Source organism: Protopterus annectens, chromosome 13.part0 (genome assembly GCF_019279795.1).
Source record: "Protopterus annectens isolate FY-2018-M chromosome 13.part0, PAN1.0, whole genome shotgun sequence".
NCBI lineage: Eukaryota > Metazoa > Chordata > Ceratodontiformes > Protopteridae > Protopterus > Protopterus annectens.
In genome coordinates, this window is record NC_056747.1 from 175,583,140 (window position 1) to 175,655,228 (window position 72,089).

Genomic DNA, 72,089 nt, shown 5'->3' on the forward strand with positions numbered 1-72,089 from the left:
AATGTCTAATATGGATTGATTTGTAAGAAATGGCTTAATGCGGTAGAGAGAGCCAAGTTTGATATGAATTTTTTTGATAGACTGAGATAGATGAATGTCAAATTTCAATTTATCAATGATAACACCTAGTAACTTAGTTTGTGAGGTAGTAGTTATGATTATATTGTTAGAGGAAAGTATTTGAAAAGAGGATGTTGGTATAGATAATTTAGTGGGGTGAAAAAGCATCAGCTTGGTCTTGTTTGGGTTCAGTATAAGATTACCTTTGTTAAGCCAAGATTCTACTTGGAGAAAGGATTGTTGTGTGATTTCTTGTAGCAGCGAGAGGGAGGATGCATTACATATTTGAGTAGAGTCATCTGCATAGTGAATAACTGATGCTAAAGGAGTGGATTTATGCAACTGGTTAGTGGATATACTGAATAACAGGGGGCCTAGTATGGAACCTTGCGGGACACCAATATTAACAGGGAGTAGAAATGAAAGCACTTGTTTCCACCTGACAGCTTGTTGCCGTTTGGGTAGGTAACTGTGGAACCATAGTTGGGTAGTGGGACTAATGTTTAAGGCAGCTAGCTCTGATAGTAATTTCTGGTGTAAAACAGTGTCAAAGGCCTTAGAGAGGTCTAAAAAGATAACAGAGACAAGCTTGTTTTGATTTCTGTGGTGATTTATAGTGTTGGTAAAACTGAGGAGGGCAGTTGTGGTGCTATGGTGAGGGCAAAAACCATGTTGAGTGTGAGAGAGGAGTTTGTTGGATATGAACGCGTCTTTCAAGTATTTTTGAGAGGGGAGAAAGGATGGCAATAGGCCTATAGTTTGTGAGTTCAGTAGAGTTTCCTCCTTTATGCAGGGGAGTGATGGAGTTTTTCCAGAGAAGTGGAACATAGTTTTCAGTGATAGAGCGATTAATAAGGATGGATATGGGGTATGCAATGACCTCTGCAGCAAGTTTGAGAAATTCTGAGGGTAGGCAGTAAGGCTGGTAGGTTTGAGTTTTTTTAAGAAATTTGCATATGGTATGAGTTGGAACAGGTTGTAAGGAGAAGAAGTTTGTGGGATGATTATTAATGGTAGGAACCTTAGGTGATATATTTTGGTTGTATTTGGTAAGAGAGTGTATTGAGTCAATGAAGAAAGAATTAAAGTGAGTTGCTATGTTATCCCCTAAGGAGGATGTAGTGGGGGGTAAGGGAGGTATTATTGCCAGGCAGAAGGAGCTTGTCAATGGTGAACCAGAATTTTTTGGGGTTGTTTTGGTACTTTTGTTGAGCAGTGATATAATATGTTTTTGTATCTGGTTTTGAGACTTAGCTTTATTTCTAAGCTGTTTGCACTGAGTTAAGGTATCTTATCTTCCGTCAGTCAGTGTACCCATGCCTTGTCCCTTTGTTTTAAAAGATTTTTGGTATTATGTGAGATCCATGATGAATGTGCATTTTTATTTTAGCAGTTCTACAAGGTGCTAAACTGTCTATGTGTAGGGAAGTAGTGTTAAAGTGTTGAACTGCAACATCTAATGGTAGTGTTTTTAGGGGAGACCAATCTACTTGTTGAGGTAGATAGTTAAATCTTTGGGTACTGAAATTTGTTTTATTACAGATTAGTTAGAAGACTGATTGTCTAGGTGGACTGAGCTTATGTCAAAGCAAAAATGTGGGCAGGTGGTCACTGATACTGTTTGGGAGACAACCTGATTGGAGGAATGAAGTAGATTTGTTAGTGAGAATACAGTCCAGAATCGAGTGTCTATTAGATGTTGTATCTATTCTTGTGGGATCTTGTATAAGCTGGTAGAAGCCATGTAGATTAGTAAAGTTAGGAGAATTATTGGTGTCATAGGTGGTCCAGTCAATATTGAGGTCTCCCATTATGATAATTTCCTGGTGTTAGGTTGAGGAAAGCGAGTGGAGAATATCTTCAACTGTTGTTAAATTTTCACCAGGGGGTATATGGATAGCTACAATAATCAAACTCTTGTTTTTATTAATGTTAAGTTTACTGAGAAGTATTTCACCATTGTTAAATGAAGGAAGATTAGTATTAATAAGTTCTAGTGTTAGGTTTTGTTTGAACATTATGGCTACACCACCTTCTCGTTTAATGTGATGGTCAAATCTGTAAAGGTTGTAGCCATGGGGTAGGATTTAATTGTTTTTAATATGTGATTTGAGCCAAGTTTCAGTCAAAATGGTAATGTCAGGAGAGTATACATGTAGTAGGGCATGTAGATCATGAACTTTATTAGTACACTTCTTAGGTTTATAGTAAGGAAGAGAAGAGAGTGTCCTTTGTGATAAGAGGAGATGATAGGGGAGTTAATTGGGGAGTGTACAGAAGTTATGTTTTGACTAAGTTGAGGACCATGGTTGGGATGGATATCACCACTCAGTTGTAGTTTTGATAATATGCTGAGTATTGTTTTTATATATTTATACAATAGTTTATGGTTTGTTGAGAGAGTTTCAGCTTTAGAGATGAATTTGTGGTATTTGAGTGGAAAGAAGGTAGTGTGAGTAGTGTTATGTTGACTGGGTGTAATATAGAGGTTATAAAGGGAGGTTTTGGGATGTGGAATAGCAGCTGTGGAGTGGAGGGGTTGATGAAAATTGATGGGGGTGTGGAAGCATGTAAGTAGATGGAGGAAGATATGGAGAGGATTTTTACTGAAGAGTGGTGAGTTAATAGGGACATAGGTAACATAGTGTGTCCTAAGTCAATAATGATACGATTTGAGGGGAACTAAAGAAAAGAAGTGAGAAAAGATAGTAACGTTTGTAAGTGTATATTAGATGGTCTAGGTAAAATGTAAGATGAGAAAGTGAGTTGTGAAGAACAGAGGTGTCTGTATTATGGGAAGGGCAATATTGAAATGGAAGAGTGTGTTTTGAGAAGAGGATAATAATAGGGTGAAGGTCAAATGCGATTAGATACTTGTTGCTAAGGTAAGAGAAAGCTCTAGTAGATTGTGATTGGTTGTATCCGAGCAAGAGGTGTGGTTAGTTAGAGGTAAAAGTGGGGGTAGCAGGAGCGGGTGGGAAATGGAGGCAGGGTAGTGGAGCTAAATGAGCCTGAGCACAGCGAAGGGCGAATGAAGCGAGCAGAGCCAAGGACGACTACACACAGTCAGAAATAATCAAGCAATCGCTGAACTAAATGGCAAGGAAGGAAAGATAATACAGGAAAGTCAGCAAAACAGAAAATAACTTACATTTAAAACAAAACTATATATTTGAATACCAAAGATACAGAAGAAGCATGAGCAATGTATAAGGGAAAGGGCTAAGGAAAGCTAGAAACCAACAACAAATAGTGAGTATTAAGAGGGAAACACTGAGGGTGGTGGGGTTCCAGTAGTGTGCTCTCCAGGTAAGATAGCAAATATATTTAGATAATAAATAAGCTAAGATAAAAAAATAAAACAGTTAACATACACAATAAATGTGTCTTTGAATAATGGAAGGACGGCCGTGATGTTTTTTTGAGCAATGAAGGACAGCCATGATGTTGTACTTGCAGTATGGGTTAAGTTGATGTGTACTTGTTTAAAAGGTAGCATTTATTTATTTATTTATATTTGTTGACTGGGAGTGTCCGACTGGACGTAGGTCCATTTTCAGCGAAGGCCCGGGGAGAAAAGCTCCACAGTTAAAATAAACAGACAGTAGTTATATTGGATTACATAGCGATTAACAATTTACATAGCAATTACTTCCAACATATTTACAGATAAAGAACATAGTACATCAGTAGACAACTAGAATCTTTATCTGTGAAGTACATAACCGACTTTAACAAATGTTAAAATAAGAAGTTCCTGCTGTATAAGTACTAGACTTATGAGCATCTGAGCTTGCTATAATCAAGGTAGTTAGTGGAGTGGAAAGAAAGGTAGTGGTTGGATGGGATGGGTGATATTAGAGTGGGAGTTGCAAGGGCATAGCCAGCATATTTTTAGGTGCGCTTTTAGTAAAGTTTTGAAGTGGGTGCATGATGGTACAGAGGTAATTGTGGGTGGGAGGAAGTTCCATAATTTGGCTATGGTGCAAGAGAATAGTGCTTCACCAGCAGAGTTATTGGCTTTAGTGATCTGCAAGTGATTTTTGTTGCTGGATCTTAGTGGTCTGGTGGTGCGATAGGGTTGGAGTAGATTCTGGAGGGATGGGACATTTAGTGGATGGTTTACTAGTTTGTGGGCGAGTGAGAGTTGATACCATTGAAGGAGGTGAGGGAGTTCAAGCCAGCCCAGTTCAGCAAGTGAGAGACAGTGGTGACTATGGTAGGATGCCCTGTGGCTTAATTTGGCAATTTTGTTGTAGCAGGTCTCTAGCTTGTTTAGATCGCATTGCCTTAGGTTGGTATATATTGGAGAGGCATAAAGTAGGGTGGAGATAAGGTGGGAATTTGCTATTGAAATCTTTGCTGCTTTGGTGAGAAGATGCTTATTTCTGTATAACGCTCCTAGTTTTTGTGGACTTTTTATGGTCATGGATATGTGAATGTCAAATTTTAGTTTGTCTATTTCCACTCCTAGCAATTTGGTGTGTTCAGTTGGGTATATAGTGGTGTTGTCTTTTGCTGTGATGTTAAAGTGAGAGTTGTTTTGAGTATGTTTGGTGGGTTGGAAGATGAGTAGTTTAGTTTTGTTTGGGTTGAGTATTAATTGGGCATCGGATAACCAAGTTTCAACAGAGGAAAAGGCTTCCTGTGTGACTTTTTGCAGTTTGGGTAGGGACTGGGCTGAGCAGATGATGGTTGAGTCATCTGCGTATTGTATGAGTGTGCCATGTGTGGTGGCAGAGGCTAGATTAATTGTGAAAACAGAGAAGAGTAGGGGTCCAAAGATGTATCCTTGGGGAACACCTATGGAGACAGGTAGTTGGGGAGATATGTCATTCTGCCATACAACGGATTGTTGGCGGTCAGACAGGTAACTCTGAAATCAGTTGGTGACTGATTGTGAGAAGGATATGTTATTGAGGACAGAGATAAGTTGTTTGTGTGGGACCATGTCAAATGCTTTAGATAGGTCTAGGAAAGTAGCAGAGGAGAGATAGCCATTGTTTTTATGCTGAAGGATAGTGTTAGTAAAGGAGAGTAAGGCAGTGGTGATGCTATGGTTTGGTCGGAAACCATGCAGAGTACTGGAAAGGAGGTTGTTAGTAAGGAGGTAGTCTGAGACCTGAGAGTGTATGCATCTCTCTAGTATTTTGGAAAGTGGAGAGAGAATAGCTATGGGGCGGTAATTGGTTAGTTCTGTGAAGGGTCTGCCTTTGTGGATGGGAATTATATGTGATACTTTCCACGGTGTGGGAACATAACTTTCTGACAGAGATCAGTTAATCAAGATGGATACTGGGTAGGCCAGAGCATCAGCTGCGATTTATAGGTATTCACTTGGGAGGTTGTCTGCTGCTAATTTGGTGGGTTTAAGTTTAGTTAAGAGTTTTTTTATGTTGGAGGTAGGTACAGGAGAAAAAGAGAAGGCAGTGGGGAGCTTAGTAGTTGAAGGTGTGGGTTGGAGGGGAGGGGGGTTGTGTTGTTTAGCTAGTGATAGTATGGTTTGTGTGAAGTGTGTGTTGAATGAGGTAGCAATATTTTCTGAGGAGTGAGGGATGTTAGGAGGAGGGGTACTGACTTTACCTAGGTGGAGGATGGAGCTTATGGAGGACCAGAATTGTTTGGGGCTGTGTTCGGAGGAGTCTAGGGCAGACTGGTAGTATTGGAATTTGTCCCGTTTTATTAGCTTTTTGACTCTATTGCGTAGTCCTAGGAATTTCTGTCTAGTTGAGGGGGTCTTGGTTTTGCGCCAGTGCTCCCAGGCTTTATCCCTGTTTTTCATTTCTGACTTAATGTCTCTTAGCATAGATGTTATATCAAACAGAAAGAACGGTCCAAATGCAGACTTTGTTGTTGAAGTAGCTTTCTAGAAGGTAACAGAAAAGCAAGAAAACAAACAAGTTTAGATAATGACTAGAGAAGAACGTATAATAATAATATGAGAAAATAACATGTCACATTGATTGGGAAAAATAAAGATTACACATGGCTATAGCACAACTACAACTCTGTCACAATCAATGATTTCCTATGTTACCAGACTTAGAACACTTGAATATCTTCTCAGAAGAATATTTACAGCAATATGCTTCAACAAGCTGCAGCATGAGAAAACAATGAGATGCAGTGCCTGACCCAGACAGATGTTCCAAGGTCAGTTAATGGCTCAGTCACTGGAGGAACCACAGTGTGTTGTGAGAGAAGGAAGCATTTTGTTGGCTTGCCCGTTACAGGAGAGAAGGTTGCAAATCTATTCTGCACTTAGACACTTATCTGGTGTTGGGGGTGTGCCACAATTACAAGACAGATTGTGATTAAACTTTGTTTTTAGATGCTATGCCTGGAACTGACTAGTTTTTAAGGTGTAATGGTGCACATGACATCAGCAGTTCTACCCAGTTTGGGCATGTAAAAAAAACCTCTGCTTACATGACCGCTTATGTGATGCAACTAGAGGTCATGTTTCCACATTCCCTTCCCAGTGCAGCTATGGCTTTGGCAGTCCCTTGGCCAGGGAGGTAATACCTGGCACATTAAGCAAGGTGCAGTAGGAGTGAAAAGTGCCCATCGGCCAGGTGCAAGGTATATATTGGAGGGCCACAAAACAAAGGAGATAGGTAAGATGTGGCTTGTGATTAGGTTGTAGTACTGATTTTTTAAAACTTACTACATTGTATTAATTACTATCCCTTGTTTTTTTTTTTGTTCTAGCCTTAATTTATATTACTTGAATAAAAGCAACCCTGTTCCTTATATTATGAAATGTGAAGGTAAACATTTAGCATAAAAATTACCACAGAAGCATAAAGAGCATATCAGACCGAAGTTTATTAATCCACAAGTAAAACACATTTAGCGTGTTCATCCTTGGTGAATGTGACTTTTTCAGAGTAAGTAAAAAAAACTCAGAACATTCCTTTTTATACTTAAAACCCTGCCCCTACATTTGATAGACAAAGACCATCAGCAGAAAAAATGTAACACCTACTGCTGTGAGTTTTACTCAATAGCAACACAGTCCAATTGAAGTGAAAACAAGCAATCATTATAAATAGAACATAACTATAAAAATATGTAAATATATAAAATTGTATGTGTAAATATAAAATTACATTAGAAAACCATTTATTACCCCTCCAGTAGAAACGTCCGCATGTTTGTTCCCCTATTAAAATATGACTCCTACAATATTAAAGAATATAAATATACTTGTTTTTAGATGTTAAAAACAATTACTCTGTCCTATTAAAATCAGAATACTCCACATTAAAATCAAAATCAAAGAGCTGCCTTCCACCTTAATATAGACACCATTTCCTTCAGCCCATAGGGGCCTGTAGCACTCGTCCTAAGCTGCCACTTTAGTTCTCTGACCTCTAATAAATCTTTCCAAGGTCCCCCTCTTTCATCCAGTTTCACATTGTCCACTATGTAAAACTTAAAAGTGTGGCTATTGTTTTCTGTAATGTGTCTATACAAAGCATTATGTACAATCTTTCCTTTTGATACAGTAAGGATGTGGATATACCCTTGTTTTAAAAGTTTTCTTAGTTTTACCTATATAAAAACTGACACATCCAGTACACTGAGCCATGTATACCACTCGTTTGCTTAAACAGTGGTATTTGTGTCTGATGTGAACTTCTCCATACCCCTCATTAAAAAAGGTACTACCCTCTAATGGGTCTATATCACTTTATCAAACACACTACTTACCGAACACCTCTTTGTTGAACTCTATTAAGCAATATCTTATTCCATCAAAGAATCGTTTCAGTGGGGGGAAAAACAGTTGTCTAACCCAGGGACTTCAGCAAAAACAGTACTATTTAAAACCCACCCTGGTGGGAAGCTGTACCCACCCCCAACTAACTGTACCAACTCTGAGATTGCACTACAGCGGGGGAAAGGGCAAATCCCTGATGATAGCCCTCTGTTTTTTCCACTGTGAAAAACTTACCTGAAACGATTGTTCAGAATAAGATTTCACTTAATAGAGTTCGACAAAGAGGTGTTCGGTAAGTAGTGCATGTGATAAGCTGATAGGGATCCCCCACTAACATATAGTGACATTGGCTGCAATGTCCTCAAACCCTCATACCTGGAGAGGTACTAATTACAAGGTGTCTTTCCAAAAGGTTTTTTATAATAATGTCCTTATAAATAATTCTGTTCTTTTTTTCCTCAACCAGTTGTGTAATGTTTTATCAAAAGAAAAAAAAGTCCCATTTCCTCTGTATTACTCTCTTAATGGCTGGGCAGTTTGTTTTATATGTAAGGATCAAAACTTTACCTACACATAACTAGTCACCTAGTTGGTCCCTTTAAAAAGAAGCCTGTTTTACCCAATAAAGAGAAGTATAACCCTTCCCATCTTTAACACTTCGCAGGCTAAATTCTTAATAAATATTCTGGGGTACCCTCCTTTTTCAAACATGTTTATCGATATCTCAGTCTCTTTGTAAAAGACTTCATCATTAGGTATCTTCCTGGCAAAATGGACAAGTTGTCCTTTCACCAGAGCCCTTTTTTGAAAAAAAGGGTTGCCAACTAGAGAAGTGTAGCAGTGTATGGGAGTAAGTGGGTTTTCTAAAAATAGATGACTCTAATCCCCTCACCTCCTTGTTCTTAGCAATCTTAACATCCAAATAAGCCATTTCTACTCCTGAAAAATTTTTAGTAAATTTAAGGAAGTTAGTGGTGCCATTAATGTAAGTAAAGAATTATCAGTCTATCCTCAGTATCATTCCAAAAAATTATATCATCAACCAAAAACCTTCCATAAAAGGCCCAAGATGCCCTATAGGGGGAATTCAAAACATATTCCTGTCCCAATAGGCCACCACCAGATTGACAAAGACAGCGGTGCATGCTGTGTCCATAGCCACCCCTGTCTTTTGGTGGAAAATCTGACCTTCAAAAAATACAGAGTTATTCATCAGGTCCTTGAGTAGCAAAATCTCTGCATGATTCATGTGGCTATTTTTGACTAAATATTCATAGAATCACTCGATGCCAACCTGGTGTGGGATAAAAGAGTACAAATCCTTAATATTAATTGTCATAAAACTGATTTGTTCATAATATAATGACTCTGTAGTTCTAGTTAAAAAATCCCATGTGTCCTTTAAAAGGTGGAGTATATTCATCTCCCCTTTTAATTTCAAATCAATGAACTTAGCTAAATAACTGGTCTTAAGAGATTTAGCATCTGCTGTGAGTCTTAATGGTGGATCATGCAGGTCTGTGTATTTTTGGAATTCCCAAAGTGGAGGGTGCCTTAGGTGTTTCCATTATAAAAAAAATCCTACTTTTGTTGAAAAATTTGTCCCTGTGTCAAAAAATCATATATCATAGGGTCTACCCCATGATAAACAATATTTTTTTCATTAATGGATACCTCTTCGTAGGTGTCACTGTATAGGATGGTTAATATTTTGTAAGAATAATCATTGTAGTTCATCACAACCAGACCCCTCCCCTATCTGGTTTCATCATTCTGATTTGTCATTTATATGTTGTAAGAGGGCCTTTTCTTGATGAGAGAGATTGCTTCCCTTTGAATTCTCATTCATACTTAAGACCTTTCTTACATCTTGCGTGCATATTTTTCCAAACAACTGTTTCATAGGGTGTAGCGGGGGGGGGGGTAAACGTACTAGGTCTCCCCAGTCTAGTAGTGTTGAAAGCAGCATTGCTGTTAACAAAATATAGACACAAGTTCAGTTTCCTGGTATATAATTTGAGATCAGTTAACATTTTATCAGTTCTAGCTCTTCTGCCTGGCACGAACGTGAATCCTTTTTCAAATAGGTTGGCCCAATCATTATTCATCACCGTGTTACTATAATTGTACAGTTTAAAGTCTCTTGATTCATTGTAAATAATAGACATAGAAGAAACATCAGAATAAAAGTATGAACAGAATTATCAATGGTTAGTTGTACCACTCTCCCCTCCCCCTGTAATGTCTCTGGTAAACCTAGTTCTGGTTCCCTCTCTTTGATCTTTTCCCTTTTGGGGGTATGAATCCTGTTTCTGGTTGTTCCTGTTCTTGACCCTTTCTGACCTCCTGAGGGGTGGGAACTCTACAAAGTGGAGTCAGGCCTAGGTGCTGCATTACTATCCCCCCTGGGATTTTCCTCAATCAAATTGTAATTGTCATCACTCTCTGATAACAAGAACTGGTATAGTTTACTTTTATTTTTCACTGGGGAGGGTAAGCTAACCCATCTTCATACTGTACTTTGTCTTTGTTCAATTTCTTCTCCTTTTTCAAGATTCAAAGTAAGCTTTATTGTCATTTAGGATCACACATGTGTAGCCTAAATAACATTTATGCATCAGCTCCTTCTTGAGATTACAAACAGAAAGTAAAACAACACATCAAGTAAAAGAATGAACACAACTAACATATACAATCCTACCCCAGTACCCGTACAAAAGAGCTGAACAATTTCCAACACTTTAATACAGAATAAGTATACCCTCCCCTAAGTTATAACAACTGCCCCATTTAAATAAAAGACACATTACAGATTGCACATTGCCTAAGTTGTCTGTCTAATATTGCACTTGATAGGGATAATATAAATAAATATTGCACTTACTTGGAATTTGTGTATTATATATTATACAACAGACTATAGGTATTTGTGGGAAAAAAAGAAAGAACTGATTTAGTTAATGTCCATTTCTCTGGGACTTATGCCCGAGTTCATAAGTCTAACCACTGTCGGGTAGAAACTGTTGTTGAATCTGGTAGTCCTACAGCAGATGCTGCAATATCTTCTACCTGATGCCAGATGCTTAAACAGTCCATGCGCTGGATGCGTAGTGTCTTGTATTATTTTGGTGGCCCTTCTGATACTTCGTACAGAGTAAAGTTGTATCGATGGAAGACTGGTATCCGTTACCTTCTCTGCGACCCTCACCACTCTGTCCAGTGCCTTCCTTTCTGCAGCTGTATAACTTCCAAACCACACCGTGAAGTTACTGATGAGGATACTCTCAATGGCACCTCTGTAGAAGGTGGAGAAGATATGAAGCGGGAGCTTAGCTTTCTTCACCCTTCTTAGAAATTGGAGGCGTTGGTGCATTTTCTTGACCAGCCAGCTGGTGTTTTCCGACCACAAGAGATCCTCTGATATGTGTCCACCTAGGAATTTCAGACACTTAACCCTCTCTACACTCTCACCATTGGTCATGAGCACTGGGTGGGTGTTTGGTTTTGATATGTTTCATATAATTATTTTATAGTAATCCATTGATTTGAAACCTACTGCTTAAACTCATAAAATCAGAATATTGTCCGACCCTTTCCTGCAAATTACACACACATGATGTACATTACAAATTTCTTTCAAGTCTAAAAAATGTAGCATACTATTTAATCCGAGGGAAAAGAAACAAATGCAACTGAACCTTCTCATCAGTGAATTGGCTAAATCATGCACCTGAAATCAGAAATAGAATCCTTCCACAATTCAAATAAACAAAAAAAAAAAAAAAAAAAAAAACTGTCCTCAATTTAAAGAAACTCTCAGAAACCCTTACAGTATGAATCATCCCATAAATATAACTATTTTCTTGCATAGTCCATCACCATTCTCCGTAAAATCTTAATAACCTAGCATATCTCATCATAACCGAACAAATCCCTCATAAAACCTCATAGCATAAATCACCATAACATAGCCAGTTCCAAACATTGCCTCTACAGGAACATAATACCTTGCCATTAACTGGTGATGCTAGCTTGAACAAAGCTAGTAAGTTCAGCTGATATAAAAATGAATGTAACTTAAAGCAGATGTTTGACTATTTAAAAAAATAGCAGGACACTTGTATGAACAGTCAAAGTGGCATCATAACTTTCCATCTCCAGATTGTCATGAGTACTTTTCCCTCTGGTGTTAACAGTTCTTTATTCAAGAGCAAAATGTACAAATACCAGCAATGGGTATCTCTGCTTAACAGTTTTATGCAAAATGCCACACACTTCAGAAATGCCTTCTGTAACATTAATAATATGTAACACCATCTGTATTGTGAACTTTTTACTGATAATCTGTCTTTCACTTGTGTGTTCCTCTCAACCGCTTAGAACAAGAAATATGGACAAAGCCAGAAATTATGGAGGGAAAAGAGCCAAAAATAGGGACAGATTTTAAATATTGCTGCTGTAAACTTGGCAGCTACATTAACGTGTTTTGCATTGGTATGAATTTTCTAAAGGATATGAAGTCTGAAAGCCGTCTGTCTGTCATTATTTAGTGACTTCATTCCTTAATGATTTTGCCCAAAAAATACAGATTTTCTGAGGAACAGACTAAAAATAGGAGGCAAAAATCTGGACATTCTGCAAAGCTCTGCACAGTTAAGAGGTATGCAGTTGTGACTTAATTTTACAGTATAGTTTGTGTTTATTCATTAATGTAAAATGTATGTATTTTAAGTAAAACTTATTCTTGAAAATTTATAGATTAAAGAATATAGTCCTTCATTTTAATACTTTATTTGTACCGTGATGTGATTTTCATGTATTTCAGGACTAAGTTGTCCCTGTCTTTTTGGTTAACAGACAAGCAGTTAAATTAACCTTTTATTGTCTCGGCTGATATTGCATTCATCTAACTATCTGGAAAAGTGACAGTATGATTAAATGTTCATCATTAGGTCATTGCTGCAGTAGTCTAAGCTATCTAGGCAACATCCTGACAAGGCTGTGACCACCAGTCAGTACTCAGTGCTTCAGGGCACCATCTGTGCACCCCAACCACTGATGGGCTTGAGTAGATCCACATAAAGTCAGGGGTTTGGGTGCCAAACCCTTCAGAAAGTTCTTTCTGTTGAAGTGTGCTCTCTCTCTCTGTCTGCAGGCATTGAACAATCACCATTTGGCTAACACTTCTTCAAACTTGGGTAGCTAAAGTACTCACCTTGGGAAAACTTTCCATTTCATCTATAACTGTGAAAAAAATGTCTGTTCTTGAGAAAAATATTTAATTTATGCTGAGAAATGTGAATCGTGGACTGTCACTGTATTTGCTTTTTTGCTGAAAGTTTCTTGTGGTGAACAACTGGTAAAATCACTTTAGTGAATAAACATTGTACTGTTTGCTACAGAAAATAATTGCAAGGTTCTAATATTACTAATTTTGGGGTTGTCACTGTGTATTTTACTTAAATTTTTTTTTTTGTCAGGAGGTTTACTAACGTTAATTCTGTGTTGCCCAGTTATTAGACTAGGCATGTCCTGTGTGGCTTTTGGGAAGTCCTTTGCGAGGAAGAGGAGGGAAAACTACTTTTGTCGCTCTTGGAGGAAGATGTGAATTATGCTTTACAGCACAGCTGCACTAAGGTACCTGATTACTGGAGTAGGAAGTTGTTCTGCTTTACAGCACAACTGGACTAAGGTACTTCATTCCTGGAATAGGAAGTAGATGATGCTTTGAGGTCCGTACTACTCATCGAATGGCCTTTTCACCAAATGTGAAACGGCCGAGCACACTTTCGCAAAAGTGCTTTTCACCGAAAAAGCACTTTTGTGAAACTGTGCTAAAAAAAAAAGTGGGGAATGGCCATTGCTGAGATCATAGTACAGTGGGGATAATGGAATATTCCCTTTTCCCCACTGTAGTGCGATCTCAGTGTGAGAATATAAAAGTTGGGTGGTGTGGGGGTGCAGGGGGGCTTGCCCCCCCTTCGTTAACATGAGTAATATGTTTTTTTTTTTTTGCACAGTTTAATGAAAGTGCTTTTTCATTGAAAAGCACTTTCGCTAAAGTGTGTTCGATTGTTTTGGTTTCTGTTAGGTAGGATTTCATGCAATAGTACGAGATCCGATGTTTTACAGCACAGCTGGACTAAGGTACCCGGTTCTTGTAGTTGGAAGTGGGTGATGCTTTGCAGCACAGCTGGATTAATGTACCTGATTCTTGGAGGAGGATGTAGATGATGCTTTACAGCACAGCTGGACTAAGGTACCTGAGTCTTGGAGGAAGGAGTGAATGGTGCTTTACAGCACAGCTGGACTAAGGTTCCTGAGTCTTGGAGGAAGGAGTGGATGGTGCTTTACAGCACAGCTGGGCTAAGGTACCTGAGTCTTGGAGGAAGGAGTGGATGGTGCTTTACAGCACAGCTGGGCTAAGGTACCTGATTCCTAGAGAAGTGCCCCTTACTTGAGTCCTCTTGCTTTTAGGGGCTTCCCTTGAAAAAGAAAGTAAAAAGCTAAACATTTGGCTTCTCCTGTTTCACTTGCAATGGACAGAAAAAGAGTTGCTGGGCTTAGATGCGGGTTTATCACAAGCCTTTTAGTTCTTTAAGTTCTGATTCCTCGCTCACTTTCTAACACTGATTCCCAGTCTGAAGGACAAGAACTTCACTAGAAGGGTATTTCTGCAGAGAATTCTTAACAAGCAGAGGATACTGATTCTGAAGAATGCTTTTCTTCAGATTTCCCCCAAGAGGAGTTATCATTTTTTGAAACCCTAACCAGAATGAAAAATTTGTTTCAGCTAGAGTAGAGAGAAATTCCAGTTTCCCGACAAAAATACTATGATATATTATTACTTTATTTTGCTCAACCTGTAAATATTCCTCCTGTTTGTCAGCATTAGCAGGTAGTTTCTTGGCAGCCAGCAGTATGTATGCCTGACAAATTACTGCCTCCATAAGTCTAAATAAATATTTAATGTTCATCATTATGATCACTGCTGCAGTAGTCTAAGCAATATGGGTTATATCATGCAAAGGGTATAATAGCCGGACAGCTTCTTAAGCTTCAAGGCAATTTTCATGCACCCATATTGTTAGTTGGCTCTGGTAAGGTTTGGGCTCCCAGCCCTTCTAAGCTTTCCTGCCACTGAGAAGAGAGCTTTTCTGCAGGCTTTTAAGTATCGACGGTCAGCCAACGTTGTTCCATTGCTGGGTAGATAAGTTCCTTGTCTGTCTTATGACTTTTATTTACTTTTAAATGGGAGTGAATTTTTTTTTACTTTTGTAGTAATACCTTGTTAAAAATTCTTTAAATCTACATTTTCTATGGAGAAACTGTGGTTTGTTCAATTTTGGGTGCCAGAGAAACTGTGCTTTTTATTTTGTTTTTCTGGGAAAAAAGTTACTATTTTACAACTTTCCTATTTTAAGCTGGGTTTCTCAGACCACTCTTCCTTTTCTTCAGATCCCTCTGGTGTAAGCTATACAGCCACCATGAATAGGAGGCTGGCCACATGCTGTATGGCTGACTTCAGGTTCTTAACATGGATAAATAGCCTTACTCGTTCCTCTGACTTCTGCAAGAAGACGGTCTATGTTGTGGGCTGTTATGTTTTCTTTGAGAACTTATCCTTCCTTTATGCTTAAAGTGGTATCCTAGTTTATTTTAAGCCAATCTAGCCATCTCCCTGTTTTCTTTCCAGCACCTAAAAATGAGGGAGAAAGAATGCCTCGTTTTTTTTATGTCCTCAGATAACTCAGGTACTATCACAACAGAATAAATACTTTCAGAACTTCCAATCAGTTGTTCATTCCTTGTGAAGGTAAGAAGGGACAACCTGTGTCAAAGCAGACAATTTCCAAATGGTTGTCTCAGGCTATTAACTTTTGTTATTCCTTCCACAACAGAACTATTCCAGGCAGGGTCAAGACTTACACTGCCAGGGCCTTGGCTTCATCTGTGGCTTTTTTGGAAAGAATTGGACTCTAGAAGCATTCTAGAAGCAGCTACTTAGTTCTCTGTGTATACTGTTATACTTCTCGATTACTTTTCCAGGTCAAGGACAGGCTTTACCAGGACCATTCTCCAGGACTCCTGGACCCTTCCCCTTCCTCCTCCCAGTTATTTTAAGCTGTGGTACTCTACAGTCAACTATCAGTTAAACGGAACTCAAGCAACCGGCAAAAATTGAAGAATTACAGTACAATTTTCATGTGTTGCACTTTCTGTTTCCCCCCGCAGAAACATACCTTATGTTTATAGAGTTTTAGAGTTTTAAAAAGGAAGATGGGAATAGCTTTCCTCTCTCCCCAACCTAAGAACAAGTCAAACCAAATAAATAGTATAGGGTACATTATTAGTCAGGCCTATATTTAATAGTAGCTCTCAAGCAACCAGAAACTACAGTTATCCGGCATCTACCAATCCCCATGGGTGCCGGTTAACTGAGAGTTTACTGTACCCATATTCTGCACTAGTGATCTTCATGATGACAGTACAGTTATGTAAGTAAACTTTACTAGAACAGTAGTTGTTTGAATGATCACTGATCACTGATGCAGCATCCCTCCCCTTGTTTTTGTGATTTTTTTGTATCAGAATGTGGACTTAAATATATTTTTTCTTTTCTTAGCAAAGTCCTGCCAATGCTTAGCCTCCCTCTCTCAGTTGGCATGAAAAATCTGAAAGGCTTGGTGCCCAAACCTGAATTTTTAGTCAGCTCATCTCAAGGTTTGGGTGCATCAAAGGTGCCCTGAAGCTTGGAAGTTGGCCGTCTGTTATATCCTATACAGAATATAACCTATATAACTTAGGCTACTACAGCACTGGTATTTGAACATTTACTGTTATAATATGTTTGCTTACACTACTGTACTTTTTCTAATCCCAAATCAGATCCTGTAGTTGTTTCTTTAGCAAAACTACCTGCAGACAAATATCCTGGCAATTCCAATCCTGTTCCTTCTGACAAGGATGGGAAAGTTTTTGATAGAGTTGGGAAGATAGGTTTAGGATGGACGTTTATTCTTCTACTACCTTAACCTTTAGAATTCTAAACAACTAGGCTCATATGCTGAAAATTCTGCTGGCTTCCTTTGAGAACATGAAGACGTTAACTACTAACCTTACATCTGCAGAGACTAAAGCATCTATAAACTATTATTGTTTCTGAACATATCTGTCAACCTCATAGTGCAGGAAATGTGGACAAGGCCTAATAAAATTTGTGGGGGAGACAAAGGCCCAAAATTAGGGACAGATTTTAAATGTTGCTCTTACAAACTTATAAAGTAGATAGAATAACAGGTTTTGTGTTCACATCAATTTTCTGACAGGTGTAAAGTCTGAAACTCAAATGTGTGTCATTATTTATTGATTTCAATCCTCAATAATTTGCCAGAAAACCAAACATTTTATGAGGAATGGACCAAAAATGTGAGGCAAAAGTCTGAACATTCTGTGAAAATCTGGACAGTTGAAAGCTATGATTTCTGTCTTTCAGGTAACTAAAATCTCAAAGTGTTCTTAAGATCCTGCTGATGCTGTACCTTGAGCAGCTGCTGATGCTGTACCTTGGGCAGCTGCTGATGCTGTACCTTGAGCAGCTGCTGATGCTGTACCTTGAGCATCTGCTGATGCTGTACCTTGAGCAGCCACTGATGCTGTACCTTGAGCATCAGCTGATGCTGTACCTTGAGCAGCCGCTGATGCTGTACCTTGAGCAGCCGCTGATGCTGTACCTTGAGCAGCTGCTGATGCTGTACCTTGAGCAGCCGCTGATGCTGTACCTTGAGCAGCCACTGATGCTGAGCAGCCGCTGATGCTGCACCTTGAGCAGCCGCTGATGCTGCACCTTGAGCAGCCGCTGATGCTGTACCTTGAGCAGCCGCTGATGCTGTACCTTGAGCAGCCGCTGATGCTGTACTTTGTGCAGCTGCTGATGCTGTACTTTGTGCAGCCGCTGATGCTGTACCTTGAGCAGCCGCTGATGCTGTACCTTGAGCAGCCGCTGATGCTGTACCTTGAGCAGCCGCTGATGCTGTACCTTGAGCAGCTGCTGATGCTGTACCTTGAGCAGCCGCTGATGCTGTACCTTGAGCAGCTGCTGATGCTGTACCTTGAGCAGCCGCTGATGCTGTACCTTGACCAGCCGCTGATGCTGTACCTTGAGCAGTCGCTGATGCTGTACCTTGAGCAGCCGCTGATGCTGTACCTTGGGCAGCCGCTGATGCTGTACCTTGAGCAGCCGCTGATGCTGTACCTTGAGCAGCCGCTGATGCTGTACCTTGAGCAGCCGCTGATGCTGCTGATGCTGTACCTTGAGCAGCTGCTGATGCTGTACCTTGAGCAGCCGCTGATGCTGTACCTTGAGCAGCCGCTGATGCTGTACCTTGAGCAGCCGCTGATGCTGTACCTTGGGCAGCCGCTGATGCTGTACCTTGAGCAGCCGCTGATGCTGTACCTTGAGCAGCCGCTGATGCTGTACCTTGAGCAGCCGCTGATGCTGTACCTTGAGCAGCCGCTGATGCTGCACCTTGAGCAGCCGCTGATGCTGTACCTTGGGCAGCCGCTGATGCTGTACCTTGAGCAGCCGCTGATGCTGTACCTTGAGCAGCCGCTGATGCTGTACTTTGTGCAGCTGCTGATGCTGCACCTTGAGCAGCCGCTGATGCTGCACCTTGAGCAGCCGCTGATGCTGTACCTTGGGCAGCCGCTGATGCTGTACCTTGAGCAGCCGCTGATGCTGTACCTTGAGCAGCCGCTGATGCTGCACCTTGAGCAGCCGCTGATGCTGTACCTTGGGCAGCCGCTGATGCTGTACCTTGGGCAGCCGCTGATGCTGTACCTTGAGCAGCCGCTGATGCTGTACCTTGAGCAGCTGCTGATGCTGTACTTTGTGCAGTTGCTGATGCTGTACTTTATGCAGTTGCTGATACTAAACTTTGAGCAGTTGCTACTGGATCAGTATTGAGAACATTTGCTTGTTTATGCTCACAGAACTTACCAAAAGATAGCAAAGCTGAAATTTTAAATTCTCCACTTGATAAAAAGATATTGCTAGGCCCACCTGCTGCTGAGGTCCTTAAAATATTTGATGAAAGTTGGAAGTTAATTTTGGAGATTATCTAGATTTTTCACCCCTCTTTTTCTAAGTTTAGTAACGTTTTCCCTTCCATTTCAGGATGTTTTTATGAAGACGGAGCAACCAGACTCAGCAAGGTCCAAGCAAACGAACATTAAAAAACAGTGGCACGGAGGCTCAGAGAAGAAGAGGGAGCCACACAGAACCAAGGACAGTCCAAAAAGTCTGAATGTATATCTGTCCCTTCTAGAATGTACCCACCCACCCTGGCAACCCATTATGTCTTTCACAAGTTCTAGGTGTACATTTTCCTCAGTGGCATCAGATAAATAGGTTCTGAGAATCATCCAGCAAGGATACATTGGGCAGTGGGAGTCTCATATTCCTGTTCAGGGGATTCCCCTTCAGCCTGCAAACCATATGTCTCTGTTTCTTCCAGTTCTTGAACAAATTCTGCCCTATGGGGTCATAAGACTGATGCTCCCAGATCAAACAGGAAATTATTTGATTTAAGATTCTTTCAGGTGACAAAGAAAGAGGGAACTTTGAGACCAGTCATAGACTGTTCCTTTCTTGGTCTTTATGTCAAAGTCCAAAAGTTCAAGATGCTGACCCTTCATTCTCTTGTAGTCATCGTACCTCATCTTGGTAACACTAGATTTAAAAGGTTCTTATCACATACCAATTCTCAAAAGATTCCAGACATATCTTAAGGTTTTCTGTATTTGGCTTACATTTTCAGTTTTCTGTCTTACCCTTTTGACCATCTGCAGCTCCAAGGGTATTCACAAAGTTTCTGGCTCTAGTAATTACTCACTGCATATTGCAAAGCATTCACATCTTTCTACATTTAGACAACTGTGTTACATTTGCAGACTCTTTTTCAAAATGTCAAGAGTCTTTGGCCTGGGAACAGAAGCTTCTTCTCAGCTTGAGGTTTCAGGTGAATATACAGAAAATGTCTCTCATTTCTTCTAACAGGATAGTGTTTCTGGAATGCCTTCAGGATACAGCCCTCAAAAGGGCCATTCTCCCTCAAGGCACAGTCATACCTTTACAAAGAACATCTTCTGGTCTTTTCCAGTCACTGTCTAACTTCAGCCAGTGATGATCTCAGGATTCTAGGTTTCATGACCTCTATGATCCTCATGACTTCTCTGGCCAGACTGCATATGAGGAAGATTCCTCAAGTACCTCAAGATCAGAGTGAACATGCACCCCCCTATCTTTCTAGAGTCCTGTGCTGAGATTTGTAAAAAGATAATTAATTTGGTGGATGGACCACCTATCTGTCAACCCTGATCTCACCTTCTTTCTTCTTTTTCTTACTCAGTCTGTAACAACAGATGCCTCAGACTTTACTTGAGGAGATGTTTCTCAGGGGATGAAAGTTCAGGGTCTTTGGAGCAAACAAGACAATTCAAAATGCATAAGTGTTAAAGAGATGGTGGCTGTTATAGATGCTGCCCAAGCTGTAAACCATCATGGTCTCCAGGGCAGTACATAAACAGATGGGTCTATATTAGAAAGTCGAACAACAAAAATGTTGACTCACCTTTCATCGACTCACCTTTGTCGAAGCTGCACTTTATCGAATGGCCAAATCAATTTCTTTCCATGGGAATAAAAATTGGTTGGCTGTTCTGTTACATCTGCCCTTTTCCCGACTGTAGTGCGATCTCGGAGTTAGTATATTTAGTTGGGGGGGTGTCATTTGTTGGCCTATCGATTTCTTTCCGCTAGAAAGAAATCGATGATTTGGAGTTTCGATGAAGTGCAGCTTCGACATTTAGGTGTCAGTCAAAGGTAAATAGACATTTTTGTTGTTCGACTTTATAATATAGACCCAAACAAACAAGGGATATGAAATCTTACCCCCTTTGCAGATTATTTATGGCCACGTGGAAACCACTAACTGAGTACAATTTGACCCTCCAGGCTACATACATCCCTTCATAATAAAATATTGGAGCAGACAAGCTGAACTGGACAAGTACAAGGCCAAATGATTGGAAACTGAATCTGTAGTCTTCCATGAATTAATCCAGCTGTGGAGATTCCCCCAGTTTATGAGCTTCCATCCAGCACAGCCTTTCCTAAAGAAATTCTGCTGCAGGATCCATTGCAAGCAGGCTAAGAAGACAGATGCTTTCTTATTCCCATGGACAGAAATGTTCCTGTATACCTTTCTCCCCTTTGCACAGATATCCAGTGTCATTCAAAAGATTCAGAAGGACCCCCCACAAGATAATTATGGTGGCTCCCTTTTGGTCCAGGTATTAGTGCTTCTCGTGTATTTTGACAATAGCCATGGGCAATTACCACAAGATTCCTCACACACTGGACTTAACTCACACAACAGAGGGGTTGCTTGGTACACCCCAATGTCAAACTTCTTCAGCTGACTGCCTGGATGACAGAGTTTTAATACTGTTTCACCAGTTTTCTGTGGGCATGCAGTAGGTATTAAAGGAAGGCAAGAAACCTTCTACAGAAAGTCATGTATGGGTAAGAGGAAAAATGTTGTAGTTGGTACCAAGCTAAGAAACAGGACCCATTTAAGGCACAGTGTCTCTGGTTCTAGAATATTTGTGAGAGTTACTATCCTCTGGCCTTTCTTAAATTTCTATCAAGATTCATCTATCGACCATCTCTGCTCATGGATCCCCCTTTCTACTCTGCCTCAAATCAAAAACAGTTTTCTGAAAGGGGTTTTGCATAGTCCTCCACTTAGAAAACAGGTTGTTCCTCCTTGGGATCTAAATTTTGTTCTGGAAAAATGAACACTTTTCCCATTTGAACCAGCTCACCAAGCTGAGTTGAAATTCTTAACTTGGAAGACGGTGTTATTCAGTGCTCTGACCTCTATAAGAAGAACGTCTGAATTACAAGGTCTTGAGTCAACATTATCTTATTTTTTATAAAAATAAGGTAACTTTGAGAAGAAATCCTTCATTTATGCCTAAAGTGGTTTCAGAGTTTATTCATCTGCCTGTCTTCTTTCCAGAACCTAAAAACTTAGATGCTATCTTGACAGAATTAAAATCTTCCTGTGTTCTGATCAGCTATTAACTTCTTATGAAGGTAAGAAAAAGGGGCAACCAGTGTCAAAACAGATTATTTCTGGATGGATGTCTCATGTTATTTCTTTCTGTTATATTCACCATTTCATGTGAATTCCAAGCAGGGTTAAGGCCCATTCTGCCAGAACTGTGGCTTCTTAAATATATAGAAGTAACACCTATGGCCTTTAAAAATGCCACGCAAAAAGTTGAAACACAATTAAATGACCTGCTATTGGAAGGAGTTATTGATCTAAACTTGTTTAACTTTTTTCATACGACACATCCAGCTACACCCTCGATAAGTGGCTTACCAAAAATCCACAAGGACCTATATGACCCTCCGTTACAACCCATAGTATCTGGGCAAGGTTGGGTCACAGAAACTATGTCTCTATTTGTAGAGAAAGAACTTAGGAAATACTGATTGATATTGAGACAGTTTTGCAAGACACGGATGACTTTCTTAGGAAATTACACAGAGCTATGGATACAAACAAGAATAGCTGTAATCTTCTGTTGACCATGGATGTGAACAAACTTTTTACCTCCATACCCAATGACTTTGGGATTGAGACTGCAAGGGAAATCCTAACATGTAGCCTCAATGGAACAGAGGCTGACAAAATGTGCTCATTATTATCAATGATTCTTGAGAACAACTTTTGCCTATGGACACTCTATCTACTGGCAGCATTGGGGGGTTGCCATGGGTACCCCCTGCGCAAACAGTTATTCAAATCTTGTATTGGCAGAATGGGAGCGTACTCATATACTCGGTCCCACTAATCCTTGGTATAAGAACGTTTTATTCTACAGCCATTTTGTGGATGACCTTTTTGTACTCTGGGAAGGAAATGAGAATCAATTCCTTTTATTTTTGGAGTAAATAAATGGAACTGCTACTTTTTATAAACTAACAGCAGAATTGTCTTGAACGTCTGTTAGCTATTTGGATGTTAACATTACATTGTTAGAAGGAAATAAAATTAGTACAGCATTGTACAGAAAAAGCACATGGAGGAATCATTATCTGCATAGAAGTAGTATGCATCCCAGGCATATTACAAAAATATCATGCGGAATAAAACTACAAGGATTATGAAAAGATGCACCCAAGGTGCAGTTATAGAGAAAGAGATCCAGAATCTGCAAAAGAATCTAAAAGCATGTGGCTACAGTGAAAAGGATACCTATGTTTCAATGAACAATATAAACAGAGAAATAAATCATGGAAAAACTACATTTGAAGCATGTAGGAAACAAAAAGGTAGTAGTGAACAGAAGGACAACAGATTGAGGTTGATGATGACCTACAGTACTGATAATGCGCAGATTCAGAAAGTAATACATCAATTTTGGCCCATCTTAACCCAAGATCCTAAATTAAAAGAGATAGTAAGGGAGAATCCAAGTTTTGGGTATAAGAATAGGAAGAATATTAAAAGATTTTTATGCACAAAAGATGGCTTTCCAAAATCTCAAATTTTGGGTCCCAAAGGGACATTTCGATGTGGAAACTGCTTAGCTTGTGAACACATTGATTGTAGTAGTTCCTTCTTCCAACCGAGTTCTGGAAGGGAATACACATTTAATTTAAAAGCTACATGGAACACCCCAAATGTTGTGTATATGGCGACCTGTACTTCATGTCCTGCTTATTATGTCGGCAAAACAAATCAAGCCTTTAAAAACCGTACCCTGAGCCATTTGAGAGGCATCCGTGGAAAAGACTTACATAATTCCCTTGCTGCACATGTTAATACTTTCCCTAGACATTCCTTTTTATTCAAAGTAATAGAACGAGTCTTTGTGGGAATGAAACAAGGAGATATTATTAATCAAATAAAAAGAGAGAGATCAGATGGATAATTAATTTAAGAACAGATCAATTTCCTGGTCTAAATGCGGTGATTCCGTTCAGACCAATGCTGAAAGCTAGAAGACCAACTATTGGCTGAAAAGAAGGAGTGTCTATTTCAAACAATTGTGATTGGAAGAGAGGAAATCTCCCTGTTTTCTTTAAAGCTGAAAGCTAGTAAATCGACCATTGACTGTTAAGAAGTTGTATCCACTTTAAACACTTGTGATTGGTCCATTGTTAAGGAGAAGAAAAGACTGCTTTAAACTTTGAGTATTAAAAGACATTCTCAGTCCCAGTTTATCAGCAGTCTGATGAAGATTTATCAAAAGCGCTTATCCTTTGTGGAATTCAAGAGACTTTACATCTTTCTAGCAGTGTTTTAATATTTTGATTAAAATATTTTATTTTTCCAAGTTTTTGAGTGCTACAGTCATGGAGGTGTAGCTTGTTCATTGTTTTACTTTGCTATTTATATTGTAGTCAATCCACTGTGCAATAAAATATGCTTTAGATCTGGCTGCACCCACAGTCGGTCTAAAAGGATTGACTAGGTTTTGTGTATCTTGGGGATCCCAAAGATACTAGCCAACAGAGGCTTGTCATTCAACATAAAGTCATAATCTTTTTTACATATTTGTCCTTGCAATAACTTGTCCTTAAGCGTTAAATCACTATTCCTGAAAGCGATGTCAATTTCATTACGAGAAACCTCCTCACAATGCCCCACTCCCCCAGTGTATCCCAGATCCACACATCACATCAGCAACAGGTTCATGTGCTGTGAGCATCTCCAGAGAATTTTCATTTTTTTTGTGGTGGTTTGTGAGAGTATTTGCTTTTAACTCCTTTGCATATTATCTCCTTGAAGTCTTTTTCTCTTAGTTAGAACTTGAAAAAAAAGGTTTCATTCCCACATGTTCTATCTGTTAGTCATGTTTCTCTGCATTTAATTTCTAACCTTTTCTTTCTTTCTTTTTTGATATGTTTGAGAAAAAAACTCAAGGTTTTAAGAAATGCACTTCCTGTAAGCAGAAGATTCCTTTATCGGATGCCCACAGGGAGTGCATTTATTGCTTGGGGCCTACCCATCTTGAGTCCCCCTGCTCCATTTGCCAGGCTTTTCACCCCTGGGGTCTGGCGGACAAGGGGGAACAAGCTGGTTCTTAAAGGGTTTCTTTCTCCTTCCTCCACCTCGGGAGTGTCAACTTAAGGGGGTTGCCTAAAAGGCCTAGGGAGTCCTAGGAGGCCAGGCATCACTCTCCTGACAATCTTCCTCAGAGCCTCCTAAGAAGGCTCTGAAATTGTTATAACCAACTCAGTTGGTGCAGAGCTCAAATCTGACGTCTTCCTAGGTTACCCTCTGTTGTCCCGGGCCGAGCAGCCCTTTACCGGCTCCAATTGTGTCAGCGCTGTGTTTGGCACAGACAGGGCTGGTTTCTAGGTCCTGATCTCACTCCCCCAGGAGATCTTCCAGACCCCCTTCATCAGCCTCCTCCAGGTCTCCCCAGAGCCTATCCTCCAAAGCTGTAGGCAGACTGATGAGGCAGTTCCTCAAGGCCCAGATTCAGATGGGGCTTGTGTCTGCTTTATCCATATTTGGTTCAGTGAGCATTTCACCTTCCTGACCTTTGGCTACTTCTCCAATCTACCCTTCAGTTTCGGAGTCTTCAGTGCCATTGGTCTCAGGGCCGAGGTGTCAGAGCCAATAAAGGTTTCCTCTTCGCCTCTGACTGTTTTCCCAACACGCTCAGATGCTTTGGCTTTGGTTCCAAGCATGTTTCTGAGTTGTAGCAGTTCTGGGGGGGGGGATGGGACATCAACTCCAAAACTTTTGGAGCCTTCTCTTCCCCTTGGACCTTTGGCTTTCAACAGCTTGACTCTGACTCCCCCTTCGGAGCAGGGGGCTCAAGCTCTCTGGAAGGTGTCGGTTCCAATGGGACAGCTTTCAGTGGTTCAAAGCCCTTCAGCTTTTGAAGGGGTGAAGAGGGTTCTCTCCCAGCCAGGGAGACCTTTGATGCTTTCTGTCACAGTACCTCGCCCTCCACATTCTGGGTGGGTCCTGCGACCTCCAGTTTGCTGCGTGGACAGGCAGTCCCCCAAAGCCTCCATACTCTTCCCACTTCGGAACCCATAGAATTTTCTGATACCTCCCTTGAGCATCCCACTGAAGAGTTCCCTGGAAAAGACTGTGCAAAAGGAGACACATTAATTCCCCTATTGAATCAGTCACCATGGACACAGATTCTGAGGGAGGAGAAGGCTCCCCAAAGTCCCCACCTGACAACATCTGCTTTGGAGACATTTTAGAAATCCTGCACTAGCAGAGTGGTTGGACAGCCTAGAACCATTCCCCAGAGGAATCGGTGTTGTGGGTGGCTTTCGGGTCCGGCCCATCTACTACCTAGGTGTCGTCCTGACTGACCTGCTGATTTAGCTGGTGTCTTCCAGGGCTTGGAAGGAGCTGGATACAGTAGAGCTAATCTCGAAACGAGTGAACAAGATTCTTAGCACCCCCATGGATATGTTGCTTTGAGCCAAGGGTATCCCTGTATATGCCATGGTTATTGCAGCAGCCACCAAGAAGGAAGTTGGTCAGAACTCCACTGTCCGTTCCGCCAAATAGGGAATCCCAGGCTTTGGATAGACTTGCCAAAAGAGTTTATGCCTCTTCCATGTTCACCTTAAGAATGTTAAAATATTTATGCCACTTTACGAAGCTACAAATGGATTTAGTAAAGGAACTTTCTAGCTTGACCCCAGGGTCCATGTCCACTGAGGATCAAAAAAACCTTCTCCTCCAGTCTGGCCACCCTTCAGTCCTAGCCATGATTTCCTGTGTTGCAGAGGGTATCTCAAGGGTTGCCGGTTTGGCTATTGCCATGAGGCGTTATGCCTGGATGAAGCTGTGCCATTTTGTGGAGTCTTTCAAACAAGCCTTTATTAATGCCCCCTTTGATGGCTCCACCTTATTTGGGCCAATTGTTCGTGAGACTATGTCCTGGAGTGAGAAGGATGGAAAGACTTTGTTTGCTATCAGAATGCATTTCTCTACCCCACAAAGGACCTTCTCCAGGAACCAGCGTGAGAGTAAGAAAATGTGGTTTCTGAAGTCTCAGGGTTCTTTTCAGGACACTCAGGGAGAATTTTCCCCCCAGGGCAGAGGGGGAAATAAACAGAATGGAAGACACTGCCAATGTGGCCGAGGGGTCCGCAAAATCAAGGATCATGGGAAACCTCTCAGGACAAGCCCTTCTAGCTATCCTCCTCTGGAGGCAGTCAGTGGCGATTTCTCCTTACACCTAGAAGCCTAGAAGGCCATCGCCAGCGACAAATGAGTGCTAAGGACCATACTTCATTCCCTTTCTGGAAATTCCCAAGATAAAACATTTCCTCCCTGATGTTCCACCCAATCAGAGGGAGGATGTGGCCCATGAAATAGAAAAGCTTTTGCTAACACAAGTCATCCAAGAAGTCCCCCTGATCAAGTCGGGTTGGGCTTTTCCTCCTTTTTAGTACCTATAAAGACAGGAGATCTGAGACCTATTCTGGATCTGACCTCTCTGAACAAATTGATAAAAAACATGAAGTTCAGGATGGTCACAGTCCAGTCCATCCTGCCTCTCTTGAAGGCAGATGAATGGATGTGCTCGGTGGACCTGAAGGATGCGTACTACCATACAAAAATGGACAATAGGCAATTCCTACATTTCAGGCTGGGAGCCAGTCATTACTAGTTCAGGTCACTCCCATTTGGCCTCACCACAGCCCCCAGGGTGTTCAACAAATGCCTGGCAGTGGTGGCAGTGCATCTCAGGTTGCAGGGCTAACAGATTTTCCATGTCTGGATGACTGGCTTTTGACCGCTCCAACCAGGCATCTACGCATTCAAGCCAGAGACTGATTACAACAGCTAGACCCAACTTTAGGGATAACTATCAACAGGCAGAAATCCCAGCTGGATCCGGTTCAAGTCATTTATTTATTTATTTTTATTTTACATTTGTTGACCGGGCTAGTCTAACTGGATATATGCCCATTTTCAATAGAGGCCCGGGGAGAAAAACTCCAGGGAAAAAACATACAATTTAATAGAGAATAGCATAAAAACAGTTTTATACAGCAATAATTATACCATAAAGGCAGTTTTATACAGCAATGATTTTACCATAACATGCTAGCTAAAGAAATTTGTTAAAAGAATATATATAAAAAAAGTAGAAGCATTAAAAGGTTTATTTATTTATTTATTTATTTATTTTTTATAATTATTATAAGCTACTCCTACTGGAAACAAGTCTTAGAAGGGTATAGTAGTAACAATTTATTTCAATGTGAGAGAAAAGGATATAGAAGTATTTTAAGAAGGTTGTAATAGGAGAAAGGTAAAAGATCAGAGTCAAGAAAATGTTAGTCAGGGTTAGAACAGGAGCATAACCAGTGGTTATTGAAGTAGAGCTTTAGATTTCTTTTAAAAAGTGGGAGAGAGGTCAGAGATGTAAGGTCAGGTGGTAATTGATTCCATACTTTTCCGACAGAGTTAGAGAACAAGGAATCACCTGCTAAGTTTTTAAATTTAGTAATATTCATAAGCATTTTGTTTGAGGAGCGTACATTTTTGAGATTGCTATATGGTACAATGAAGCTAGAGAGTATGGGAGTATTATGGGGTTGATAAAGGGCCTTGCATGTTATTATTAGTTGCTGAAATTGTATCTGATTCAGAAATTCTAACCAGCCTAGTTGTTTCAGATTTAGTCAGTGATGAGTTCTAAAAGGGGAGCTTGTGGCGAACCTGGCAATGTTATTATAGGATATAGCTAGTTTATGAAGGTTCCTTTTAGAGTGGTTAGTGTAAATGGGAGAGGCATAAAGAAGGGTTGAGAGTAAATGAGTTCTAGCTATAGCGGACCTAGCTAGTGGTGTAAGATAAGGTTTTATTCTGTAGAGGGATCCTAATTTTCTGTTAACTGATTTTACTGTGGCATTTATGTGAGTATCAAAGTTGAGATTATTGTCAGTTGCGATTCCTAAGAGTTTAGTGGTTAGATCAGGAGAAATAAGGGTGCCATTATTAGATGTGTATGAGACTGAAGTTCAGCCTGAGAGGTGGCTGCGCAGACTATAGTAGAGTCGTCTGCATATTGAATACATGTGGAGAGTGGAACGGCTAAGTGGAGGTCATTGATGTAAATGGAAAACAAGAGAGGGCCTAATATGGAGCCTTGTGGAACACCTAATGTGATAGGCAGATGATTCGATAGTGTATTTTCCCAGAGTACAGCCTGCTGGCTGTTTTCTAGATAGGATGTGAACCAGTTCATTGATAGTGGATTTAGTGAGTAGGACTTTAGGATGTGAAGAAGGATTTGGTGATTAACCATGTCGAAAGCTTTTGATAAGTTGACAAAGACTGCTGAGGAGAGGATATTTTTCGTTGATACAGTTTGTGAAGGAAAGCAAGGCAGTAGAGGTACTGTGGATAGGTCTAAATCCATGTTGACAGTTTGCTAGTAGGTTGTGATGGAGAAGATGGTTCATTAGCTGTTTGTGGACACACTTTTCCATTATTTTTGCAAGTGAGGAGAGGAGCTACCACCTTTGTGTAGTGGGATAATATGAGAAATTTTCCAGATGGAAGGGATAATACCTTAATTTATGGTTCTTTGTATCGATATGGAGATGGGATAAGCTATGGCTTTAGATGCTATTTGCAGGAATTCAGCTGGGAGTGTGTCAGCTGAGAGGGTAGTTGCTTTTAGCTTGTGGGGAAGGGAGCAAATATATGATGTGGGCAATGGTTCTAACTTGAATACTGGGGCTGCCTTGGAGGTGGGAGTTTGTGGATTTGAGATATCAGGGGATAGATGGCTAGCCAGAGTTTGGATAGTATTGTTAAAGAATGAATTAAAGGCATTAGCTGTTTCAGTTAAATTTTCAGGATTAGATAAAGAAGTTTATTAATAGTAGACCAAAACTTCTGAGGTTCCTTGAGAGAGGATTGATGTAGGTGAAGATAGTAGTTCTTTTTGTCAAGTAGGATGGCTTTTTTTGTATTATTTCTATGCTGTCTAAAGTTTAGATGATCTGTACAGTTTTTAGTAGTTCGCCATTTAGCCCAGGATTTGTTTCTCTGAATGATTAGTTGCCTGGTTTTGTTAGAGAGCCAAGGAGCAGGTCATAGATTCCACTGGGGCTCAATTGGATACAAGCACATCTGTTCATCCTTCCATCCCTAAATGCCACGTTGACCCAGACACCTCCCAGCTAGGGTGGGAGGCATTGTCTGGGTCGAACAGTCCAAGGCATGTGGATGTCCCAGGAGACCAAGTTGCATATCAATGTACTGGAGATGAGAGTGGTTCTTCTAGCGTTGCAGGAACTCTACAGCTTTCTTCCTATGGGGACTATTGCTATCCAAATGGACAACATGTCAGTAATCTGGTACATTAACAAACAGGAAGGAAACAGGTCCTACCCCCATGTCAAGAGGCGATGAGGGTTTGGCAGTGGGTGATAACTGTGAAACCTTTCTGGTACCAACGCACATTCTGGTGGAGTCCATCATATTAGCAGACCGGCTCCATTGAATATTATGACGCCTCACAAGTGGTCTCTGAATCAGTCAACGGCAGACATGATCTTCCACAAATGGGGTCTTCCATGTTGTGATCTGTTTATATCCCCTTTCAACAACAAATGCAGCAGGTACTTTGCCTTGATCCCTCCTCAGGGACAGCCACCCAGGGACACACTAATCCATGCTTGGCCCTCCGGTGTTCTGTATGTCTTTCCTCCTATACCTCTGATTCCCGTGTTCTTACAGAAAGCTTTCAGGTTGCCGAGCAAAATAATTCTTATTGCTCCTTTTGGCCTTGACAGACCTGGTTCACCTTCCTTTGGTCTCATCTGGTTTGCTCTCCAATGAGGTTGGATCCGGTCCCAGATCTGCTCTGCCACCCATCAGGGCATCCCTATCTGGACTTACAGGGCCTGAAGCTAACCTCATGGTTTCTCCACTTCCATTTTTGGCAACATATCCCAGGCTTTCTTCCCCTGTTCAAGATATTTTGCCCTCTTCTCATAGGTCTGCAACACATACAATTTTATAAAAGTGAAAAAAGATTTTCTGTTTGGGTGAAACAAAAGCAAATAGACCCTTTTACAGCACAAGTTGTCACTATTCTCAACTTCTTGGCTTCTGTTTTCAATGATGGAGCTAGTTATTCCACTGTCAAAGTCCAGTTAGCAGCTACATCCAATTTTCACATTGGTTTGATTCCTAATCGCTTCTTCTAAGCTATGCAAAGCATTCCTTAGGGGCACCTTCCTGCTCCAGAGTCCCCAGTGAAAGATCCTACTCCACTTTGGGATTTAACAATTTTGCAAGCCTTAGTCCACCCACCCCTTGAGCCTGTAGCTACTGTGTATTTGAAATTCCTTTCCTGGAAAACTCTTTTTCTAGTAGCTGTTACATCTGCAAGAAGAGTGGCTGAACTTCAGGCTCTTTCTTCAAATTTTTCATATTTGATTTTCCACAAGGATAGAGTTACCCTGCTTACTAATTCTTCATTCTTCCCCAAGGTGGCCAAGGAAAATAACATTAATCAGTCCATCCATCTTTCAGGATTTTTTTCCCCAATTATCAAAACAAAGGTGAATATATTCTCCATTTGCTTGATGTTCATAGACAGCTTCATTTTTATTTACACAGAACCAAGCCCTTTAGGAAGTCCGATCAGTTGCTCGTATCTTTCTCAGTGGCAAAGAGAGGTAAATGTATTACCAAGGTCTCACTTGCATGATGATTGAAAGACTGTATCAGATTTATTTATTTTTCCAAAAACATCCCTTTGCCAGGACAAATTAAAGCCTACTCCACAATGTCCATGACTACTTCTCACACTTTTTGGTCGAGAGTTACTATTGAGGACATTTGTGCTGCAGACACTTGATCTAATCCCCACACATTTATTATGCATTACAAACTGGACATCCTATCCAGGAGTAGAAGTGCTTTTGGCTCTGCTGCTCTGTGGAATATCCTTCCATAAGGGTCACCCTGGGTCTTAGTAGCTGGGGACTCTGTCCCACCGGTTAATGAAATGAAGAGGACATCATCAGATAAAGAAGTTACGTTCTTACATAATGTTCCATCTGTGTTGTCCGTCTTCATTTTAATTAACCTTCCCATTCTCCATCCCCCTGTCAAAGTCTTTGGGAAGCCTGGTTGAATGTTTAAAGGAATTTTCTCTTCCTTATGTTGAGCTCCTGATGTTTAGCTTATAGAGTTGTGTATTTTCCCTAGCGTTAATATTTTCATGTGCCTTTTGGGCAGACTCGATCTGAGGTACATTGGGGGAGCAGGGCATTGTGGGTATAGGGAGGAGGTCAAGTCAGGAATCTCAAGGTGTAGGAAACCCACAGATTAAGGGAAATGAAGATGGACAACACAGAAGGAACGTTATAATAAGAACATAACTTCTTTTTACTGCTGGGAAAGGAACACCTTTTCCTTCACTTTAATACACATTCTCACTCATCAGTTTTAACTGTATAACTAGCACCTTTATGCTGCAAACTACATTTAAAGTATGTGGGTTTAAAGTAAACCTTTAAAAATAGAACATTACTGGTGCTTAGAAAATCAGATAGATTCCTATTACACACACTAAACATTTTTTTCTAGCAAACACTGTCCACTTTAAGGTTCAGAATCTTGAACAATGTTCATCTCTTGTTAAAACCTTAATATTTAAATCTTTCTCCTGAGTATCACAGCCCCTTCCTTCCTCTGTGTATTCCCAGGTATTGGTTGGAGTGCTGCGGTAAGAAGTTCTCAGTCTTTATCCCCATACAATGAAATGCACTCTGATAGCTATTAGATTCCTCTCTGTATTTGTGTGTCACTGTCTGTAATTTGACCTTATTAACAAATGGAAAATTCATGAAGTTGTTCAGAGCCTACTAATGTAAAGGGATAAGCAACATTCATTTTACTGCTATAACATAGTGGCCTCATTGTAATAACTAGGCTTCAACCTTCTATATTGCACAGTTTCTAAACAAAGGGATTGTGTCTAGATGTAGGGATGCCATTGTCTCGCCTGTCATTGTCTCTCAGCCCCCATTAGGCCAGTCATTGAGTATAATGCCTCTCTGACATATATCTGTTCAGGCACATGTAACAGCTGGAATACCCACTAAAAGGATACAAAGCCTGAATAACATGTCCTACATGGACGGACTCAAAGCCCTGTCACTATACTCTGTATCCTACAGACTGCTAAGGGGTGACCTGTGTCTGGCATATAAGGCATCCTCCAACCCATTACTGATGGATTTATTGCACATCAGCAAGTCAAATGGCATCAGAAGTACTCAGTCTAGGGATCTAAAATTCTTTTGCACCATCAACAGAATGGTTTTGGAGATGCACGTATCTCGCAGAGAATACCTCTGCTCTGGAACAGACCCACCCCATCCACATAAAACAAAGTTCATCCCTGTCTATATTCAAGCATAACTGGAATCTATGGATGAGAAACAGAAATTTACCCCAGAACTGCCCTTTGAACTACTAATGAACAGAGGCAGCTCCTAAATGCTTTATCCCATGCATAGGTCCCCTCAAATTATATATGGTATGATCCCAGTTATTTTCATTAGGAGTGATATATAATTAATGACCATGGGATGGGTAAGGCCAGTCTCTAACCAAATGGGACAGGTTAATTTGTGCACAAAAAGGGAAACTGGCTAAACTTAAAATGGCCTACAGGGGCAGCTAGCCTCCTACTTACCCATGAGCCTTTTATGTTCTTGCTGTAGTGAGCTCAGTATGTCAACCTATAACTGAAAGTTTGCAGAATATTACTTCTTTCATTGTTTGCTATTTTCAATACTTTTATAACTTGTTTTTTTTAATATTGAATATTGACATCATCATATAATTACTTTATGGCTGAAATGGACTTGTATATTGCAGCCTACCACCTGCAAAACTGAATAGAATAAACATTTATTATTTGTAATTCCTGATAGCTCCTCTTGGGATGGTCAGTTATGTATTACATGTTGTTATTTGTTTAGTTTTTGTGAGTGCATCTGATGCATTTATGTTTTGTAGATGTACAAATGTAATGAACAATGTGTTAAACAGACAATTTTCAGTAATAAGCTCGTTTAGGTTTCTATATCCTAAACTAAATCAATTGATTCTGGCAACTTAGAAACTTTAAATAAAACAAATGCACTGGAAGGTACAGAATACAACATTAAAACTATGGCACTACTTTTATTTATTTTTGCACTTTTGTACCATGACCAGTTTACCTGTGTATTTTTGTGATTTATTTATTTAATTTAGACACTTTGACAAAAATAGTTGTTTTTTGCATTACATTTTCTGACTTTGCGTTGTGCACCCATCCCTGACCTTCGGTTTCTTCTAGTCCATTAACAGCTTATATGGATACAGAGTGCTTCTGTAATTTAAAACTTAATGATACGGCATGGCTGAGTCAGTCCATGTAATTACATGCAAGCCTGAAGTAACTAAATAGTATCTAATATATAATTAGTATGTTTAAAAGAATCATGTGTGACCAGACAAAAACAAACCCACTGTAAAGTTATTCTATAAAGTGTATCCATGACAAAACATGAAATGTGAAGTACACCTTGTGCTAAAAGTCACATCTGCCATTTGGCAATACTTGTATCTTTACCCAAACACTAAATTAAATGACCTGTAAAACAGCAATCAGTAATGAACAATTGTTATTTCCATCTGCATGGTTCTTCAAGTTGGTCACACATACCTGCAGTCTCAGTCAGTTTCATAAAATGTGATTGTATTAATATGTATATTCTGATTATACTGTTCAGACTATTTTATCTATAGAGTCACAATAGTATAATTTTTGGAGAGTCACTTAATATGCATACAGTGCTTTCCCAATATAAATATCTGAATTCCCCACACTTCTGGGTCTTTCTTCAGTATAGTAGGAGAAACAGGCTTTTTAGTTTAACATAAAGCCTGTGTTGTAATGAGTGAGTTGGGATGCATAGCAGATAAGGGCCAGGATGTTGATATAGGGTAGTCACATCATGAAGTATTTAAATTTTTGCAGCAATCTAAACAGGCCTGCAAAGAAGGTTTCAAATCTTCGAATAAATGCAAAGTTGCAAATTTGGAAGCCAAGAATATCTACCTCTGCATATTATAATTTGTTCTTTTGTGAATCTACTCTGTTAAAGTACATCAGTTAAAAAACACTATTAAGATATGCAAGCAGAACAAGTTCCAGACAGGAAAAAGTCCATGCATGGTATTAGTTGACACAGATACATTTGGATAAATCATACCATTCTCTGCACAAGCTTTTCATATGTGATAACCCTGTTTTTCATATCATTTCTGAATCAAGATTTGTAAATTGATAAATTACCAGGAACTGGAGAGCCGCCGAGTAGAGTGCAATCACTAGCAAATCTTTTGACTAGAAACGAAAAGTGACACCGTCAACGTGCATAAGGACTTCATCAGAAGAGAATAAAGAACTTGTTCATTTTATAAAAAAATTTTTTTATAAAAAAATTTTTTTTATTAAAAAATTTTATAAAAAAATTTTTTTATAAAAAAGGTTTTTAGTCTTAAAATTTTATAAATTCCAGAGCTTTCTTATGGAATTGGCATAAAGAGCATCACCGCAAATTATGATTTTGTTGAATAAAAGCACTATTTGAAGATGACGGTGTCACTTGAGATTGGAGTTCTAGTCAAAAGATTTGCTAGTGAGGGGTTTTATCTGGTTCCTTCTGTACCTTGGATAAATCATACCATTCTCTGCACAGTTCCTGGTATTATTTTTTTATCATTTCACAAGGTTACTAAATTGATAAATTAAATACTATGAGAAAATATCAGGGCTTAAGTAATGGTGACATGACAGCATATACAACATGACTGATAGCTGAAGTTACACATTGGGTCACATACGCACTCATGTTAGAAACTTTATTCCTGCTTTTGTCCTGAAGTGTGTCTGGCAGCTAACATGACAAGTGTCACATATTTGCAGTAACAGCCTATTAAACTGTGTAGCACTATATACCTCTGACTTAACTCTAAAATGTTTTATTCTTTCCGAAGACCGTATCCCACTTCTGAAAGAAAAGTTATTGTCTTTCCTTTGCCAGTCATTGTGGTACTAAATGGAAAATGACACTGATTTCTTCCTGCTCCATTCTGCAGTACTTCCATTGTTCTAACTCACTGTCCAACTGATGGGTGCAGCCTTCCCTTTAAACACTTAGTTTCCATCTTAGGCCCTGAAAATTGCACAATAACCACCTATAAGAGGACCATTTCTCTTATCATCTTCATGTTAGTCGATAGCCTAGGTACACCTGGGGCTCATTTAAAAGACCTTATTTATTTTATTTTTGTTTGACTTGAGCCGAACCTAAAGGAAACTTGCAAGGTGTATGCTGTGATCTGTAGTGTAGTATTCAGCGAAGCTCTATCATTTATCTAGATTACTCTGACTGCATGCTGCTCCCTTAAAAGCACTGTCAGTCTGTCCGATGAATGAATGGCAGGTCAGGGACTTGTGACAATTACTAATGTTTTAATAACTATTAGCAAATCCATTTGAATTCACTAATTGCAATTAAATGTACCTGTACAGATTTGTGATGAACATGCATTTTGCCTCCCTGTTCCGAGGTTTGTCAGTTTAACAGATTAAAATATAACAGAATCCTTGAAATGTGGTAGAGAGAAGTTCTAAACTTTGCATGCAGTCATACATTTCCTCCTAACAAAGCTAAACTAGTCCCCTGAATTCTCTATGTAAGTGGGCAGAATGTCAAACAAAAATACATCGGCTACAGCAAATGAATAGTGTAGTTCGAGTATTTGTGTTAGACATCGTGCAGGGAGATTGCGGTTCAGTGAGAAACAGGGAATTAGCCCATTTCCTCACTGTAGTGCGATCTCAGAGTTGGTACACTTAATTTGCAGGGGGTGTGGGGGGCTGCTGGGTGTTACGGGTGTAGCCCCCCTGCAAAATACTACAAATAATGTACCGTTGACTGTAGAGTGCAACGATATGCTAATGTGCATAGCATGGTTGACTGACATCACCTCCTGCTATGTTGAATACATCGAACTACAGATGTCGATGTATTCATTTCCGATTTGGTTGCTGTTTCTAAATTCCGAATTCAGCATTTCCGGTCGACACTTAGTTCTTTACTTGTCTGCTTTTGGTCGACTAAACATTTGGGCGACAAGTTAGTGACTGCATAATTCTCGGGGCTTGTGTATACTCCCTTCCCCGAGTTTGTGTGATGTGGGAGTAAGCATATATATAATTAGCTGGAGATGTGGGGGGAGTACAGAAGGGTTACCCCCTTGCAAAAAACATTATTTTGGATGTTTTTGTTATAATTTTTCCATCCACCAAAGTTATGACGTTAGATAACTGTGTCTATATATGTGTGTGTGTGTGTGTGTGTATGTATATATGTGTATGTGTGTGTGTGTGTGTGTGTGTGTGTGTGTGTGTATATATATATATATATATATATATATATATATATATATATATAAAAAATAATCTACTTCTAAATCCTGAATTCCCACAAGACCGAATGTTATTTTCGTGAGAAGAAAATAACAAATGGTTGAAATCATGAATTGCCGATTTTTCACAGGGCAAATAAGCACTTGCCCAGCATGGGTAAATATGCCCTTTTCTCTACTGTAGTGCAATCCTGGAGATGGTAGCTATAGATAAGGGTGGTGTGCGGGTGCAGCCCCCCCATCTAGGTTGGTTTTACATAGTCTGGTGTGGTTCCGTGAAGTTTTGGGCAAGTGTTTACTTGTCCTGTGAAAAATCGTCCCTTCGAGATTTCAACCATTTGTTACTTTCATCTCACAAAAATAAAGTTCGGTCTTGTAGGATTTCATGATTTAGGAGTAGACCCATATATATATATATATATATATATATATATATATATATATATATATATATATATATATATATAGATAGATAGATAGATATATTAGCATAGATAGATGGATAGATATAGATATATTAGCATAGATTGATATAGATATGTTAGCATTAGTATTAACGTATAACACACCTTAAATACCAGTCCAAGTGCTCCTTTCTCCCTGTGTCCCTAATGGTTACATTATCTAATCTATCTCTTGTTCTCCACTTAAGCATGAAAACCCCATTGGAATATTGTCCCTCTTAACACAGAGTGCCAACACACCAAATAAAGATTTAACATGTAAGAAAAGAGTGATTATTGGACATCACTCTTCTCCTTTAAACTTGTTTTTTTCTGCAAGGGACAAGGCCCTCACACCCCTGAAAATTATATATATATATCAAGCGAAGATTGCTGTGTTTCAGAGGAAAAGGAACATTCCAAGAAATGGCACTATCAGACTTAGTATATGCAATCCATTTTTCAGCCAATCAGTCTCTATATTACAGGTCCTGACAGTTCATATGGTTTCCCCTTTACACATCTTATTAGACTATTGGACTTTCGACCGCTCTTTATTCTTTCTCTTATTTAGTTATTTTATCCTTGTTGCTTGTTTTAAGATGGGAACCCAATGTATTATTAATTCAACTGCCTCTCCTATTCACTTGCCATATTCTGGTTATACTGTCTGGTGTTTTGGTACTTCTGATACTTCCGAAATGTAACTATATGCTCTTTGTCTAAACCTGCCTTCTAACTTCAGTCAGGAACTTTTGATTTTTGACCCAGTCTGTGCCTCGAAATGGTCACTTCTGGCTACTAGTGCATTACCTCAGTAAGCAGGTATAAATTCATAACATGAAAATAAAATTAGTAGGTTATCTGATTATAAGCAGGTATTGTTTAAGATGTAAGCCATCCAGTCTCCATATTATCATGCTGCAGTCTTACTGCTTTTTTATGATTACTGGTTACAGCCAGAAGCTCACCTTACAAAAAAATAAGTGATGGAAATTCCCAGACAATATCTGCCTATGCAATAGACCATAATCTTGAGAGCAGAGCCACACTCCGCAATAACAACATTGCCATTTCCACGACTGACTGATGCTGTGCTTATCGTGGATCCCTTTCCATCCTTCCTGCATTGTGAAGTTTCCGTGTATGGCATTGTTTCCTTTTCAGCTCCCTCTATAACCTAGGTCACAGTTGTGGAGTCTTTGTCCATGCACAGTTGTGGAGCTCAGAGGTAAGATTTCTACCTCACATCTACCTCGCATCTTCATGGTTAGGAGTTCTGACATGAGGCCACTGTCTGATATATGTATATATATCGAAATAGAAAACAAAAAAACTGTCACCACAAAGACCTTTCGAAGTAGAAACAGTACTGTTAAATGGATCTGATGCTCAATAAAAAATATAAAAGACTCTGAACGAAAAGAGCTTTTATTAAATACAATAAGTCAAGCGCTTTCGTCTCCCCAATTGGAGACTTTATCAAGATAGAGCATGCCCATGTTCAGCCTGTTTAAATAGATAACATTAGGACATTAAACCAATCAGAATTAGCATTCCATGAATTACTCATCAAAAAGTGAAACCATTCACTATATGTAAAACACTGTTGTCAACATATACCACCAAGGAGTAAAATGTGATTATGTTGATATTAATAATATATTCATATCCATATATATCTATATATATATATATATATATATATATATATATATATATATATATATATATATATATATATATATATATACACACACACACACACATATGCACTTATACACATACACATTTAACCCAATGGAAAAACGTCAGACATTATACCTAAAATTCAACCTTACAATTAATACAAATATACAAGTATTACCATTGTACCTTATGTATGAAAATAAAATACAAAGTGTGTAACCCTCAAATAAATTTATACATATAATGAAACATGAATATATGCATGTATACTTAAAATGTGTAACATTTAAATCCAATCATACTTGATGAATAAAGCCCAGCTCGTAAAAAATAATAAATCACACTCACTTTTATGTGTGTCATTAAGAACACAGCTAAAGACTTATCCTTGGTAGCTAGTGGTTCCTCCTCACCCAATGTTGCAGACTGTGCTCAGTAGTATACAGGTGTGTGGAACCCACCCATTCACACACACACATACACACACGCACACATACACACACGCACACATACACATATAAACATACAAACACGCCACAACAACCCACACACACATACATACATGCACACACACTCACTCCCACACACACACATAAACCCCCACCCTCCAACACACACGCAAACACCCTCCACACACACACACACACACACACACACACACACACACACACACACACACACACACACACACACACACACTCACACTCATCCCCCACACACACACCCCCACACACACACTGGTCTCACCTTCAATAACCACATTGCCACAACAGTCAGGAAATTCTTCTATGTAGCACACCTCATCACTAAGGGCTTTTCATCCAGAAAAATGGAGGTCATTGTCCCACTACACATCCCTTATTAGACCCATTATAGAATACAATGTCCCATTTGGTATGTACCTCTCAAGACATCTGCATCAACTGGAAAGGCCGCAGAAATACCTCACTAAAAGAATCACAGGCCTAAAGCAGATGCCCTATGCTTACCTTCTAAAAAAACTCAGGCTAAACTCTGTCGCATATCATCTACTCAGAGGCGATCTCTGCTTAACATACAAGGCCATGTCAAACCCCGAGCTGTTGGACATGCTGCACTTAAAGAAATCCCAATCCCTCAGAGCCATACTTCCAGGGATCTAAACCTTGTCATCACAATGAAGAAAACATGCTGGAGGGATAGGTTCCTGACCCAGAGACTCCCCAGACTCTGGAATAGACTGCCCATACATGTCAAGCAGAGCACCTCTTTGGCCCTCTTCAGAAGGAACCTTGACGACTGGATGGGAGATAGGAAATTCACCCCAGGGATCACATCAATCGCCCTGCTAGACAGGGCTCCAGGGAAGTAAATATTGTGGGAAGAAATAGCTAGGAAATTGTTATGGCTAAGCTTGTATAGGCCGTAGGGCCGATAGCCTAGTACCAACCTATGAACGCATATAACACTGTGCACTTACAAGTTTATAAGTTGTATTAACAATGTTCAGCTCAAATGACCATCATGGAACACTGACTCACTAATATTAGTATCAAATGCCAAATCACTTACCCATTTATTTAAATTATATTTTTAATTTGGTAATGTCTTGTGACTGCCTCAGTGAAATAGGCAGTTTATTCCAAGGTAAACCCGCTCTTATGGGTAAGATGCTGGTGAAGTTGCATTATGTTTTGGTATAGTAAATCTGTTTTCTCTGTTTCTAAAACCCGAACGGATCTGACTGGTTGGGTCATTTTTCCATTTCTAGCCATGTGATTATCAACACCTTCAGGTTGTTTAATGTACATGTAAAATACATACGTATTGTGTCATGAATCTGTAAAATGTTTTGCAAGTTATATTATCAGTCTGTTTGCAAAAAGTATTAACATGCTGTTCTAATTAAACAGTGAGATCTACAACACAGTTTAGACTATAGTTTCTGCAGCCAGACCTCTACAATATTAGATTTCTTTTATCTTCATTTCACTGTGCACTAAATGTACACCTAGCAGATTATGTTCCCTTAAGGTACACTTTAAGAAATTGTAGTAAGTGGTCCATGGTAGGCTTTCAGAAAGTGAAATACATCAAGATATAAATTCCCATGTTGGGGGTCAGCATACTTACGTAACTGTAAAGCCCATTCACTGACCAGTAAAGGTATATTTGGAGTGTTAAAATATGTAAGGGAGCTTTACCTTTTATACTCGCATTCTAGTGGAATAAGACATTGATTAGTGTATTACTACTACACTATCTGCGAGTTAGTAAAGAGAGAACCAGTTCTGCATTAGCGTATTACTACTACATCATTATCTGCAGGTTAGTTAAGAGAGAACCAATTCTGCAATAGTATCTTACTACATCATTATCTGCAGGTTAGTAAAGAAAGAACCGATTCTGCATTAGTGTATTACTATATCATTATCTGCAGGTTAGTAAAGAGAGAAACGATTCTGCATTAGTGTATTACTACATTATTATCTGTAGGTTAGTAAAGAGAGAACCAATTCTGCATTAGCGTATTACTACATCATTATCTACAGGTTAGTAAAGAGAGAACCAATTCTGCATTAGTGTATTACTACATCATTATCTACAGGTTAGTAAAGGGAGAACCGAGTCTGCATCAGTGTATTACTACATCATTATCTGCAGGTTAGTAAAGAGAATGATTCTGCATTAGTGTATTACTACATCATTATCTACAGGTTAGTAAAGAGAGAACCGATTCTGCATTAGTGTATTACATCATTATCTGCAGGTTATTAAAGAGAGAACCGAGTCTGCATTAGTGTATAATTACATCATTATCTGCAGGTTAGTAAAGAGAGAACCGGTTCTGCATTAGTGTATTACTACTACATCATTATCTGCAGGTTATTAAAGAGAGAACCGATTCTGCATTAGTGTATTACTACATCATTATCTGCAGGTTATTAAAGAGAGAACCGAGTCTGCATTAGTGTATTACTACATCATTATCTACAGGTTAGTAAAGAGAGAACAATTCTGCATTAGTATATTACTACATCGTTATCTACAGGTTAGTAAGGAGAGAACCGAGTCTGCATTAGTGTATTACTACATCATTATCTACAGGTTAGTAAGGAGAGAACAGATTCTGCATTAGTGTATTACTACATCATTATTTACAGGTTAGTAAAGAAAGAACCGATTCTGCATTAGTGTATTACTACTAAATCATTATCTACAGGTTAGTAAAGAGATAACCGATTCTGCACTAGTGTATTACTACATCATTATCTGCAGGTTAGTAAAGAAAGAACCGATTCTGCATTAGTGTATCACTACATCATTATCTACAGGTTAGTAAAGAGAGAACCTTTATTCTGCATTAGTGTATTACTACATCATTATCTGCAGGTTAGTAAAGAAAGAACCGATTCTGTGTTAGTGTATTACTACATCATTATCTACAGGTTTGTAAAGAAAGAACCGATTCTGCATTAGTGTATTACTACATCATTATTTACAGGTTAGTAAAGAGAGAACCAGTTCTGCATTAGTGTATTACTACTACATCATTATCTGCAGGTTAGTAAAGAGAACGATTCTGCATTAGTGTATTACTACATCATTAGTTACAGGTTAGTAAAGGGAGAACTGATTCTACATTAGTGTATTACTACATCATTATTTACAGGTTAGTAAAGAGAACCGAGTCTGCATTATTGTATTACTACATCATTAGTTACAGGTTAGTAAAGGGAGAACTGATTCTACATTAGTGTATTACTACATCATTATTTACAGGTTAGTAAAGAGAGAACCAGTTCTGCATTAGTGTATTACTACATCATTATCTGCAGGTTAGTAAAGAGAACGATTCTGCATTAGTGTATTACTACATCATTATCTACAGGTTAGTAAAGGGAGAACTGATTCTACATTAGTGTATTACTACATCATTACCTACAGGTTAGTAAACAGAGAACCAGTTCTGCATTAGTGTATTACTACATCATTATCTGCAGGTTAGCAAAGAGAACAATTCTGCATTAGTGTATTACTACATCATTATCTACAGGTTAGTAAAGGGAGAACTGATTCTACATTAGTGTATTACTACATCATTATTTACAGGTTAGTAAAGAGAGAACAAATTCTGCATTAGTGTATTACTGCTACATCATTATCTGCAGGTTAGTAAAGAGAACGATTCTGCATTAGTGTATTACTACATCATTATCTGCAGGTTAGTAAAGAGAACGATTCTGCATTAGTGTATTACTACATCATTATCTACAGGTTAGTAAAGGGAGAACTGATTCTACATTAGTGTATTACTACATCATTATTTACAGGTTAGTAAAGAGAGAACCAATTCTGCATTACTGTATTACTACTACATCATTATCTGCAGGTTAGTAAAGAGAACGATTCTGCATTAGTGTATTACTACATCATTATCTGCAGGTTAGTAAAGAGAACGATTCTGCATTAGTGTATTACTACATCATTATCTACAGGTTAGTAAAGGGAGAACTGATTCTACATTAGTGTATTACTACATCATTATTTACAGGTTAGTAAAGAGAGAACCAATTCTGCATTAGTGTATTACTACTACATCATTATCTGCAGGTTAGTAAAGAGAACGATTCTGCATTAGTGTATTACTACATCAGTATCTATAGTTTAGAAAAGAGAGAGAACCGATTCTGCATTAGTTTATTATTAAATCATTATCTACAGGTTAATAAAGAGAGAACGATTCTGCATTAGTGTATTACTACATCATTATGTATATTTTAGTAATGACCGAACCGATTCTGCATTAGTGTATTACTACATCATTATCTGTAGGTCAGTAAAGAGGGAACCAATTCTGCATTAGTGTATTACTACATCATTATCTGCAGGTTAGTAAAGAGAGAACCAATTCTGCATTAGTGTATTACTACATCATTATCTACAGGTTAATAAAGAGAGAACGATTCTGCATTAGTGTATTACTACATCATTATGTATATTTTAGTAATGAACGAACCGATTCTGCATTAGTGTATTACTACATCATTATCTGTAGGTCAATAAAGAGCGAACCAATTCTGCATTAGTGTATTACATCATTATCTGCAGGTTAGTAAAGAGAGAACCCATTCTGCATTAGTTTATTACTACATCATTATCTATAGTTTAGTAAAGAGAGAACCGAGTCTGCATTAGTGTATTACTACATCATTATCTACAGGTTAGTAAAGAAAGAACCGATTCTGCATTAGTGTATTACTACATCATTATCTGCAGGTTATTAAAGAGCCAACCGATTCTGCATTAGTGTATTACTACATCATTATCTGCAGGTTATTAAAGAGCGAACCGATTCTGCATTAGTGTATTACTACATTATTATCTACAGGTTAGTAAAGAGAGAACCCATTCTGCATTAGTGTATTACTACATCATTATGTATATTTTAGTAATGAATGAACCGATTCTACATTAGTGTATTACTACATCATTATCTGTAGGTCAGTAAAGAGGGAACCAATTCTGCATTAGTGTATTACTACATCATTATCTGCAGGTTAGTAAAGAGAGAACGATTCTGCATTAGTGTATTACTACATCAGTAGTTACAGGTTAGTAAAGGGAGAACTGATTCTACATTAGTGTATTACTACATCATCATTTACAGGTTAGTAAAGAGAGAACCATTTCTGCATTAGTGTATTACTACATCATTATCAGCAGGTTAGTAAAGAGAGAACGATTCTGCATTAGTGTATTACTACATCATTATCTACAGGTTAGTAAAGAAAGAACCGATTCTGCATTAGTGTATTACTATATCAATATCTGCAGGTTAGTAAAGAGAGAACCAATTCTGCATTAGCGTATTACTACATCATTAGTTACAGGTTAGTAAAGGGAGAACTGATTCTACATTAGTGTATTACTACATCATTATTTACAGGTTAGTAAAGAGAGAACCAATTCTGCATTAGTGTATTACTTCATCATTAGTTACAGGTTAGTAAAGGGAGAACTGATTCTACATTAGTGTATTACTACATCATTATCTACAGGTTAGTAAAGAGAGAACCAGTTCTGCATTAGTATATTACTACTACATCATTATCTGCAGGTTAGTAAAGAGAACGATTCTGCATTAGTGTATTACTACATCATTAGTTACAGGTTAGTAAAGGGAGAACTGATCCTACATTAGTGTATTACTACATCATTATTTACAGGTTAGTAAAGAGAGAACCAATTCTGCATTAGTGTATTACTACTACATCATTATCTGCAGGTTAGCAAAGAGAATGATTCTGCATTAGTGTATTACTACATCAGTATCTATAGTTTAGAAAAGAGAGAGAACCGATTCTGCATTAGTTTATAATTACATCATTATCTACAGGTTAATAAAGAGAGAACGATTCTGCATTAGTGTATTACTACATCATTATGTATATTTTAGTAATGAACAAACCGATTCTGCATTAGTGTATTACTACATCATTATCTGTAGGTCAGTAAAGAGGGAACCAATTCTGCATTAGTGTATTACATCATTATCTATAGTTTAGTAAAGAGAGAACCGAGTCTGCATTAGTGTATTACTACATCATTATCTACAGGTTTGTAAAGAAAGAACCGATTCTGCATTAGTGTATTACTACATCATTATCTGCAGGTTATTAAAGAGCGAACCGATTCTGCATTAGTGTATTACTACATCATTATCTGCAGGTTATTAAAGAGCGAACCGATTCTGCATTAGTGTATTACTACATCATTATCTACAGGTTAGTAAAGAGAGAACCCATTCTGCATTAGTGTATTACTACATCATTTTGTATATTTTAGTAATGAACGAACCGATTCTGCATTAGTGTATTACTACATCATTATGTATATTTTAGTAATGAACGAACCGATTCTGCATTAGTGTATTACTACATCATTATCTGTAGGTCAGTAAAGAGGGAACCAATTCTGCATTAGTGTATTACTACATAATTATCTGCAGGTTAGTAAAGAGAGAACGATTCTGCATTAGGTTATTATTACATCAGTAGTTACAGGTTAATAAAGGGAGAACTGATTCTACATTAGTGTATTACTACATCATTATTTACAGGTTAGTAAAGAGAGAACCAATTCTGCATTAGTGTATTACTACATCATTATCTGCAGGTTAGTAAAGACAGAACGATTCTGCATTAGTGTATTACTACATCATTATCTACAGGTTAGTAAAGAAAGAACCGATTCTGCATTAATGTATTACTACATCATTATCTACAGGTTAGTAAAGAGAGAACCAATTCTGCATTAGCGTATTACTGCTACATCATTATCTGCAGGTTAGTAAAGAGAGAATGATTCTGCATTAGTGTATTACTACATCATTAGTTACAGGTTAGTAAAGGGAGAACTGTTTCTACATTAGTGTATTACTACATCATTATTTACAGGTTAGTAAAGAGAGAACCAATTCTGCATTAGTGTTTTACTACATCATTATCTGCAGGTTAGTAAAGAGAGAACGATTCTGCATTAGTGTATTACTACATCATTAGTTACAGGTTAGTAAAGGGAGAACTGATTATACATTAGTGAATTACTACATCATTATTTACAGGTTAGTAAAGAGAGAACCAATTCTGCATTAGTGTATTACTACATCATTAGTTACAGGTTAGTAAAGGGAGAACTGATTCTACATAAGTGTTTTACTACATCATTATCTACAGGTTAGTAAAGAGAGAACTGATTCTACATTAGTGTATTACTACATCATTATTTACAGGTTAATAAAGAGAGAACCAATTCTGCATTAGTGTATTACTACATCATTAGTTACAGGTTAGTAAAGGGAGAACTGATTCTACATTAGTGTATTACTACATCATTATTTACAGGTTAGTAAAGAGAGAACCAATTCTGCATTAGTGTATTACTACATCATTATCTACAGGTTAGTAAAGGGAGAACTGATTCTACATTAGTGTATTACTACATCATTATCTACAGGTTAATAAAGAGAGAACCAGTTCTGCATTAGTGTATTACTACTACATCATTATCTGCAGGTTAGTAAAGAGAACGATTCTGCATTAGTGTATTACTACATCATTCGTTACAGGTTAGTAAAGGGAGAACTGATTCTACATTAGTGTATTACTACATCATTATTTACAGGTTAGTAAAGAGAGAACCAATTCTGCATTAGTGTATTACTACTACATCATTATCTGCAGGTTAGTAAAGAGAATGATTCTGCATTAGTGTATTACTACATCATTATCTATAGTTTAGAAAAGAGAGAGAACCGATTCTGCATTAGTTTATTATTACATCATTATCTACAGGTTAATAAAGAGAGAACGATTCTGCATTAGTGTATTACTACATCATTATGTATATTTTAGTAATGAACGAACCGATTCTGCATTAGTGCATTACTACATCATTATCTGTAGGTCAGTAAAGAGGGAACCAATTCTGCATTAGTGTATTACTACATCATTATCTGCAGGTTAGTAAAGAGAGAACGATTCTGCATTAGTGTATTACTACATCATTATGTATATTTTAGTAATGAACGAACCGATTCTGCATTACTGTATTACTACATCATTATCTGTAGGTCAGTAAAGAGGGAACCAATTCTGCATTAGTGTATTACTACATCATTATCTGCAGGTTAGTAAAGAGAGAACCAATTCTGCATTAGTGTATTACTAAACTAATGTCTTTCGTCTTTTCCCAGTTAGGGGTCACCACAACGGAACTCTGGCCTGCTAATGATTGGCAGTGGATTTTTTACGATGCCGAGTTGCCAGCCCAACATCCAACCTTCAAAGAAGGCACACCCATTCACGCACGCACCTACCTGCATATCTTTAAACGTCACTCAACCGTGGGGAGGACATGCAGACTCCACACGGAAGGCGCTCCAGTCGAGAATCGAACGGAGAACCTCTTGCTGTGAGGCGATAATGCTAACCGCTGCACCACTGCGGCTCCACAATAGTGTATTACTACTACATCATTATCTGCAGGTTAGTAAAGAGAGAACCGATTCTGCATTAGTGTATTACTACTAAATCATTATCTACAGGTTAGTAAAGAGATAACCGATTCTGCATTAGTGTATTACTACATCATTATCTACAGGTTAGTAAAGAAAGAACCGATTCTGCATTAGTGTATTACTATATCATTATCTGCAGGTTAGTAAAGAGAGAACCGATTCTGCATTAGTGTATTACTACATCATTATCTGCAGGTTATTAAAGAGAGAACCGAGTCTGCATTAGTGTATTACTACATCATTATCTGCAGGTTAGTAAAGAGAACGATTCTACATTAGTGTATTACTACATCATTATCTGCAGGTTAGTAAAGAAAGAACCGATTCTGCATTAATGTATTACTACATCATTATTTGCAGGTTAGTAAAGAGAGAACCCATTCTGCATTAGTGTATTACTACATCATTATCTGCAGGTTAGTAAAGAAAGAACCGATTCTGCATTAGTGTATTACTACATCGTTATCTGCAGGTTTAGTAAAGAGAGAACCGAGTCTGCATTAGTGTATTACTGCTACATCATTATCTACAGGTAAGTAAAGAAAGAACCGATTCTACATGAGTGTATTACTACATCATTATTTGCAGGTTAGTAAAGAGAACCGAGTCTGCATTAGTATATGACTACATTATCTACAGGTTAATAAAGAGAAAACCAATTCTGCATTAGCGTAGTACTAATCATTATCTACACATTAGTAAAGAGGGAGAACCGAGTCTGCATTAGTGTATTACTATATCATTATCTGCAGGTTAGTAAAGGGAGAACTGATTCTACATTAGTGTATTACTACATCATTACCTACAGGTTAGTAAGGAGAGAACCGATTCTGCATTAGTGTACTAATACATCATTATCTACAGGTTAGTAAAGAGAGAACCAATTCTGCATTAGTGTATTACTACATCATTATCTACAGGTTAGTAGAGAGAGAACCAATTCTGTGTTAGTGTATTACTAATCATTATTTACAGGTTAGTAAAGAGAGAACCGATTCTGCATTAATGTATTACTGCATCATTATCTGCAGTTAGAAATGAGAGAACCGAGTCTGCATTAGTGTATTAATACATCATTATCTGCAGGTTAGTAAAGAGAGAAACGATTCTGCATTAGTGTATTAATACATCATTATCTGCAGGTTAGTAAGGAGAGAACCGATTCTGCATTAGTGTACTAATACATCATTATCTACAAGTTAGTAAAGAGAGAACCAATTCTGCATTAGTGTATTACTACATCAATATCTACAGGTTAGTAAAGAGAGAACCGATTCTGTGTTAGTATATTACTGCATAATTATTTACAGGTTAGTAAAGAGAGAACTGATTCTGCATTAATGTATTACTGCATCATTATCTGCAGTTAGAAACGAGAGAACCGAGTCTGCATTAATGTATTACTGCATCATTATTTACAGGTTAATAAAGAGAGAACCGATTCTGCATTAATGTATTACTGCATCATTATCTGCAGTTAGTAAAGAGAGAACCGATTCTGCATTAGTGTGTTACTACGTCATTATCTGCAGGTTACTAAAGAGAGAATTGATTCTGCAATAATATCATGGCTGCATATTACACTGTTCCACAGATTCAAAACAGCTGCTCGCAGCGACTAACCATTGTTATGTATGATGCCATCTGGTTGTCATGCACCATATTTTATTTTCCTTTTTCTCCCAGACTCCTACAGTTCTGGTACTAAATGTTCCCAGAGATGGTTGGCAGGCATCAGCTTGATTTAACTTCTGGAGAAATAGTTATTGTACCAGTGAGGGGTCTTTTTTGGTGTGGGCATTCATACCACATAAACAGAGATTATCATTTGTAATGGAAATCTCTACCTCAGAAACTTCGTCTTTGAAAGATAAGTGAAGGGGATCTGCTTATTTTTTGAATTTGTAAGAAACCCACTGAAATGTGATTTTTTTGTAATATAGTTTTCCTTTGCTTTATACATATTTTCCCATCATTTTTGTATTACAAGCATACCTCTGTCCTGTCCTTGATTTTTACAAGTGTGACTGTAATTTATGATTTTAGTTTGGAGCGCTTTATATTGATTTGTAACTGGACTTATTTTACCCCATATATGTGTTAGCTGTGAGCTGTTTTTATCTGTACTCGGAAATTTAGGGTCTTTTTATGTAATCAAACTGATTTTTATTTTTGCATTCATTCTGTAAGGGCAATTAAGGGGAGAAGCAGTAGTTTAATAAATACTGGTAGCATAAAGAGGAAAAAGAAAATTATATAGAGGCAGAAGGGTAAACACAAGTGCTACCAAAACATCGCTCTGGGTTGATTCCTTCCTAATGGCAAAAGAGAGAGAGTCTTTCATATGTTTATTGAGATGGATATATTTCTCCATTTTAAATGTGTTTATAGGGTCTATATTAAATCAGCGAATGCTTAAAAAAGCAAATGCTGATTGATCAACCCCGTTCACTGAACGCTGAAAATCCCGAACACTCAGAACAGTGATTTTTGTCCCAGGGAAAAAAAATTGCTGTTCCACAAACCACCCCCCCTTAAAACAGTGTTTAATGTGGGGGGATTGGCCCCCCCACCCCCCGATGTGGGGGGCTGTGCCCTCCACACACCCCCCTACTTAAATATACCAACTCCGAGATCGCACCACAGTGGAGGAAACAGCAAACTCCCCAAACCGGCCCAGCAATTTTTTTTTCCCTGAGAAAAAAATCGCTGTTCCGGTGTTTGGGATTTTCAGCGTTCGCTCAAATAGGGTCGATGAATCAGCGTTCCCTTTTTTAAGCATTCGCTGATTCAGTATAGACCCTCTTTATATATATTGGTCCCCTTTGAAACATCTAAAACCCATAACATCTAATTTCATAACATTGAGACCAAAACATCTAAAACCCAAAATATCTAAAACCCATAACATCGAATTTCATAACATCTAACAGTACAAATTACATGAAAATAATAATTTTAAAAAATAGCAATGCAAACTGGGAGCAGTCATAGAATCTTCAAAATGATGTCAACATCCTACAAGAGGGTCTTACACAAACAAATGATCTGTGCCAAAGTTATGGCCTTAAACTCAGTGCAAAAGAATGTATTATCATTCTTTTTGGTAATAGCGATGTTTCCACTAACTGCCACATCCATAGCAACACCTTAAGAACGCACTCAGTGGTGAAAGACCTGGACACACAGGTTGACAGCAACCTTACCTTTGACCACCATGACTCCACAGTGGTAAGAAGGGCATTTTGTATTGCTCATCTCATAAGTAAGGGCATTGCCTCCAGAAAAAAAAAGAACTTATAACCTCTCTGTACTCTTCCCTCATCAGGCCAATAACTGAGTACAACACCCCTTTTGGTATTTACCTTTCTAAGCACCTGCAGCAATTACAGAAATCACAGAGGTTCCTTACAAGGAAAATCCAGGGTCCTCTGCATTTGTCCTCTGGGGATCATCTGAAATCACTGTCATTTTATTCTCTTTCATACAGACTCCTCTGAGGTGATCTCTGCATACAAGGCAATCTGTGACCCTGCATTATTGGAAATGCTGCATCTCCGTAAGTCAAGAGGTACCTGGGTTACTCGCTCTAAAGACCTTAACCTGGTATGTGACATTAATAAAACTGCTGGAGGGACAGATTTGACTCCCAGAGGTTGCCACACTTATTGAACAGACTCCCACTTCATGTCAAGCAGAGCACCTCATTGGCCGGTTTCAAACACAATCAGGATGATTGGATGGGTGACCATAAATTCAACCCGGGGGTTCCACCTGTGTCCCTCTTGGACAGGGGCAGTAGGTGCTGATTATGGAAATAAGGGTAAGAACTTAGCTAGGCTTTTAAGGGCCCTAGAGCCATTAGCCTAGTAACTTCCTAGGATCAGTCTGACCAGCCTAATCTGTAAGGCCATAATGGACCTCTTTAATAAAGATATATGTGACCTCCAAACCCTGGATCCAACCCATCTGGGATTTGTCAAGGGCAGATCCTGCCTGCTAAACCTAGTGGATTTCTTGGAAAATGTGACCAGGGCCATTGATGAGGGCAAATCTGTGCACACAGCATACTTTGACTTGACAAAGTCTTTCAACATAATCCTACACTCGGGCATTACTAATAAAGTTAGCAAACTGAATGTGTTCTAAGATGGGTTGCCAGCTGTCTCACAAATCATACATACTCTGTCAAAGTGGATTGCTCCACATCAACCAGGAGACCTGTCACCAGTGGGCTGCCAGAGGGGTCAGTGCTGGGCCCCCTACTGAGGGCTTGTGACTGACCAGGTTTGCAGACTACTGCAAACTAGGTGCAATTATTGAATCCCCAGATGATGTCAGCTTACTTCAGGAGGATCTTACGTAGAACGACGATTGGTGTCTTAGTCACGGTCTCAAACTGAATACAGAGAAATGCATCATAATGTGCCTTCACACTGTCGGATCAACAACAGTACCCTAATTACCTATGAAGTAGTAAGGGATCTGGGATCACAAGTGGACTGCAACCTTAACTTTGACCACCACGTTTCTACTGCAGTAAGGAAGGCTTTCTATGTAGCACACTTGATTAGCAAAAGCATCGCCTGTAGAGCAAAGGAGGTTATATCCCCTCTTTACTGGTCACTAATCAGGCCGATAATTGAGTATAATGCGCCTTTTGGCAGGTACCGTACAGAGCACCTGAAGTAATTAAAGAGACCTCAGAGGTTTCTAACAAAGATCATCAAGTGACTCCAGCATGTGCCTTACACAGACCAACTAAAGTCCCTGTCACTCTACTGTGTATCATAAAGACTTCTTAGGAGAGACTTATGCCTGGCTTAAAGAGCAGTCTCAGACCCAAATCTAATGAATTTTCTGCACATCCAAAAATCTAATGGAACTAGAGCTACCCATTCCAGGGACCTAAATATGGCCTGCAATTCGAATAGGACATGCTGGAGGGAGTCTCCCAGTGACTGATGCATCTTTGGAATAGGCTACTAATTCATGTGAAACAGAGCACCTTTGTGACACTGTTCAAAAGGAGCCTGTACGAGTGGATGAGGCACTGTAAATTCTTATTGGTGATAGCTTCCACAGCCTTCTTGGACATGGGCAGCCATTACTAAATGCAATCCTGGGTACTGACTAGAGTTTGTATGGTATTACATTGGGATGAAACGACTAGGCTTGAAATGACCTCTGGGTTGATAGCCTAGTAAACTCCTATGATCCTATGATAGTGGCACTGGATTAATCCCTATGCACTTATGTATAATGTGTGTGTGTGTGTGTGTGTGTGTGTGTGTGTGTGTGTGTGTGTGTGTGTGTGTGTGTGTGTGTGTGTGTGTGTGTGTGTGTGTGTGATCATTTTAGGAGTCATTCTTTCCTGTGGCTTATTGTTGCCTTCCCTATACTGATACGGCTGGAAAAAAGCCTGTCAATGTATGGTTTCACATATGTAATATTTTAGATATGTCAAAAAAGGGTCACAAACTACATTCTCAGGCAGATAATTCATAACTATCCTTTGCATCTACAATTCAGTTACTGTGGAAAGCAAGCTGTGATTAGATTACACGGAGTAAATTAATATGGCCATCTCTAGGGATGTCATCTATTATTATAAATTTAGATGCTTACTGCAAGATGTTCTGGAAGAACTGCCAGAGGAATGTTTAAAACTGTTTCATTTGTTAATCATATACCGCCAAACTAGCGTTCAGTGTGGTGTCACACCTTAATTAATGTCACTGTATAAAAGACTGCTTTCACATTTTTCCACATTTGTATAGTAACCTGAGTGTTTACTTCCTATCAGAAGTCATTGAGCCAGATCGAGTGTCTCCATTGTCCACCTCAGTCAGGAATGGATCTTAGAGTACTGGTACTGCTTGGTGGGCTGCTAAGTGGCTTAAAGTCCATGCCTCAGCAAAGACAGGTATTCACTTTTTAAAGGCTTGGATTAGCAACTGAAAATCAAGTGTAATATTTTTATAAGCAATACTATAATATGTTCTAAATCTTCTCTTATTGCTGGCTGATAACAAAATATTTTACATTATAAATGGTTTTCATATGTTATGACAGCTACTCAACATTGTATTGACCTTTTCTAAGCTAACTGCATATTTATGTCTTGAATTCACATGACTTTATTTCATTTTAACTACATGACATTATTAGCTTTGCTGTGCTACAAGCACCACTTTTTGGAATATATTCCTCATCTAATCTCCAATACATTTTACTTTGTTATTGGATTACCGCTCTTTATTTAGCGTTTGATATTACAGACAAACTATGTGCTATATAATGTGTTGTCTTCTTTAAACAGCTGTTCATTTTAAGTGCTAACATTTTACTATGGTTTTAAGGTATTTATTTTTGTGATGTTTGTTTTATATTTGGAAACTTATATTTTAGTTTGCTTTGGTATTATTTTGGGATCTGTATATTTAGTGTTTTTCATTTATATGCTGAAATATGTTTTATTTAGTTAATACCTGGCTTTTTCCCTTTTATTTAGCATTTTCTTGTTTGGATTGCATCTCTTTTGCAAACTATTTTGTGGTAAAGCACTGTAATAAAAGTTGAGCTCAAGATCCCTTGGTGTAGAGGGATAAAGCTGACTATGACCCAGTGACCTGAATCAGGTGTCTGTTAAAGCTGTCCAAAGTAGGCACAGTAAGCAAATAGCAGTTGATAAAGTAATACGGGTTTATTATTTAACAAGTAAGTTTTTATCTTAATGTTTATTTATTCATGTATTTAATTATTTAATTATATATTTATTATACATTATATATTTATATACAAATATATATACACTCACACCACTCATTATGTATTTACAAGTATTTTAAGTATTTTAACATTAATAATTTATACATTTATATATTTATAAGGTTTTTATTATCAACTATATACATTATACATACGACGTCATATATTTTTAGATTTCTATATATTCATGCTTGTATATTTATATTTATATGGATAATGTCATAATTCAAATGAATTTTTTAAAGAAAAGGGGCTATTATATCTGCATGTTTTTTCTTGGAAGGAAAAATGTATGTTAACTGACAATACCAGTGTTTGTCCACATGAGACACTATACAGATAGGTCTTATACAATGAAGCAAGTGGCATAGAAGTGTTGTTTATTAACTACTTGCATTTTTTGCTTTTTCTTCTAAAATTTTTATTGTATAAATACAAATATAAATGTGTTGAATTTTGTGAATGTCCTATTGAATGTAATCATTACTCAGTAGGAATTTTTTATTAAGTTAAGCAGGACTTTATTTTATTTCATTCAAGCCAAAGAAAATTTCACTTAGTTAACTTTGCTTGAATAAGATTGTAATGCAGCAGCAATTTAGTTAATTGACAAACTAATTGATTAATGAGGCAGAGCAAGATGTATATAAGGCAAACTTGATTTTTGTAAAGTTATTCTGAAGGGGTCTCGGTGTGGAGAAAGCTTAATGTTTGCACTTTATATCTAAAGGAATTTGTTTGTTGGTCGTTGATGTTCGTTGTTGGAGGCTTACTTGTTAAATAATAAACCCGTATTACTTTATCAACTGCTATTTGCTTACTGTGCCTACTTTGGATAACCTTCATTGCACCGGATCTTGGTTTGATCTATTAATTTGTGGTGGTACGAGTGTTTGGTTACTGTCTGTTAAAGCTGTCAGAGGGGAATGGAGGAATGATGTTGTATTTCTGGCTCCCCTTTTTTATGGAGAGGGTGTGGGAACATGTGCCCAGGCTTGTGTGGCCACATGGTAGAGTCCCCAGTAGAGACCAGAGAACACATTGATGTGCAGGGTCCTAAGGTCAGGGCCACCTTGAGGGGTTACATTACTTGCAGAAGTCAAAGATGCAATCTTGCCAGGACCTACTGCATGGTGAACCCTGGAGCATCTTATTTGGTAAGTACCATGGTGGTAGGGGCTAAAATACGTAACCCCATCATGGCTGCCTAAGTGATGACATCTGTCAGTTAGCTGTCTCCCCTAATAAAGAGAGAATGAAAAGGTTCGTTGGCCAAAAGGGGCTGATACTCAGTAGGTACTGCAGGTGGGGTGGGGTGGGGGTGCGACAAAATATGTTTCTCTGACTTGAGTTTGACTATAGTTGAGTTCTCTCTCCTAGTGTATCCATGGCACTACACACTGTAGAATTTACAGCTGATAATTAACTAGCGGCTTATTTCCTACCTATCACGAGAATCTTTTCATGTCGGTCTGGTGCATTCTTACTCTACCGTTGATTCTAAACTTACCATTATTAAAGGAAGTGGTTTCCCTGAGGTGCTTGTCGTTTATCTTCAGATTTTTATCCTGCTGTTCTCATTCATTTTTTGAAGATGTTATTCACTTGGGCTTTGTATGTTGTGCCAAGGAACTCAAAACATTTCTGTCATGCCTCAGTCCAAATACATCTTCCAGATGTACAGTTTAATTTCCTCTGATCTCTCCTTACACGGCTTGCTTTGCAGACAAAGTGTCATTTATCTTACTTCTCCAAATTAGAACCGCTTGTTTGATACCTTTAGAAAGGTGAGATTTGTACAACAAAATACCCAGATAGGCTTCTCCCACCTGTTACTACAGAGAAAATAACTCAAAGTTTTCTACTGATGAGACATCTTCCTGTTTGTCCAGTATTTCACCTTCATTCCTTGCCATGCTCTCATATTGCTTATTTACCTTTAGATCATTTGATATGACTATCCTAGACCCTTTTCTCTTTTGTTGTTTTCGTTAATATCCTTCCAGTTATTTATTTATATCCCGTTTCTCCCCAGAAGCATTATTTTATTTTTAAATCTTCCACAATGTCCTATGTGTTCATATTGATAAGAATCACCCCTCTCTCACTGCTTACCCCTGAGATACACCCTGAGCCACATTTGTTTCATGTTGTTTGCTTTTATCATCACTGTTTACACTGTTAGTTAGCCCCACACAGTACCTTTATAAATTGTTCAATAATAGATACCTTCTTTAGCATCATGGTCCTTGATCACTTTAAAAATAAATATTCATGTATTTTAATTCTGTAGCTCATGAAATGAGATATTAATGTATTTACAAAGCAATGTAATGAGGAACATGTGTCTGATACACTGGATTGTTGAACCATGAAGCTCTGATAATATTTTAGATACATACAGAAGAAATCTAAAAACATATATTGTCTTTTAATTTCAGGACCACAAGAAAGAAAACTGGACTCGAGGTAAGTGTATTACAAATAAGAATATGCCTCTATGAAGCAGGTGTGGTAGAAAGTTATGCACATTAGCACTGCAAATGTTGCTACTAGAATAGGTTTACTACTTTTATTATACTGTTTTCTAAAACAGTGTTCTAAATATGCAAGAAGCATTTTAATAATTTAGTGCAAAGATATGATAAAGCTAATTTAAAAAAATGGTGTTTGCACCATTGTGAGTAATAAATTATACCAAAGTCTGTCTGGAATGCTGAAATAATTGACTGTAATGATAATTTTGTGGGTGTTGCACTGGAAAAGTAAATAAAAATACATTGTATCTGTTGCAAGTTCCTCTCTACTGTGTATCCATGATTAGGATGAAACAGGCCAAACTTGTCATTTTTGTGCTTTAACATTTGATGCTGAAATATAGAATTATGTGGAAATGGAAGAATGAACAATGAGAAAAAATAACATTACTATTTTAAAGAATCATTGCCAAGAGAAGTTTGTGTGTGTTAATATTTTTAAAGGTAATATGCTACTGCATGAGGTGTATGAACAGGTCATGCGTAGACATTTATTTCACTAAATGCAATACATCAGTGCTGGTGCAGCAGAGTGACTTAAAACTTAACATCTGTGTCTTACATCTCCAGGGTCTGGGATTCAGTCACTGTCTGTCTGAGAGTCTGTATGGTCTCTTCATGTATGCGTGGATTTTCTGTGGATACTCTGGTCTGTATGGTCTCTTCATGTATGTGTGGATTTTCTGTGGATACTCTGGTCTGTATGGTCTCTTCATGTATGCGTGGATTTTCTGTGGATACTCTGGTTTCCTCTCACTTCCCCAAAATACACTGCTTGACAGCCTACACTAAAAAATCCTTTTATATTGAATTTACTTTTGCCTTTGTGACCTGGGTCATAACAGAAAAGGGTTAATGATGACTAGTGCATTTACCTGGTTACCAAATGAATAACAAATTTAAAAGTATAACATTTGTTAAACCTTTTGACAGATAATAATAATAATAATAATAATAACAATAATAATAATAATAATAATAATAATAACAACAATAATAATAACAATAATAATAATAATAATAACAATAATAATAACAATAATAATAATAATAATAATAATAACAATAATAATAACAATAATAATAATAACAACAACAACAACAATAATAATAATAATAATAATAATAATAATAATAATAATAATAATAATAATAATAATGCCACCTATATTCCCTGTCAAAGGAGTAGTTGGGTCAATCTTTACAAATTTCAGTTAAATATTTCGTCCCTGATACTTACTGCTGTTTTTGTGTGCCTTACCAGAAAGCTAATATACTGTACAACTCTGATGTCTTGCAAACACGAATTTTTCAGACAGTTGCACCATATTGCCACCACATACTCTTGCGATAATACTTGCATTTCAGTTGCTTTTGCATGTCTTTTGTTTTAGGCTACATATTGTCATTTCAGTACTAACGCTGCATGAAATCTTCAGGACTTTCTTGCTAAATGAGGAAAGGGAAGCTGAGGTCCTGATAAAAAGAGTAAATGTTAGCTATAAACATAAAAGTCCTCAGTTTGGCAATACAACATAGAAGAATATGGGGGATGGAGGGAGAGAGCAGTTAGTGCAGCAGTGATCATTCAGACATTTGCTGTTATGATAACTTTACTAACACAGCTGTACTATGTTCATCATATTGATCACTGCTGCAGTAGCCTTAGCTATGTGGGTAGATTAGCACAGTTTATAGAGACTGGGAGGAGTAAGAATGAGAGTCCGGCGACAAAAACTGCTTAAATTAAACACAAGCAGTGAAAGGTAAAAATAGAAGGTAACAAGTCTGCCTGACAAGCCATTCTCCAGATAATCCCCAAAACTGCACACAATCATCATCATCTACCTTTTTCCCATGTTCTGCATGCGTTCAGAGTGTCGTGTCACTTGTCGCCATCTCTCCCTACTCAGTGCCACTGTCCTGCCTTCATCAAAACTCATGCCTGACTGTCACAAGTCTTCTCTCACACAATCCAAAAACTGTACAGCTCCAAGCAGAATCTATGTTCCTGTCAAAAACACCAAGAATTTTCACAGAAAAATAAATACCATGGAAGGTTTTCCCTGAAGGAAACTTCTCTCTCTGCCCAGTGAAGGAAGATTGTTAGCTGATTGTCGATCCCCTGAAGCTCACAAGAGGAGTGCTGTGTCAAGTGACAAAAAAGTAATGAAGATTTTTGACACCTAGATTGATGGTTTTCTCCCTTCAGATCTTTGCACCAGCAATCTCAGTGCATGTGTGAAAGGTAGCCAATAGCTTTGTAAGATTCACTGGTTGTTATATCCTTGTGTCAGGGTATAACTCATATAGCTAAGGCTACTGCAGCAGTAATTTAATGAATGAACATCATTTGTTCACAAAGCAAGCCAATGATTTTCTTTTAGTAATATAAAATATAGAAGTACTTTGAGTTCTTTGGTAAGACAGAAGTCTTTCTTATAATGGGAAATCCAATACTGCAAGGGGAAAGAATTTGCCTTTTACTTGTTGGAGGGATAGAGTGAGTGCTACAGTAGCTTTGATGGAATATTATTGAAACAGAATGCCAGATCAGTTGAAGGCTGATAGGTGGATTTTGAAGTTTTCAATATTTTTCTCAGTTTTTAACCTGAAAGAAATACTTTTAGGAAAGGATCTAAGTGATTGGTAAATGATTTGGAAGGTGACAGATGAATAGTCACTGAATAAGAATGGAAAAATGGCTATGGTGGAGATTAAGGATGGGTTTTTGGGATTAGTAGACCAAGAAATGAGTCGTCGTTGGAGACTGTGTTTGGATGGGTGTACTCTTTACTTCAGTTAAGCACAGCCCTTCCCTGGCCCTCTTCAAATGCAGTTTGGATCAATGGATGGGGAATCATAAATTCACACCTGGGTTAGCATCTATGTCGCTTGTGGACAGGGGGCAAACTGTAAAATACTGAAGGTATAGGCACAAATCAATGCCAACCTCTTGCCCCAGGGATCATATATTGGGTAAAACTGGGTTATATTGGCTAGGCTTGTCAGGGCTCTTAAAGCATTAGCCTAGTAATCTCCTATGAACCTATAAGTTGTAAGAGACAAAAGTTGGATAGTTATTTAGCAATGTTATTGCAGTAGGCGGCAAATAAAGGTTAAAATCCCCTAATATTTGTACATTTTTATGGTTGGAGCTTGAAGTTAGGATACATAGATTCATAGGTAAATACTAGGCTAGCTGCCCCTGTGGGCCATTTTAAACCAATCCAGTTTCCCGTTTTGTGCTCAAAATAACCTATACCATTTTTTATAGATTGTCCTTACCTATCCAATGATCGATAATTATATATTATCCCTAATGAGAAAAAGTGGGATCATACCATAGATAATTTGAAGGACCCCCCCCCCCATACATGCAGTAAAACACCTTGAAGCTGCCTCTTTCCATTAGTAGTACAGGGAACAGTCCTGGGTAAAGTTTCTGTTTCCCTTCCATAAACTTAAGTTGTGGTTGAATATGGGCAGGGAGAACTTTATCTTATGTGGATGGGGAGTCTGTTCCACAGCAGTGGTATGCTCTGCAAAATGTACCTGCCCCTCCAAACATTCTTTTGATGTTGCAGAAGAGGTATAAATCTCTAGACTGAGTATTTCTGATGTCATGTGACTTGCTGATGTGCAGCAGACACATTAGTAATGGATATGAGGATGCCTCGTATGCCAGATACAGATCACCTCTTAGCAGTCTGTAGGACACCGAGTATAGTGATACGGTTTTAAGTCTGTTCATATAGAACATGTTGCTTTGGCCTTGTATTCTTTTAGTAAGGTATCTCTGTAGGTGTTCAGCTGTTGCATGTATCTGGACAGATACATGCCAAAGGGGACTATATATTCAATGACTGGCCAAATTATGGCTGAGCAGAGGGGGACAATGTATGGCTGAGCAGAGGGGGACAATGGCATCCCCAGATCTAGACCCAATCCCTTTCTTTATAAACTGTGCAATATATAAGGACTTCCTTACAAAAATCAACACATATTGGTCAAAAGTTAGGTCACTGCCCTCATAAGTTCCCAAATCCCAAACAACTGGGTCAGCTCTTAGGGGTATGAATAAGGAACTGAAATTTGGAGAAGTATGAGGGGGGAGGAATGGTGAACTGCTATCAACAGTGGTTTGCTATTCCATGTAGAAAATGTTAGTAGAATCCATTTCAAGTATGTTTTGTAAGAGGCATTAGCTTGGGGAATAACTTTAGAGCTCAGATGTGATTTGAAGAAAATCATGGACCGTCCTTCATATCTGTTACCTGACCTTGAGTCTTAGGTTCATACTAGGCTATCTGCCCTAGGGCATTTATAAGCCTAGCCAGAATGTGTTTGGCTTTCGCCACCCATTTTAAATTTATTTTGCTATGCCCTTTTTCGAGGTTAGTATACTGTGCCTCTGTCTAACAGTGACACAGAAGTGATACCCGGGGTAAACCTACGATCTCCCATCCACTCATCAAGATTCCTCTTGAAGAGAGTCAATGAGGGACTCTGCCTAACCTGGACTGGGATTTTATTCCAGAGTGAAGGGAGCCTCTGGGTTATGAATCTGTCCCATCAGCATGTCCTATTTATTTTAGTGCTGAGGTTCAAGTCTCTCGAGCGTGTAGCTCGATGGGATTTGGATTTTCTGAGGTGCAGCATGTCCATTAATTCCGGGTTGGACATGGCTTTATACGTCAGGCACAGATTGCCTCTGAACAGGCGGTATGCCACTGAGTAGCTGGAGTTTCTTTAACCGGGCAGCATATGGCATCTGTTTGAGCCCTTTGATCCTCTTGGTGAGGTACTTTTGGGGTCTTTCCAGTTGCTGCAGGTGTCTGGTAAGGTACATCCCAAAAGGGGCATTGTACTCAATTATGGGCCTGATGAGGGATGAGTAAAGAGGCACGATGACCTCCCCTGATCTAGATGTGAATCCCTTCATGATTAGGTGGGCTATATAAATGTTTTTCTAACCACTTTGGCCACGTGGTTGTCAAATGAGAGATTGCTATCAACTTGGGTCCGCAGGTCCCTAATTACTTCTTCTGTACTTAATGGATTACCACCTATGTGGTAATTTATGGGCACTTTGTTTTTGCCAAAGGGGATGACTATACACTTTTTGGCATTTAGCTTGAGGCCATGGCTCTGGCACCAGTTGTCTGTTTCTATGAGGCCCTTTTGGATGATGCTTGTGTCGGCTGGAGAGTCGATTATGGCGTACAGTTTGCAATCATCTGCGAACTTGGTCAGCCACAGTCCTTCCGTGTTGGCCTGTACCTCTGAGAAATACATACCGAACAAGAGAGGTCCCAGGACTGAGCCTTGTGGGACACCACTTGTAACTGGTTTGGAGTCTGACATGGCTCCAGCAATTCTAACCATGTAGGTTCTGTCCTTGAGCCAGTTTGCAATCCATCTAGTGACATAGGGGTTTATATTTAAGCTGGTGAGCTTATCTATAATGCCCAAGTGGGGTATTATATCGAAGGCTTTTGCGAGGTCCAGGTAGGCTGTGTGGACCACCTTCCCCTCGTCAATGGCCTTGGTGACTGTTTCAAAGAAATCAACCAGGTTTAAGAGGCAGGATCTGCCCTTAACAAAGCCGAACTGGGTAGGATCCAGTGTCTGTAGGTCCCCAATATCTTTATTTATGAGGTCCATGATGATCCTTTCCATAGCTTTGCAGACCAAGCTAGTCAGGCTTATGGGGGGATAGTTTCCAGGATCCGTTGAGGCACCACCTTTATGGAGAGGGACCACTGTTGCTGTACGCCACTCTTTGGGCACATATCCTGTAGTAAGGCTGAGATTGAACAGTAGTTTTATGTTTGGGTTTAGCTCTTCTTGGAGTTCATGTAGGACGCAGCCCGGGACACCGTCTGGTCTCATTGATGCTGTGTTTTTTGCTTTGGAGAGGGCGGCTCTTACCTGAGCATCTGAGATGTCAGGGGGGCAGCACTCTGCTGGGATAGATATTTGCCCTTTTAGTGGGGAGGAGAGGGGAGAAGTTTGCGCTGAACCTGTCAGCTAGGATGTTGGCAATGTCTGTGGGTTCAATGTATTTTTTGTCATTTTGGACTAATTCTGAGCATATCTGGGAATTACCACCCAGGTTCCTAACATAACTAAAGAAAGCCTTGTGATTATCCTTAGTGTCCTGTGCAATTTTTCTCTCGAAGCTGGCCTTAGACAATTTTATGAGTGCCCGTAGTTTTTTGCTAATACTGATCAGTGATGCCTTCCCTTTTTGGGATTTTGCTCTATCATTTAGTAGCTTCCTCCTTCTATTGTATAGTTTGTTTATGGCTGGGGTCCATCAGACAGGACGTCTGCCTTTGGAGGATTGGATCTTGGTTTTATTTGGGATCACATGATCCATGCATTCCTGAAGGTGTTCGTAGAATGCGTTTATAAAGGATTCTGCGGTCTGGGCCGTATTTTCCACAGGCCCGGGGGCTTTGAAGGATTCCACCTCGGTTTTGAGGAGTGTGAAATTTGCTTTAGAGAAGTTTTTCACTGTGGTTTTCTGGGCAGGGGGTGGGGTCGGGATGTGAATATCCAGTGAGATTAGTTTATGGTCTGATCTTACCAGTGAGGGATACACTTCTGGTCTGGAGCAGAGATTCCCCATGTTGGTGATGATCAGGTCCAGTATGTTTTCCCCTCTTGTGGGAGTGGTAACACGTTGTTCCATAGCATTTGAGTTTATAAATTCTAGGAACCTTTGGGCTAGGGTGTTGGAGCTAGAGTAATGCTCCCAGTCTATGTTTGGGTAGTTGAAATCACCCAATATAATGGTGTTTGGAGAGACCTTCATATTTTCTAGTGTTCTCAGAAAGGCTGAGTGGGGTTCCTGGGTTTGGGAGGGTGGTCTGTAGCAGGCTATAAACTGGAAGGCAGTTTTACCCACTGTTAGTTGCACATGGATAGTCTCTGATGCTTCGTGCTTTGCCACCAACCTGGAGGTGTGGGTATCTTTGATGAATATCGATACTCCCCCTCCTTTTGTGGTTCGGTCCAAGTTTTGGGGCCGAAAAGCATGGTATGAGGTATAACTTGGTAGTGCTGGGGTACTCTCGGGAGCCCTGAACCAGGTTTCTGTTACTGCACAGATATCGATGTTCTCCATGCTAAGGAGAGTTTCGAGTGCGTGCATCTTGAGGTTCAGACTTCTGGCGCTGAGTAGCACTACTCTAAGTTTCTTATCCCTTGTGATACCTATGGAGGTGGGTTTGTCTTTTGAGCCTTGCCTAAAAAAGGCACTATGGGGGTAGCAAGAGCCTTTGCCAATATCCGAAAGCCCAGGGGTGACATCGTGGCTTGTCGAGCATATTATCCCAAGCTGACAGGCATTGGATCCCCTTTGAATGACACCAGTACTTAAGCCAATTGTTGAAATTGATCATCTTATCTTCATATTGCGGCATCATTCTTGGTGAGGGTAAGATGCTACTCAAGGTCAGGGTCATACCGGCCTGGGCTACATGCTCAGAGAGCTCCTTTATGTCTCTTTTCATGTAGTCTAGGGAGGTACATCTCAGGTCATTCACACAAGCATGGACAATGACTGAGTCATATTTGTACTTGCCTTGGAGTGACCTGAGTGCTTGTGTTATGTGGCAGATCCTAGCGCCCGACAGGCTGCTCACCATGACCCTCTCCTTGTTCAGCCTGGTGAGCAGGACGTCAGTGTGCCTGACGATAGAGTCACCTATTACAAGTGTATCAGGTGTGTTGTTTAGTCTTAAGGGCTGTGACTGTTTGGCACATTGGCTTTGTGAGATATGTGTTGCATGTGTTTTGTTTTGGGGTAGCGGTTGCTTGGGTGTCTGCTTTGGAGGTCTCTGCTGCTTAGGCAGATCTTTATTTAGAGCCTCCGAGTATGTTTTTGTGTGATTATGTGTTTGGTTTGCTGTCGTGGTAGGTCTATGTGAGACTGGAATTGTAGTGAGTGTGGTTTCCTTCTCCTCCTGACTGGGTATGCCAGTACTGAGTTGAGAGAGCTTAGCCTCCAGTTTGGCTATATGGTTGCATCTCTCACATGTGTTGGAATTTGTTGGTAGGAGGAGAGGGTTGTCTGTGTACATGAGGCAGTTGAAACATTGCCTCAAGATTTCCAGATTCACCAGCTGGACTGGAGAGGAGATTGACAACTGACCTTTGGACATGCTAGAATAATATTGGGAATTCCTTAATAATTGAAAACAAGGGCCAGTGGGGAGTGAGGGTGTAGTGCTTTTAATTTTTAGTGCTGACTTATATAATTGCTTTAGCGAGCAAGTGCCAGGTAACTTAAGTGTAATGTGTTACAGGTAACTTAAATGCAAAAACGACAAACAGTAACTTTCTTTCAAGTGAAACAAGGAAATAAGTACAGTAAGCAATGCAGATATCACTAGTGATCCACAGAAGTGCTGAGAAGCCGCGTATTAGGTGGAATTAGCGTTCCAGGGAAATAACAAGCAAACAAACAACAAGCATATAAACAAAGCTAGATTCAGCAGGCCTGGATCTAGTCTATGCTACAACAAACAAGGTGTACCAATTTCAGTAAGATACAGTTCAAATATTCAGGCACTATAAACCTTTAACCAGAAATTCCCAGCTCAGAAGGGCAGAGTCCAGCCTCTTCTCCCACAAGAGTGCAGACCACGAACCTTCTTAATGTAAAATAACTGGCCTGAAGCCCAAGTGCTTAAACCAGAACTAATACACTTTAAGAATAACAGACATTGGGCTCTCAATCAGCAGTTCCCAACTTAGAAGGATGAAAGCTACCTGTCCTGCCACCACAGTGCATGCCACAAACCTTCCTAATGTAAAACAACTGGTCTGAAGCCCAAGTGCTTAATCCAAAAGACTTAGAATGATAGCTACACTTTAATCAAGTTACTACCAAGCAGTAATAAATACAATTGAATACATTAGAGAATGCCTGGATTAGTGCTCAAGTTACACAAACAAAGCTAGATCCAGCAGGCCTGAATCCAGTCTATGCCACAGCAAACAAGGCGCACCAACTTCAGTAAGAAGCAGTTCAGATATGCATGCACTATAAGCCTTTAAACAGAAATTCTCAGCTCAGAAGGGCAGAGTCCAGCCTCTCCTCCCACAAGAGTGCAGACCACGAACCCTCTTAATGTAAAATAACTGGCCTGAAAGCCCAAGTGCTTAAACCAGAATTAATACACTTTTAGAATAACGGACACTGAGCCCTCAATCAGCAGTTCCCAACTTAGAAGGATGTAAGCTATCTGTTCTGCCACTACAGTGCAGACCACAAACCCTCTCAGTGCAAAACAACTGGTCCGAAGCCCAAGTGTTTAAACCAAAAGGCCTAGAATGAGTTACACCAAGCAGTAATAAATACAATTGAGTACTTTTAAGATGATGCAAAAGTAAAATAAAGTAGGTAGAAACACAAGTACAGTAAAAGCAGATGAAATTTTTTTTTTTCTGAACAAGTGCTGAGATCAAAGAAACAGATTTGAGTGCTGAAACTAGAAAAGTGGCTAGTTATAAGAAAAAAAACTAAGCTTGAAGGCTTCCCTCCAACACAGAAGGGCTTGGGGGCTCAGAAGCCTACAAATAGTCTATACCACTTAACAGGAAAGGCAGGAAACAAGCTTAATTTTTTTTTCTGTTTCCCAGATGCTCTCTTTGTACACAGTAGGAGTTCCTGAAATAAGAATATGATCTCAATGCACTCAGTTGAGTGAGCAAATGAGATGGGCCCAGAAGGAGTATCCAAACACAAATTTACAAGAGGGGCGGGCAGTTTCAAGGCCACTAACTGAAGAGCAGAGTCAAAACTTCCAGTTCAGTTAATATTCCTGCAACACACAGTTAAAATCAATTTAAATACTGTATTTTTTGGAAAAAAAAGTGCAGATAAAGGTACTTAAATTCTCTTATACGTCCAGTTGAGTACAGCAAGTTCTTAGCCGGCCAAAGCTGAGGTTTTTAAGCAGAAAATATTTCACACTGTACCACTTAAATAGGCAAGGACAGGAAATCAAAGAATGTGGCTACCCCACACCTGTAATTACTAGTAAATAACAAAATTCAGCAAACACTGACTAACTTCCAGTTCAGTTAATATTCCTGCAACACACAGTTAAAATCAATTTAAATACTGTATTTTGTTGAAAAAAAAAGTGCAGATAAAGGTACTTAAATACTCTTATACGTCCAGTTGAATACAGCAAGTTCTTAGCCGGCCAAAGCTGAGGTTTTTAAGCAGAAAATATTTCACACTGTACCACTTAAATAGGCAAGGACAGGAAATCAAAGAATGTGGCTATCCCCACACCTGTAATTACTAGCAAATAACAAAATTCAGCAAACACTGACTAACTTCCAGTTCAGTTAATATTCCTGCAACACACAGTTAAAATCAATTTAAATACTGTATTTTTTTAAAATAAAAGTGCAGATAAAGGTACTTAAATTCTCTTATACGTCCAGTTGAATACAGCAAGTTCTTCGCCGGCCAAACCTGAGGTTTTTAAGCAGAAAATATTTCACACTGTACCACTTAAATAGGCAAGGACAGGAAATCAAAGAATGTGGCTACCCCCACACCTGTAATTACTAGCAAATAACAAAATTCAGCAAACACTGACTAACTTCCAGTTCAGTTAATATTCCTGCAACACACAGTTAAAATCAATTTAAATACTGTATTTTTGGCAAAAAAAGTGCAGATAAAGGTACTTAAATTCTCTTATACGTCCAGTTGAATACAGCAAGTTCTTAGCCGGCCAAAGCTGAGGTTTTTAAGCAGAAAATATTTCACACTGTACCACTTAAATAGGCAAGGACAGGAAATCAAAGAATGTGGCTACCCCCACACCTGTAATTACTAGCAAATAAAATTCAGCAAACACTGACTAACTTCCAGTTCAGTTAATATTCCTGCAACACACAGTTAAAATCAATTTAAATACTGTATTTATTTGAAATAAAAAGTGCAGATAAAGGTACTTAAATTCTCTTATACGTCCAGTTGAATACAGCAAGTAACTGCAATAATGTCAGGGGATTGGGAGGACAGGAAGTCACTGATCTGATCGAGTTTGCTGGAAATACTTTGAGTATTGATTAAGGCACGGGAGATGGGTAAGAAAGAGCAGTATTTTAGGGGGAGGGGTTGGATGTGTCTGGGTTGGTTGCACTGTTAGCTCTAATGAGTTGTATAAACAGGTCAGGTGTAAATCTGAGTATAAGAGGCATGTATGGAGGGAATAGGATTTGGAGATTTGAGGGGTGAAATAATTAGTCCCAGAACGCTGAGTTTTAAATGAGAAAGAAGTGGGAGTGAGAGAGACAGGAGTAGTAGAGTATGTTTTAAAGGTAATGATTAGAGTGGGACTTCGGGAAAAACGTTATTACAGAATAATTTGGTGGGGCAGAGAGGCTGAGGATTTGGGAAGGGGGAGACTGGTGAGAGAGAAGGATACTAGTAAAATGAGAGGGAGAAGAATGTTAGGGGTTGGGTGGTGTTGAAAGTTTAGAGTGGAGTTACAGATGATGGCAGAAGAATAATCACAGGGTGACAAAATAGGATCGGGATAGGAGACAAAGCGTAAGAGAGTACAGGGTATCTGGCTTTTAGACAGTTTGTTAATTGTGCTTTTTTGGGGCATTGAGATAGGTATGCATGGTGGTAGATAAGTGAAATAAGTTAAAGTAACTTATCATTTTAGATAGTAGTGATGAGAGAGAATGGCAGGAGTTCTAACTTGCAGAACGATTTAATGAACTGGGTATTAGTTTTGAAGTATGTTGCTTTTAAGGAAGGAATTCATAAGACTGATATTTTATTTGACTTTTCTTTGCTTTCCATGTGTATTTTGCTGAGCATTACAGTTCGCAGTCTTGTCAGTGACGTGAGTGTGACAGTGGGGATATGTATGAGCTACTGAGTAAAGACTTACTGAATATGTGTGCCTCGTTGGTTGGTGCTCGATCTGTTAGGGAACAGCAGCAGCAAATAGCCTTAGAGGTGAATAGCAGCAGTGAGGGCAGTAAAAAGGAGGTAAATAAGTAGGTAGGATCATACCCTATCAATTGGCGTCATCTGGTTAAGAGAGCAGAGTATGTCTATGAGCAAGAATGGCACATGACCCTGAGATTGCATTGTGTTTCCACAGCAAATAAATTAACCTAGGAAGTATGACAGCTTCACTGAACACAACATAAATTACAAAATGATCCAAAAGGAGGATACAAGTATTAAATAAGGCTGAATTACACAATTCTTCTTAGCAACAGAAAAATGTCATTAAAAAACAGCTACTTTACATTAGTAATGTAAGTGCAATTTCTTATTTTGTTGATTTTTTCTCTTAGTGAATAAACTCTCATATCCCAGGAATGAAGCAGAAAATATGTTCATTATCTTGGTAGCTGCTAACAGTTGTAAGCAAAATGTTGATTTAATGCTACTCTGTGCATATATTGCAGCTACTAGTATAAGGTGTGTTTAATACTATTATATGATAGCTTAGTAATAAGTGTATGAGTGTATCTATATGGGTCTACTTTCATTCACTGAAAACTCATTTCACTGAATTTCAATTCACCTTCAAAAAATTGCTGAAAGCCGAAATTGCTGATAACTTATTTTACTGAATCACATTTCACTGAATGTAAGTACAATTAGGCAAATAAAAAGTATATGCCCTTTTCTCCACTGTAGTGCGATCCTGGAGTTAGTATATATAGTTGGGGGTGTGGGGGCATAGCCTCCACCTACTTAAAAGCTAACCCACCCCCCAACTATATATACTAACTCCAGGATCACACTACAGTGGGCAAAAGGGCATATACCTTTTATTTGCCCAACAGTACTTACATTCAGTGAAATGAGTTTTCAGTGAATCAGAGTAGATGCATATATATATATATATATATATATATATATATATATAAAACTTTAAAAAAACGTTTGCATGAACTGAAGAACTCCATTAATTCAAACTTAAAAACTTCAGAGGCATCTACTTCATAAGGAAAAAACACACTGGAACTGATGAGTTTAATTTAATGCTTTCATTCTTTAATATCCAAGAACTTCGTCAGTTCTTGGATATTAAAGAATGAAGCCGGTAAACTCAGTTCCAGCGTATTTTCATATGAAGTTGATGCCTCTGAAGTTTTTAAGTTTGAGTTTATATATATATATATCTATATATATATATATATATATATATATATATATATATACATATATATATATATGTGTGTGTGTGTGTATATATATATATATATATATATATGTATATATATATATATATATATATATATATGTATATATATATATATATATACATATATATATATATATATATATATATATATATATATATATATATATATATATATATATATATATATATATATATATATATATATATATATATATATATATATATATACGTGTATGTGTATAAATATATAAATATACATATATATATATATATATACATATATATACATATATATATATATATATATATATATATATATATGTATATATATATATATATATATGTGTATATATATATATATATAGGAGTATTACACTTTCATATTTATATATCTGAACTTCACAAGATCAACAAAAAGTGGTTGATTGAGAGAAAATATTGAAAATAAAGAAGCCCCCACATATGTTTTCTTTTCTTTTCTTTTAGTAATCACAAATGTAACCCATTGGTTTACATTTGTGATTAATTTTTCATTCATCTTAGTTGTCAGCAATGGTAATCACAGATGAGCTTGTCGATGTTTTGTGTTTTGATCAAATTCACTGGTGGTATTATAAACTTATATATATGATAAACAGGTTGTTAACTCATTATGGCCGAGTGTGCCTCCAGGCATTTCTGCAGTTACATTTTACTGTGCCTCTAGGAATCAAATATTGCTTGTTCATATTTGCATTAATAATTTCAAAACCATGCTACATACAAGGTATCAGAATATTTTATCTTGAAGCATACATGATGGCAGACATAGTTGTATTGATATTTGACCTTTGTCTATGAGTATTTGTTAGAACTGTAAGGTGATAATTTCATTTTTTAAAGGTTCAAGCCATACCCCACTGGAAGTTAAAGGTAAAGACTCAAAAAAGCTGTTCTGGAGGGAATAATAAATATTTTTCTATGTACATGTATATCAACACTACTG